This window comes from Macaca nemestrina, chromosome 2, assembly GCF_043159975.1.
Source record: "Macaca nemestrina isolate mMacNem1 chromosome 2, mMacNem.hap1, whole genome shotgun sequence".
NCBI lineage: Eukaryota > Metazoa > Chordata > Mammalia > Primates > Cercopithecidae > Macaca > Macaca nemestrina.
This window is the reverse complement of record NC_092126.1, coordinates 116733496-116791483: the sequence shown is the minus strand read 5'-3', so window position 1 is coordinate 116791483 and position 57988 is coordinate 116733496. Positions and strand designations below refer to the sequence as shown.

Below are 57988 nucleotides of genomic sequence, written 5' to 3'. Positions count from 1 at the left end.
TCAGAGAAGCAGATCAGGGCAGCCTTCGTCCTGGGGGGAAAGGGACCCTCAGGATGGCATGAGAGGTCCTCAGTCCCAAGTGTGGAACTGTCCCCCTCAACATGTTAAAATGCAGATTTCTGGGTCTTGCCACTGGGGCCTGGGACTCCATATGACAACTGGCCCAGGAGCTTCTGATGTCATACACAGAATTCTACAGTCCCCAGCTCCAGCCCCGTCCTCTCTGCTGTTCCTAGGTGACTGCCCTCACACTGCCGGTTTCTCCCCCCTGCTGCTCGGGCTCAGCTGGGGTCAGCCCTGCTTCTAAGGCCAGTTCTGCAAAACCTTGTACTGGCCAAGAACAAACTAGTGCTGGGGGAGGAGGGCTGGGTGTCCCGGCCACTGGTGGGGTCCCCAGGAAATCCTCAGAGCTGTTGCAAGGAGACACATTTGTGGACCTGTCCACCTGTCCTCCTGACAGTCTGGAGAGAAAAAACCTGTCAAAGCCGAGGTCAGACAACTGCCCCCACCACTTAGCTACCCAGCCAGGTCTGGCAGTGCTGGGGGCTGTGCCTGTGTTTGCCTTAACACCAATTTCAGAGGGAGCAGGCATGGGGTGACGTGGTTGGGTCCCAGGGAGGTGCCCTGGGCTAATGCCTGTTCACCAGTGTGTTGAGGGCAGACCTGGGATTGGGACCTGGGTCTCTGTGAGTCTAGAGATTCCACCTTCTGTACCCTACTGCCCCTGGGGCCCTCAAAAGAGAATCATGCAATAGGCTCCCTAGAAGGGCCCTGGTCGCACAGGATGATGGGAACAGCCCGGGGCGCAGGTCCCGTGCGTCTCCAGAGCCCACAGGCCCCTGCAGAGAATCTAGAGGCAAATACTGGGACAAGGACAGCTGAGCCATAGACACAGGCCCAGCCTACAGCCTGGTGAGCCCATCTACACTGGCTAGCCATGCCCCAAGGACCTGAGAGGCCCTGGTTAACCCAAAGCAGAGGGACAGGAGCGGCAGCTGCCTTCACCCCCAGCCTGCCCGGCCTCTCCCAGGCCCACACGGCTTGTGAAGGAGAGGCCAAGAGCCTGGGCAGCAGGTGCCAGGGCCTGGGCAGGATGAGGGAGGAGAGGCAAGACCCCTGATCCAGTCACCCAGACCCAGTCCTGGGACATCAAGGCCACGGGAAGCTGGGACATTCAGGGATCCCAAGCCATGGTGAGCTCCTGAAACTCTGCCTCCTTTTTGGTGAGAAGACTTAGTGTAGGGCGTGCTTGGTGCAGAGTGTGCTGGAAGCCATCACTGGGCCTTCATGGGAGGCTGACGAACTTGTCATTTCTCCCTCAGCCCCTGCTCAGGCAGTACAGGAAGCCAAGACAGTGCCTGAGGCCTGACTGGAGGCTGGTGTGGCCTGACCTGCCAGCTAGCAAGGCCTGGCGGGGCCTGACGGCAGAGGCAGCTGAGCAGGAGGGCAGCATGGCCCCGCGGCAGCCTAGGACAAACTTTCCTGGCACCAGGGAAAGCCCCTCCCACCCCCACTGGTAAAGAGGAGGCTGAGGCTACAATCCACACAGCCATGAGCCGGGGTGCAGCTGCAAGGAGGGCGTGCTGGTGGTACCTCACGTCCCTACCCACTCGGGTGAAGGCTGTGGCAGCTGAGCCTGACAGGGGCGGGCAGGGCTGGAGGCAAACTTCCCAGACCAAAGCCACCCCACCATCCTCTGCTCAGTACATGGGGCAGTCCTCTCCCCAGGCCTCCGTTTCCTCATTTGTTCAGTGGGAATCTTGACGGCCTCACAAGGCCGTTGTGAGAATGAATAAGAGAAGTATTAATGCCTTTAGAACACTGCTAGGCAGATATGGGCTCAGAAGAAGTTGGAATTCCTAACTGTTCACAGGCAGGGGCACCTGGCTGGAGGTGCGTTGTGTGACTACAGACACTTAGGAAGCACAGACTTCTGCCCATAGCAGCCCAGGCTGGGCAGTCAGGGCCTGGCTCTCAGGGGTGGTGGCCCAGCACACAGCTGGGTTTTTTTATTCAGTGGGGGGTTTATTTTTTTGTTTTTTATATTATTTTTATATTATATATTTTATATTATTCAGTGGGTTTTAATATATTCAAGTTGTGCAACAATGCCACAATCAGTTCCAAAATATTTCCATCACCCCAAAAGGAACCCTCTACCAGCCCTCTGCTGGGGGCCACACAGACGCCTCTTGCTGCAGAGCTGGGATCACAGCTGTCCCCCTGCTCCCACCAAAGGTCCCCTCCTAACATGGGTGTGTGTAGGGCAGGATCTGGGTCCTGCCATGAAGGGAAAAAACCACTTCAAACAGCTTGTCCTGCTTTCCTGCCTCCAGGGCGAGGCTCTGCCTGCAGGACCTGGGTCCCATGTGTCCCCTCTGGTCCTCTTTGGGAGGAGGAAGAGGGGAGAGGACCTGGTGAGGGCTGTTGCGCTGGGTGGGATTCCAGAAATCACCGACGCTCGGGGATGTGGGTTTTACAGACATACGGATCTGCAGTATGAATCATGAAAACACCTACACACAGAAGGTGGGGAAAGGAACAGCACAGCAGAACAGAACGGTGCTGACGGCAGGTTCCTTCCCCTGCCCAGGGAGGACCCAAAGCCAGGTCTGCCCCAGTCTTCACTCCAGAGAAGGGAGGTTGTCCAGACATGGCCTTAAGGGCAAGATGAGGAAAGTTTCTCACTGAGTTGGGCCCAGGTGCTGCTGGCAACCCAGGTTGGACACTCAGGGCCTGTATTCACTCTGGTTTTGGTGCTGGTTTATTCTAGGTCAGGCACAACCTTGGGAAGAATGAGCCCTTTGTTCCTGGTTCAGCTGGCAAGACAGGAAAGGGCTGCCCTAGGGTCAGGGGTCCTGCCGCTGCCCCACAGCCTGGCCTGAAAGCTGCCGAAGCCCCAGTTGGCTCAAGCTGCCATGAGACAGTACCATAGGCTGGATGGCTCAAATAACACAAGTGTGCTTCTCACTGTGCTGGAGGCTGGCAAGTCCAAAATCCAAATGTTGCCCCTTCAGTTTCCAGCAAGGCTGTCTTCTGGGCTTGCAGGTGGCCTTGCCTCTCTGTGTCCTGGGGGCGGGAGGAGCCAGCCCTCTCTGGTGCCTCTTATAGTATAAGGACACTAATCCCATCAGATCAGGGCTCCACCCTTAGGACCTCGTTTAACCTTAGTTACCTTTCTACAGAAACTCTCTCCAAATACAGTCACATTAGGGGTTAGAGCTTCAAATTATGAATTTGGGTTCGGTTGGGGGCCACAGCTCAGTCCATAGCAGCCTTCAAATCTGCCAAGTTCACAGTTCACTTCTCTCCCAGGGGCACACTATTCTGGATGTTGGAACTTGAAGTATGAGAGAAAAATGAAACTACCTGAGATTTAAATGAGAAGAGGGGGCTGGGTGCAGTGGCTCATGCCTATAATCCCAGCACTTTGGGAGGCCAAGGCAGGAGGATCACTTTTGCCCAGGAGTTCAAGACCGCCCTGGCATCATGGAGAAACCCCATCTCTACACAAAAGAGGATACAAAAATTAGCCAGGCAGCAGCATGCACCTGTGGTCTCAGCTACTCAGAAGGCTGAAGTAAGAGGATCACTTGAGCCTGGGAAATGGAGGTTGCAGTGAGCTGTGAGCACACCTCTGCACTCCAGCCAGGGCAACAGAGCAAGATTCTGTCTCAAAAAATAAAAAATAAGAAATAAAAACTGGGAAGAAGGAGGGTTCTTTAAAAAGGGAACAGAGGCCAGGCGTGGTAGCTCATGCCCGTTAATCCCAGCATTTTAGGAGGCCGAGACAGGTGGATCACCTGAGATCAGGAGTTTGAGACCAGCCTGACCAAAATGGTGAAACCCCGTCTCTACTAAAAATACAAAAATTAGCCAGGCATGATGGTGTGCACCTGTAATCCCAGCTACTCAGGAGGCTAAGGCAGGAGAATCGCTTGAACCTGGGAGGTGGAGGTTGCAGCGAACCAAAAACAGCAGCAGAAACCCATCAGCAGTCCACTGAGCACCCCTCCACACACATCCAGGTCCAGGGCAGGAGAAAACCCCAATCCCCCTCCCAACAACAACAAAGTTTCCAACACTGGCAAATGCTTTCCCCCAAAATGTGGGTTTCTGCCTCAAGTCTTCATCAAAGTACCTCAGGTAGTGTTAATTAGTACAGCAAGTTGTACATGGTATGTCTTTATGTTTTTAGTGATTTCAGATCTGAACATTCTATACACATGTTTTTCACATGTTTTCACAGGAGGAAGGGACAACCGACCAGAGCGTTTTTGTTTTGTTTGAGACACGGTCTCACTTTGTGGCTTAGGCTGGAGTGCTGTGGTATGATCTTGGCTCACTGCAGCCTCGGCTCCTGGGCTCAAGTGAACCTCCCACCTCAGCCCGGAGTAAGCTGGATCTACAGGTGTGCACCACCACACCCAGCTAATTTTTGTATTCTTTGTATGCACAGGGTCTCCCCATGTTGTTCAGGCTGGTCTCGAACTTGTGGGCTCAAGCAATCCACCAGCCTTGGCCTCCCAAAGTGCTGGGATTATAGGTGTGAGCTGCTGCGTCTGGCCTACTGACCAGAGTTTTAACAAAAACTTCCCATCCATACGCTACACTTTAAATTCTGGAAGTTTCCATCTCTACTCCTGTATGTCTAAAAGACTGAGAAATCCCCACCCGATTCAGAACTGGATGAGGTGCTTTATCCCTTTAAGAATTTACTTGGAGACAAGCAGAGACTTCTGCACACGCCTGAGCCCAGGTTCCCCAGGGTTGGGGGGGTAAAGGGCTTTGACATTTCCACCCCACCAGGAATTTCATTTGAGCTGATCTCCGCAAAATAGATCTCAGCAATTGCCTGTCCATTCATCCTCAGAGGCCCACACTGCATTGCTTTGCAGGTGGTGGTGGCCTGCATGGAAGAGGAGCCTGCAGCGCCACCTATAGGGCTTGGGAGGGATGGACTCATAGACCAGAGATCCTGGCTGCAGCAGTGCCTTCTGGTCGTCGTCACACAGAACTGAAACTGCAAGGTGCATGCTGGGACAAAGATGTCAGGCAATGATTCACTCCCTGTGAGACTAGGCAGGGATCTCTTCCAGTAACACCGGAGCCCACTGACTTTACTTTTTCCTTATTCTATTTTTTCTAATTTTTATTTAATTTTATTTTTTGAGATAGGATCTCACTCTGTTGCCCAGGCTGGAGTGCAGTGGCATGATCTCACTGCAGCCTCGACCTCCTAGGCTCAGGTGATTCTCCCACCTCAGCCTCCTGAGTAGCTAGAACTACAGGCACATGCCATCAAACCTAGCTAATTTTTGTATTTTTTGTAGAGATGGAGTTTCACCATATTGTCCAGGCTAGTTAAATTTTACTTTTTAAAAGGCTAAACTCAAAACTTCTGGGCTCAAGCAATTCTCCCACCTCAGCTCCCCAAGTAGCTAGGAGTACAGACATGTGCCACCACACCTGGCTTATTATTTTTAAATGATGTGTTTGCTTTTATTTAGTTTTTTTCTATTTTTGGAGACAGGGTCTTGCTTTGTCACTCAGGCTAGAGCACAGTGGTATAATCATAGCTTACTGCAGCCTCGAACTCCTGGGCCCAAGCAATCTTCCCACCTCAGCCTTTCCAGTAGCTGAGACTACAGATGTGCACCACCACACCCAGTTTGCTTTTATTTTTTATTGACACATAACTGTATATATTTATGAGTTACAGTGTGATATTTTAATACATGTATACAATGTGTAGTGATCAAATCAGGGTAATTAACATATCCATCACCTCAAACACTTATTTCTTTGTGTCGGGAAGATTCAAAATGCACTCTTCCGCTGGGCTCAGTGCCTCATGCCTGTGATCCCAGCACTTTGGGAGGCTGAGGAGGGCAGATCACGAAGTCAGGAGTTCAAGACCAGCCTGACCAATGTGGTGAAACCCCGTCTCTACTAAAAATACAAAACAAAAATTAGCCAGGCGTGGTGGCACTCACCTGTAATCCCAGCTACTCAGGAGGCTGAGGCAGGAGAATCACTTGAACCCGCGAGGTGGAGGTTGCAGTGAGCCAAGATCGTGCCACTGCACTCCAGCCTGGGCAACAGAGCGAGAATTTGTCTCAAAAAAAAAAAAAAAATTCCACTCTTCTAGCTATTTTAAAGTATAATCCAATAACAATAAGTTGTTAATTACGGTCAGCCTACGGTGCTATGTAACACTAGGACTTATTCCTCGGACCTAGCTGTACTTTCATGTCTGTTGACCAGCCTTTGGTGGTTTTACTTCCTAAATGATCCCAAGTGTGCCACCTTCTGCCCTCATCCTGGTCCAGACCTCCATCATCTCTCCTGAGAGACAGCAGTCAATGGCCTCCCACTTGCCTCTTGATCTCCCTGCTCCCCCTGCTCATTCTCTACACAGCAGCCCAAGGGAACCTTCTAGAACCTGACACAATGGCTCTTCTGCTCACACATCCCCGCTCACACATGGCTGCCAGTGGATGAAGCCTTCTCTGACCCTTTTCAGCCTCATCTCAAATCTTCTCCTCCTCACTTCCCAGACCCCAGCTCTGGCCCAGCTCCTCTTAGTTCCTCAATGGTCTCTCTCACTTCCTCTTCTGCCTACCCACCACCCCCCAGTCTGAGTTGGTGCCCGAATGCTTAGGACTGAGGAAAACAAAAGTTGGTTTGGCAAGAGGAAGGATGGTGACCCAAGATGGGGAAGAGAGGGCTGGATGGTATGGGAGGAAGGGGGGTCAGGAAAGGCTCCTGGGAGGAGGGGCATCCAAGCCAAGGCTTCAGGTATGGACTGGGGGTCTGGGAGTGAGCTGTGGGGGGCTGGGGATGGAATTGGGGTGCCCTTTCCAGGAGGAGTCCTATTTGGGTAACAGCAAACATCTAGTTTGACTAGAAGGTACATGTAGGGGTCAGTGAAATGAGTGTGGGAGATGGAGCCTTGAATGCCAGGGACTAGAACCTGGTCAATCACAGGGAATCAGATTCCAACCCCGGCTAGCCTCAGGCAAATCCCCCACCCATCAGAAGGGCCTCTGCTTCCTCACTGATAAGACAAGATATTGTTGGCAGGGCACTGTGGCTCATGCCTGCAATGCCAATACTTTGGGAGGCTAAGGTGGGAGGATCACTTGAGCCTGGGAGTTCAAGATCAGCCTGGGTGACTCAGGAAGACCCTGTTTCTACAAAAAAATACAAAAATTAGCTGGACGTGGTGATGCACACCTGTAGTCCCAGCTACTGAGGAGGAGAGCTTGAGGTTGGGAGGTCAAGGCTGCAATGAGCCATGATTGAGCCACTGCACTCCAGCCTGGACAACAGAGTGAGATCCTGTCTTAAAAAAAGAAAAGACGGGATATTGTCACAGTCCCTACCTTAACAGAAGATTGCACACTTTATAGCTCAAATAATACTCAGGCCAGATCTCAAGGTACTAAACACACATTTGGGATGGAGGTGATGGACAGGCAGAGACTTGAGCCGGGGCTGCCTGGTTAGCCACTCCAGGTGCCAGTCCCAGCTTTCTCACCAACCACTAAGAGATCCCAAGCATGTCCTGCCCTCTTTTGTCCTGGTGTCCCCGAGAGAGAGAAGAAACAGAGTCCCCAGGCATCTGATAAGAGTCCAAAGCTGCCTGTCCCCGGCTCAAGATATCTCCAAGGAATCCTCCGAAGATTTTAAGGGTAAACTTAAAATTCCTGCAGATTTTGCCCTCTGCTCTATAACATCCAGTTTTACTAGAAAAAATAATATTTTGCATCACTTATTCATATATTTGATATTATTCCTTTCTTAAATGTTCAATGGAATTCTCCAGTGAAGCCATCTAGGTCTGGAGTTTTCTTTGTGGGAAAGTTTTTAACTTCAAATTCAATTCCTTTCATGGATATGGGCTGATACGGTTTGGCTCTGTGTACCCAAATCTCATTTCAAGTTGTAATCCCCATGTGTCAGAGGAAGGACAAGGTGGGAGGTAACTGGACGACAGGGGCAGTTTCCCCCCATGCTGTTCTCATGATAGTGAGTTCTCAGAGAGCTGATGGTTTTAAAGTGTGGCACTTCCTCATTCTCACACTCACTCTCTCCTGCTGCCTTGTGAAGAAGGTGCCTACTTCCCCTTCTGCCATGATTGTAAGTTTCATGAAGCTCCCACAGCCATGCAGAACTGCAAGCCAACTGAACCTCTTTCCTTTATAAATTACCCAGTCTCAGGCTTTTTTTTTTTTTTTTTTTTTTGAGATGGAGTCTCGCTCTGTTGTCCAGGTTGGAGTGCAGTGGCACGATCTCGGCTTACTGCAGCTTCTGCCTCCCTGTAGCTGGGACTATAGGTCCGTGCCACCACGCCTGGCTAATTTTTTTTTTTAGTAGAGACAGGGTTTCACTACGTTGGCCAGGCTGGTCTTGAACTCCTGACTTCAAGTGATCTGCCCTCCTTGGCCTCCCAAAGTGCTGGGATTATGGGTGCGCACCACCATGCCTGGTTAATTTTGTATTTTTAGTAGACACAGGGTTTCATCGTGTTGGCCAGGCTGGTCTCAAACTCCTGACCTCAGGTGATCCACCTGCCTCAGCCTCCCAAAGTGCTGGGATTACAGGCGTGAGCCACCGCGCCCAGCCAAGGTTATCTGTTTCTTGAGTGAGTTTTTGAAGTTTGTATTTTTCAAGGAATTTGTTCATTTCATCTAAGCTGTACTGAGCATCCCACAAATTCTGAAATGTCATATTTTCATTCCGTTCAAAATGCTTTCTAATCTCCTGTTTGATTTCCTCTTGCTCCAAGGATTATTTGGAAGTATACTGTTTAGTTTTCAAATATTTGGGGACTTTCCAGAGATTTTTCTATACTGACTACTAATTCAATTCCACTGTGGTTAGAAAACATCCTTTGTGTGTCTTGAATTCGTTTAAATGTATTGAGAATTGTTTTGTGACACAGAGTATGTGTACTTGAAAAGAATGTGTATTCTGCTGTTACTGAGTCAACTCAGCGACAGTGTTGTTCAAATCTTCTCTATCCTTACTGATTTCCGTCTACTTGTTTTATTATTGAAAGAGGGGTGCTGAAATTTTCAATGTTAATTGTGAATTTGTCTATTTCTTGTAGTTCTATTCATTTTTGCTTCATTTATTTTGAAGCTGTTATTAGATTTTAGGATTGCTAGGTATTTTTTAAGTGAAAGCAAGTTTATTAAGAAAGTAAAGGAGGCTGGGCACAGTGGCTCATACCTGTAATCCCAGCACTTTGGGAGGCTGAAGCGGGCAGATCATGAGGTCAGGAGTTCAAGACCAGCCTGACCAACATGGTGAAACCTCGTCTCTACTAAAAGTACAAAAATTAGCCAGGTGTGGTGGCTCGCGCCCATAATCCCAGCTACTCAGGAGGCTGAGGCAGGAGAGTTGCTTGAACCCAGGAGGCAGAGGTTGCAGTTAGCCAAGATCGTGCCACTACACTCCAGCCTGGGCAACAAGAGCAAGACTCGGTCTCAAAAAAAGAAACAAACAAAAAAAAAACAGAAAAGAAAGTGAAGGAATAAAGAATGACTACTCCACAGGCAGAGCAGCCAGATTGCTAGATTATTAGGATTACTGGGTTTTTAGAATTGTTATTTGTTATGTTCTCTTGATAAATTGACATGTTTATTATTTTGAAATGACCCTCTTTATCCCTGGTAACATTCTTTGTCCTGAAATCTACTTCCTCTGGTATTAACATAGCCACTTCAGTTTTTTTAGATTAGTGTTAGCATGGTGCATAATTTTCTGTTCCTTTAGCTTTACACTATTTGTATATTTATTTTATTTCTTTAAAAAAGTGGTGGGGTCTCACTCTTGCTCAGGCTGGAATTCAGTGGCACAATCATGGCTCACTGCAGCCTTGAACTCTGGGGCTCAAGTGACTCTCCTGCCTCTGCCTCCTCAGTAGCTGGGACTATAGGCACATGCCACCATGCCTAGTATTTTATCATTTATTTCATTTATTTTTTATTTTTTTGATACATTTTTTGAAAATAAATATTATTTATTTATTTTTGAGACGGGATCTGGCTCTGTCACTGGGCTGGAGTGCAGTGGTGTGATACTGGCTCACTGCAACCTCTGCATTCTGGGTCCAAGCAATCCTCCCACCTCAGCCTCCTGAATAGTTGGGACTACAGCCTCATGCCACCACGCCTATTTTTTTTTTTTTTTTTTTGAGATGGAGTTTCACTCCTGTTGCCCAGGCTGGAGTGCAATGGAACAACCTCAGCTCACCGCAACCTCCGCCTCCCATGTTCAAGCAATTCTCCTGCCTCAGCCTCCCAAGTAGCTGGGATTACAGGCATGCGCCACCATGCCCGGCTAATTTTGTATTTTTAGTAGAGATGGGATTTCTCCATGTTGATCAGGCTGGTCTCGAACTCCTGACCTCAGATGATCTGCCCACCCCAGCCTCCCAAAGTGCTGGGATTACAGGCATGAGCCACCACGCCTGGCCCCCTTATTTTTTATTTTTAGAGACAAGATCTCACTATGTTGCCCAGGCTGGTCTTGAACTTCTGATCTCAGGGGATCTCCCCCGCTCAGTCTCCCAAAATGCTGAGATTATAGGCACAAGCCATTGTGCCCAGCTTTATATTTAATGTAGGTTTCTTACAGTTAACACACAGTTGGGTCTTGCTTTTTAAATCCAGTCTAACGGTCTCTTCCTTTTAACTGGGTGTTTTGACCAATGACTTTTAATGTGATTATTGGTATTGTTGGGTTTAAATCTACCATCTTGCTATTTGGGTTCTATTTGTCCCTCTGTTTTTTTGTTCCCCCCCCTTTTTTTTTTTTTCTGCTTTCTTTTGAATTAATTGAATATTTTTGTGATTCCTTTCACTCCTTTGTTGGCTTATTAGTCACAACATTTTGCTGTGCTATTTTTGTGGCTGCTTTAGAGTTTATAGCATACATCTTTACTTTGTCAGTCTACCTTCAAGTGATGTTACTACCACATCATGCATAGTATAGGATCCTCACAATAGCACACTTGCATTTCTCCACTCCTGGCCCTGGAGCTATTGTTGTCATTTTACTTCTATTCATGTTACAAACTCAACAAACTCTTATAGGATTTTGATTTTGCTTTATACCATTTATTATTATTTTTTTTTTAGATGAAGTCACACTCTGTTGGAACTGCAACCTCTGCCTCCTGGATTCAAGCAATTCTCCTGCCTCAGCCTCCTGAGTAACTGGAATTACAGGCGCACGCCACCACACCCAGCTAATATTTTGTATTTTTAGTAGAGATGGGGTTTCACTATGTTGGCCAGGCTGGTCTCAAACTCCTGACCTCAAGTGATCCACCCGCCTCAGCCTCCCAAAGTGCTGGGATTACAGGTGTGAGCCATCACATCCAGCCTATTGTTATTATTACTGACAGCAGACCAGTAGAATATCTGTCAGAAAAAAACAGAGATTGTTGGCAAGTATCCCAATAAAAATTTGTTATACTTTTTTGTTTCATATTTATTTTCAACTTCAATGAATCCTGTCCTAGTGTATCACAAAATATTTTTAAACTCACAATTATAAATACAAGTTGAGTATTCCTAATCCAAAAATCCAAAATCCGATATGCTCCAAATTTCAGGCCAGGAGCGGTCTCTACTAAACCCCGTCTCTACTAAAAATACAAAAAATTAGCAGGGTGTGGTGGCACGCACATGTAGTCCCAGCTACTTGGGAGGCTGAGGCAGGACAATTACTTGAACCTAGGAGGTGGAGGCTGCAGTGAGCTGGGACCGTGCCATTGCACTCCAACCTGTGTGACAAAACAAGACTTTGTCTCCAAAAACAAAAAACCCCACAAATTTCAAAGTTTTTTGAGTGCAGACACGATGCTCAAAGGAAAATGTCATTGGAACATTTAAGATTAGAAATCTTCAGATGAGGGCTGCTCAACCAGTAAATATAATGCAAATATTCCAAAATCCAAAAAGATTCTAAATCCAAGACACTTCTGGTCCCAAGTGTTTTGGATAAGGGATACTCAAACTGTGTTACATTTATCTCATTCATTCAGACTGTTTGACTTGCCAATTTAAATCAACGTAAACAGAGTCTTCCACTTAACAGTTCATTTGAATTCATTTGATGGCCAGTAAGCACATGAAGAGATGTTCAACATCACTAGTCATTAGGGAAATGCAAATCAAAATCACAAGATACTACTTCACACTCACTAGGATGGCTATAATTTTATTTATTTATTTATTTTGAGAGAGGGTTTCACTCCTGTCACCCAGCCTGGAGTGCAGTGGTGCGATCTCAGCTCACTGCAACCTCTGCCTCCCGGGTTTAAGTGATTATCCTGCCTCAGCCTCCCCAAGTAGCTGAGACTACCAGCACAGGCCACTGTGCCCAGCTAATTTTTGTATTTTTTGTAGAGACAGGCTTTCGCCATGTTGCCCAGGCTGATCTTGAACTCCTGAGCTCAAGCAGTCCACCTCGTGGTGGCTTACGCCTGTAATCCTAGCACTTTGGGAGGCCGAGGTGGGTGGATCATGAGGTCAGGAGATCGAGACCCCTGGCTAACATGGTAAAACCCCGTCTCTACTAAAAATACAAAGAAAGATTAGCCGGGTGTGGTGGCGGGCGCCTGTAGTCCCAGCTACTTGGGAGGCTGAGGCAGGAGAATGGCGTGAACCCGGGAGGCGGAGCTTACAGTGAGCCGAGATAATGCCACTGCACTCCAGCCTGGGCAACAGAGCAAGACTCTGTCTCAGGGGAAAAAAAAAAAAAAAAGAGCAATCCACCTGCCTCGGCCTCCCAAAGTTCTTAGATTATAGGAATAAGCCACTATGCCTGGCATGATGGCTATTAAAAAAAAAAAAAAAAAAAAAAGAACAAGTGTTAGCGAGGATGTGGAGAAATTGGAACCTGTGTATGCTGCACAAACGAAAAAGGCTGCACCTGCTGTGGAAAACAGTGTTGCAGTTCCTCAAAAAGTTAAATATAGAATTACCATATGACCTAGCAATTCTACTAGGAATATACCCAAATGAACTGAAAGCAGGAACTTAAATAGGTCCTTGTACACCTATGTCCACAGTGGGATCATTCACAATCACCAAAAGATGAAAGCAATCCAGGAGTCCATCAACAGGTAAACAAAACACAGCACACACACACACAATGGGATATTATTCAGCCTCAAAGAGGGAAGAAATTCCGACACATATTACACAGATAAACCTCAAAGACATTATGCTAAGTGAAATAAGCCAGCCACGAAAGGACGTATACTGTGTGATTTCTCTTATTCGAGGTACCTAGAATAGTCAAATCATAGAGACAGAAAGTAGAATGTTGGTTGCCAGGGTCTGGGGGAGGGGAGAATGGAGAATTATTATTTAATTTCAGTCTGGGACTATGAAAAGTTCTGGAGGATGAATGGTAGTTGATAGAGTTTGGACATTTGTCCCCTCCAAATCTCATATCAAATTGGAATCTCCAATGTTGGAGGTGGGGCCCGGTGGGAGGTGTTTGGGTCATGGAGGCAGATCCCTCATGAATGGCTTGGGCCATCCCCTTGGTGATGAGTGAGCTCTCACTCTGAGTTCACAGGACAGCTAGTCATTTAAAAGTGTGTGGCACCTCTCCTCACCCCACACATGCTCTCTTGCTCCTGCTCCGGCCACGTGATGTGCCTGCTCCCACGTTGCCTTCCACCATGATTGTAAGCTTCCCGAGGCCTCCCCAGAAGCAGATCCAGGTGCTGTGCCTCTTGTACAGCCTGCAGAACTATAAGCCAATTCAACCTCTTTTCTTATAAATTACATTGCCCAGTCTCATTGCCATTTCTTTCTTTTTCCCCCTATTCTTTTTGAGACAAGGTCTTGTTCTGTCATCTGGGCTGGAGTGCAGTGGTGTGATCATGGCTCACTGCAGCTTCGACCTCAGCAGCTCAAGTGATCCTCCCACCTCAGCCTCCCAAGGAGCTGGGACTATAGGTGTATGTCACCATGCCCAGCTAATTTCTGTATTTTTTTGTAGAGATAAGCTTTTGCCATGTGGCCCAGACTGGTCTTGAACTCCTGGGCTCAAATGATATCCCTGCCTCAGCCTCTCAAAGCGCTAGAACTGGTTGCACCATGAAATATACTTAATGCCATGGAACTGTACACTTACAAATGTTTAAAATGGTAAATTTTATATTTTGTACATTTTACCTCACAAAAAATTCATTTGAAATTACTTATTTGGAATCAAATTTTTTTATTCTCTCATATATATTTATAATTTAAAAAACTGAGGCGGAGTCTCAATTTCCAAGGCTACATTGAAACTGCTTTTGCAGAAATTATAACAGCGAGAAAATTATGACAGTGAAATCTGATCTAACCAACTCCATCTTGCTTTTAACCTCCAAACTGCCCTTGGTCATTCCTGGGCATGGGACTCACTAACCTTGGGAGAAATTAGGTTTGTGGTTTAAATGATAGTAACCCTTCCCAAAACTAAACTGCCTTTGTAAAACTAATGAAAGGCCACCAAGTTAGGAGGATGAAAGGGGCCTGGATTCTGCTAAGAATAGTATTATGTTGGTGCAAAAATAATTGTGGTTTTTGCAGTTAAAAGTAATGGCAAAAACCGAAATTACTTTCACACCAACCTAATAATTAAATGATTACTAGCCATTATTATGGAGGTCACAAGATTTAAAACTTCCCCGTTACTCCTGTAAATAACATCACAAATTGGCCCTTTGAGATATCTTTTCAGGCTTTTTTTTTTTCTCCCAGACAGTCTTGTTCTGTCACCCAGGCTGGAGTGCAGTGGCATGATCTTTGCTCACTACAACTTCTGCATCCCGGGTTCAAGTGATCCTCCCACCTCAGCTTGGAGGCGAAGTAGCCAAGTAGCTAGGATTACAGGTGCCTGCCACCACACCCAGCTAATTTTTAAATATTTTTAGTACCGACAGGGTTTTACCATGTTGGCCACGCTGGTGTTGAACTCCTGACCTCAAGTGATCCTCCCTGCCTCAGCCTCCCAAAATGCTGGGATTACAGGTGTGAGCCACTGTGCCTGGCCTGGTCTTGAACTCCTGACCTCAAGTGATCCACCAGGCTTTGCCTCCCAAAGTGCTGGGATTACAGGCGTGAGCCACTATGCCCTTCCTCTTTTCAGGCAATCTTGGCTCACTGTAACCTGCCTACCAGGCTCAAGCGATTCTACTGCCTCAGCCTCCCAGGTAGCTGTGACCACAGGTGCCCACCCAACACCGTGCCCCGCTATTTTTTCTTTGTATTTTTTTTGAGATGGAGTGTTGCTCTGTGGCCCAGGCTGGAGTGCAGTGGCACAGTCTTGGCTCACTGCAACCTCTGCCTCCCAGGTTCAAACAATTCTCCTGCCTCAGCCTCCCGATTAGGGACTACAGGCGCATGCGACCACGCCTGGCTAATTTTTGTATTTTTAGTAGAGATGGGGTTTCACCATGTTGACCAGGCTGGTCTCGAATTCCTGACCTCAGGTGATCCACCCGCCTTGGCCTCCCAAAGTGCTGGCATTACAGGCGTGAGCCACCGCACCCAATTTTTGTTTTTTTTTTTTTTTTTTGACAGGGTCTCACTCTGTCACCCAGGCTGGAGTGCAGTGGCACAATCACAGCTCATTGCAGTCTTGACCTCCCAGGCTGGAGCGATCCTCCCGCCTCAGCTTCCCAAGCAGCTGGGACCACAGGTGCACCATCATGCCTGGCTAACTTTTTAAGAGAGGGACTCTCACTATGTTGCCCAGGATGATATCAAACTCCTGGGCTCAAGTGATCCTCCCACCTGGAAATTATAACACAACTCACAAAGCGCTGGGATTAGAGGGGTGAGCTGCCACGTTTTCCTAATAAGACAACTTGTTAGATAAATCACTCATTTTCCCTCATGCCAGGTGCCCTTCCATCCCCTGCAGGTGCAGCACCCTGCTGAGGCCACAAGCCCAGTGCTTTGGTTTGACTTCCCGTCGCCAATGCAGAAAACCACTAGAGATCTCAACTAACAAATTTTTCCTCTTCTCTTGAAGTTTGTCTTTTGCTTCCACTAAAAAAATCAACTTTCCTGCCACCCTTGCCTGTGCTCCGTCTCCTCCAACCTTCTAAAATCCCCCAGAAAAGCCTGCGGAGCTGGCTGGGGAGCCATCAGTGGTACCCCTGTGGGCACAGCTGCCCCTGTGCCTCCACTGGTGGCCGCTGCTCCGCCCTCTCTCTCCAGACAGGTTGTCAAGCTGCCGCTGCCACGAGTTCTCCCATCAGCACAACCACTGCCTGCCGTCTCTCACAAGAAATGCCAGGCTCATTATAACCTCCACCTGCTGGCCACAGCAACCGCCTCTTAGCCACACCAAGTGGCGGTGGTTAAACTACTTTACTAAACCCATCATCTCACCTCCACTGGCTCCCCTTCCCTGAGAGCTCACTTTTGATCCAGCCTCACAGGCTGAAGTGGCACTAAATTAGGCCTGGCCTCGGCAGTGCAGGTGCTGCATCGATGGCTGTTCGGGGTGGGAGCGGAGATGCTGTTCCTCAGGGGACCGCACGTCCTTGGGCCAGGGTGCCTGGTTGTTGGGCCAGAATTCCCAGAGTCATGCACACCCCAGCCTTTGTCCGGCTCCCCGGCCTTTGCTCGGGCAGGTTCCTCTGCCTGGGACTGCCTGACCCCAGTGTCTCGCCTACTCATTCTTTTTAACTTTTAAAAACTGTGAAATGTCATATCCATAAAGAAAAGCACATAGAACAAAAGAACAGTGTAACAAATTATTATAAAAGGACACCTGGGTAACCAGCCATCAGATCAAGAATCAGAACACCTACATGTTCTTTAAAAGACTTTAAAAAATTATGGATCATTTAGAACACAGAGACAAGCACAGAGACTAATATAGGCAACGAGCATCCTCATCTGTGTGACTCTTGAGGCCACCACCAAGGCAGCCTCCAGCAGGGACATTGCTGGTCTTCAGTGCTCACAGAGTGCCAAATGACTTTCCAGGAGAATGGGGGCAACTTACGTTCCCACTGCTGCGAATAGCACCTCCCCGCTGCCCCCGCCCTGCCCAACACCTACACCTACCACCAGCACTGGGTATTATCAGACTTGAAAAGTTTTGCCAGTCTGACTGTGGGACCTACTCATTCTTTGGGTCTCAGGATGACATGTTCCTCCTGATGCAGGGCAGATGAGCCTCATAATTGGGGCTTAGCCTGGGAGGGTTCTTGGCTTTACCCAGGAAAGAATCCAAGGCCAAGCAGTGGTGTTAGACAGCAATTTCTTTTTTTGAGACAGAGTCTCCCTTTGTTGCCCAGGCTGGAGAGTAGTGGCATGATCTTGGCTCACTGCAACCTCTGCCTCCTGGGTTCAAGTGATTCTCCTACCTCAGCCTCCAGAGTAGCTGGGATAACAGGTGCCCACCACCACATCTGGCTAATTTTTGTATTTTTAGTAGAGATGGGGTTTCACCATGTTGGCCAGGCTGGTCTTGAACTCCTGTGCTCAGGTGATCCACCTGCCTCTGCCTCCCAAAGTGCTGGGATTACAGGTGTGAGCCACCATGCCCAGCGGACAGCTATTTTTATGGAAGCAGCAGTGTACAGCAGCAGCAGAGGCACTGCTCCTTGCAGGGCAGGGCTACCTCAGTGTGCCCTGAGTAGTCACTCAGAGGTAGTTCTGCAGTCATATTTATACCCACTTTTAATTACATGCAAATTAAGGAGTGGATTATGCAGAAAGTTTTAGGAAACGAGTGGTAACTTCTAGGTCATTGGGTTGTTGCCATGGAAAAGGGTAATGGCTGGGTGTTGCCGTGGCAACAGTAAACTGACATGGCACACCAGTAGTTGCATCTTACAGAAAACTGCTTGCCCCTCCCTGTTTTAGCTAGTCCTCAATTGGGTCCAGTGTCTGAGCCCCATCTCCAGAGTCCAGTCCCACCTCCTACTTCACCCACTTCCAGGAGACCTTCCCTGGTTGCCACGGCCCACCCAGGAAGAGCCAGCACCTCCTCTGTATGCCCACAGCCTGGGTGGGCACCCCTAGTCACCACATCACCACGTACTGTGATTGTCTTTACACATCTGCCTCCCCACTGAGGCCATGAGTTCTGTTCCTTGATTGCATCAGCTTCCCACCACCCTGCAGAGCCCCCAGCATGCCATCACAGAGTGAATTAATGAGTCCAGCCTTCATTTCAAGGTCAAGACCACTAATGCACTAAAGCCTCCAGTACCAGATCTGCCCTTAGTAGCTGCTCAAGAAACATCAGCTCAACCTGCATATTCATGCCTCAGATGTTACCAGTAGGGGGTACATTTGGGGGTCTCCAGGTTGCTCTGCAGCTGAACCTCTGGAATAGGCTGGGGAAGATCATGAGAGTGGAGGCAGGGAGCTCAGTATGGGCTATAAGACCAAACAGGGGCAGAGAAGGGGCCATGTCACAGGTGTCAGCTGCTCTTTCTACTGCTGCTGTAGCTTTCCATGGAATTTTGTGACAGTGGTAATTACCGCCTTTCCTAGGGTTTGATTTTAATTTGTGCTAAGAACTGGGGTATTTGACATTCAAATTTTCTTTCTCACAATTTAAACTCACATGAGACTCACTTGCTATTCCTATCAATCTTAGACGCATTTTCTGCTGTGGGGCTGGCTGCTGGCCCAAAGCTCATGGTGAGAGGAGAAGTGAAGGTCCCTGTTTCAGGGACTGGAGCCCACTGCTGATTCATGACTCAGGGCTCTGTACCCCACTCCCAAGCTAGGAAAAGTGTGTCCCCTTCCTACAGAATTCCTTACACTTATAGCATTGTTATGAAGAGATCATGTATGACGACATGCGAAATGTTCATGGAGTTAAGAATCACATTCTTACATTTCTGGGTGCTTGGTTGCAGTATGAGTTTTCCATGCATTGACCTCTTAACAATCATATAAAGCAGGTACTATTATGCACACGCTGCAGATAAGGAAACTGAGGCTGAGAGAGGCTGAACAGCCTGCTCAGGGCCGCACAACTGGGATGGGGCAGGCAGGTGTAGACCCAGATCTGACTCTGAGCCCTTGTCCTATGGTTTGGCCATCAGCACTGCCACTTCCTGTCACATGCCCGGCAGAGTATGCATATGGGTCCATTATAAACAGGGGCATTTGATATCAAGCAATTGACAAACCTGAGCTAGGGTTTAAAGACTTTTTTTTTCAACACATACCTTTTTTCCAGACAGGGCATTCGGGAACAATTAAGGTAACAAAATCCATTTATGATTCAATGCAAATATTTTGTGAAGCACATTATTTTTAACTTATTACTCATGCAAAGTGTGTCTAATTGGCCTGTTTCTCAACTCATGATTTACAACCCAGAAAGTGGCTTGGAGAGGCCTTGCCAATGCTACTGATGGCAATGGGCTGCCTAATGGGCTGGGGCCTGCTGCCACTGCCCTTTTTGAGACAGAGTCTCACTCTGTTGCCCAGGCTGGAGTGCAATGGCACAATCTCGGCTCACTGCAGTCTCCGCCTCCTGGGTTCAAGGGATTCTCCTGCCTCAGCCTCCCAAGGAGCTGGGATTACAAGCGCCTGCCACCATGCCCAGCTAATTTTGTTGTATTTTTAGTGGAGATGGGGTTTCACCATATTGGCCAGGCTGGTCTAGAACTCCTGACCTCAAGTGATCCGCCCGCCTCTGCCTCCCACAGTGCTGGGATTATAGGTGTGAGCCACCGTGTCTGGCCGCTGCCCTGCTCTTGAGCCGGGTCCCCACCCTCGGCTGGGCCAGCTGGCCTCCACCACCCACCTGCTGGAGGACATGAGCTCTAAGGCCCTGGGTTTTGGTCATCTGCCACCGTTAACACCACAGGCAGCACTAGAGGCCACTCCTAACTTTACCTACTTCTTATCCTTGTCGCTCCCCATACCAGAGCAGGGGAGGGGAAGAGAGAGAGAGCGGCAGGCTGTGCTGGGGTGGAGCGAGCGCTCAGTGGACACACAGTATTCACTCACCTGTGCTCATTCCTCAGCATTGACTGGCCACACATCACGTGCTGGGCTCACTGTGGGCTTGCAATGGGTGGAAAGGACACTGAGCCAGGATTCTGACCTCTAGGAGGCGGCGTGTTGGGGAGGCAGCTGGCTGTCCTCTTTGAGGGTCTCCCTTCATCCCTGCCACTACTTTCCTGTGCAACCCTGGCCCAGCCCCTTCTCCTCTCTGGCCTCAGCTTCCCCACTGTGAATCCATGGAAATTCCCACTAGAGATCCATAATCTCCCAGGGTCCTTCCAGCTCCAAGTCAGCCTGCCTGTGCCCATCATTGCTGCCCTCTGCTGTCCCTGCCTGCCACTGGCTTACTTCTCTCTTATTGGATCCTCTGACGACAGGACCAGGGTAGGGGCCCTCGTGTTCTCTGACAGTCCCTAAGCAAGACCAGGAAAAGATGGGAGAATGTCCTGTTGTCTCTACAAGACACATGACAAGGGAACCAACTCACAGATGGAAGGAGCTCCCATTCCAGAGCTGTAGGCCACATCCCTCAACCTCTCAGAGCCTGGGTTTGCTCACCGGTAAAAGGGGAGAGTCCCAGCTGTTTCCTCACGGGGCTGTTGTGAGGGTGAACTGCAGGCAACCATGCAGGAAAAGCATCAAGCACAGTGCTTGTCCCAGGGTGTTCTGACATGGGCTCTCAGGTCACACGCCATGAGTGCCAGGCACAGTCATGCCTGTTGAGTGATGCTCGTCAAGGTCCTGGCACACAGCAGTCACCTGTTCCATGAAGGAATATACAAATTTGGGAACAGAGCACAGCACTGCCCACCCCACTCACAGCTCCTGTGTCCACCATGCCAGGTGAAATTGATAGAAAGCTAAACTCCCCTCTCCTAAGAAGAAAAAGGAAAAGTACCTTCTCCAAAGCTCTGAGCTTTGTCCAGTGCCTAATGTGGGCTGAGCAACAAATGTCAGGGCCTTCAGAGTTACATATTTCAGGATAGGGACAGAGAAGAAATTAGGGGTCTTTGTATTAGTCTGTTCTCACACTGCTAATAAAGACGTATCGGCCAGGTGCAGTGGCTCATGCCTGTAATCCCAGCACTTTGGAAGGCCGAGGTGGGCAGATCACCTGAGGTCAGGAATTCGAGACCAGCCTGGCCAACATAGTGAAACCCCATCTCTACTAAAAATACAAAAATTAACTGGATGTGCTGGCAGGTGCCTGTAATCCCAGCTGCTTGGGAGGCTGAGGCAGGATAATCACTTGAACCTGGGAGGCGGAGGTTGCAGTGAGCCAAGATTGCATCACTGCACTCCAGCCTGGGCGACAGAGCAAGACTCTGTTTCTAAATAAATAAATAAGGCCAGGCGCAGTGGCTCATGCCTGTAATCCGAGCACTTTGGGAGGCCAAGGCAAGAGGATCACCTGAGATCAGGAGTTCAAGACCAGCCTGGCCACATGGTGAAACACCATCTCTACAAAAATATAAAAATTAGCCGGGCGTGGTGGCAGATGCCTGTAATCCCAGCTACTCAGGAGGCTGAGGCAGGAGAATCACTTGAACCTGGGAGGTGGAGGTTGCAGTGAGCCAAGATTGTGCCATTGCACTCCAGCCTGGGTGAGAGTGAGACTCAGTCTCAAAACAATAAATAAAATAAAGACATACCTGAGACTGGATAATTTATAAAGGAAAGAGTTTTAATTGACTCACAGTTCTGCATGGCTGGGGAGGCCGCAGGAAACTTACAGTCATGGCAGAAGGTGAGGCAAACACGTCCTTCACGTGGCAGCAGCAAGGAGAAGTGCAGAGTGAAGTGGGGCGGGGCGGGGGGGGGGATGAGGTGGGGGAAGCCCCTTATAAAACCATCCAATCTCGTGAGAACTCACTGACTATCTTGAGGACAGCCTGGAGGTAACCACCCCCATGATTCAATTACCTCCCACTGGGTCCCTCCCACGATTACCTGGGGATTATGGGAACTACAGTTCAGGATGAGATTTAGGTGAGGACACAGCAAAACCATATCAAACTTCTAAGGCCCACTTAAGAAGCCTGATTTCAGAGCTGGCATTCAAGTTCTGAAGACTTAAATCACTGAGGTTATGTGAAGGGCTGATTCAATCTGACAACTATACCCAAGGAGTGCCGCAAACCTCACACGTCTGGCCTGGTCTGAGTTGTGCTGCCTCAGACCTGGCTCTTACCTTTGGGGGCCTTTCTTTGTCCCCATTCCCTTTCTTTGCTGCCGGGTCTTATATTTTCAGCTGCATGTATCTCCCCGCCCTGCCCCAACCTAAGGAGATAAAGTGCCTGGGAGGATGGTCAGGACTCAGGAAACCACAACCAGCTCCCCAGCCTCTGGCATCACACAGGGTAGTCGTCCGGGGTCACGTGCTGGGCACAGTCAGGGTGCAGGAGGGAGCTGAAGATCCCATCCAGCTTGGAGGGAGGCCAAGGAAGAAGCAGGTGCACAGTGAGCTCATGGGCATGGTGGCTCACGCCCGTAATCCCACCACTTTGGGAGGTCGAGATGGGAGGATTGCTTGAGCTCAGGAATTTGAGACCTGTCTGGGTAACTTGGTGAAACCCCATCTCTACCAAAAATACAAAATTAGCCAGGCAGGGTGGCACATGCCTGTGGTCCTAGCTACTCGGGAGGCTGAGGGTGGGAGGATTGCTTGAGAAGCCCACGAGGTCGAGGCTGCAGTGAGCTGTGATGGCACCACTGCACCCCAGCCTGGGTGACAGGTCAAGACCCTATCTCTAAATAAATTAATAAATAATAAATGGGTGAATGTGGCTGTGACGTTGGAATGGTTGAATTTAGGGCCGTCTAGAGATTCTAAAAATACCAGGGAGCTGTCTAGCTGTAACCTCCACATCTCTGAACCTCTCCAAAATGGTCCCCCAGTATCTCTTTGTTGAAATATTTCCCCAGGGAGTAGTGACATGAAGTGGGAAAGCCAGCGCTCCCTTCCACGGAGGTCCTCCCCTGCTGGGGTCTGCGGCCTCCGCGGCGCCCGCGAGCCTTCTGGCCGCCAGAGAGCGCTGTAGCCCAGCTGGGGCCGCATGCTTTCCGCACTGTCCCTTCCTGGCCACCAATCCTCCGCCCGTGGTCTTCCGCGCAGGCGGCACGCAGGTTGCGGAGCGGGTGCTCGGGCCTCTGCGGGCCGCGGCTGGGCTGTACAGGCGGTTGACTTCGCCTTCCAGGGTGTGGCCTGTTCAGAGTAGCATTTTCTGGCTTCACGAGGGTGACTGGGCAAAATGCAGATTCCCCAACTGGCTCTGGATCTTGGAGCAGGTGGGACCGCAGGGGGCAGCTTTCAAAGTACGGATGCCCGGGCCCTCCGCAGATCACCGTAGACCAGGGCAGCCTGGCATCGGCTTCCAGTGACAGCCAGGACTGAGACCCGCTGGTTAGAACTTGACGCAGGACCAGCACATGCTGAATTTGAGAGCCACTGCCTTAAAGGGACCTGGGGTCTGGACAGTCCATTCATTCATTCATTCATTCATTCACCCATCCATCCATCCATCTGTCCGTCCGTCCGTCCTTCATCTCTGCAGCCCTTCCCTGTGCCTGAGACTTTGGGTGCCTTCATGAGCTGGCCCATGGAACCACAGGGTAGAATCTGGCTGCATCTTTGATTCTCTCAGTGGCTCTTTTTGCCGATCACTTGGCCCTGCACCACTTTCCACGCCAGGAGAGTATTTAACCAGTTCCCTGGCTGCTGGCCCTTCTGCTTGCTTCCCGTTTTTCCCAATTAATCCATGCAGTGGTGGGCTTCCTGGCAAGCCTCCTGGGGCCCTTGGGTGAAGTTCCCAGGTAGCTCTGCCTGAAAGGCACCACTGGGTCATGGGTGGGTGCATTTAACTGCCCACCTAGAGTCCAGTTAGAGGGCTTGCACTCGAAGTGCAGTGTGCAGTGGACAGGTCTGCTCTCCTGAGCATATTTCATCCCACTGGAGCATGGGGTCACAGTGGCTGCTGTTTCCTATGCACCTAGTGCATGCTGAGCTCATGCCCTGCACTTAGAGACATCGTCACAGTCCACAGCAGCCATCATAGCAATCCCCATTTTACAGTAGAGGAAGTTAGGGTGCTGGAAGGTTAAGTCATTTACTGAGGTCACACAACCAGGGACATGCACAGTTCGAACCCAGGGCTGTCTAGTAGCCAAGCCCGTGCTCCTGCCTTCAGGGCCTCCTGCACCCATGTCGCTCCGCCCATCACTGATGGGGGACCCAGCTCTGTTTGGTCCTTGCACAGGGGGACCAGGCTGGCTGCTGCTCGAATACCTACTTGGCAGGTGGGAGGCAGAGGGCAATCTGCCTGCTTCAGGGTCCCCAGGTCCCAGCGAAAGTGTGGTTCAGGGCCCAGCCATAAGAGGCATTTCCTGAGGCTGCTGGATCAGGCCTGGCACCCACCCAATGGCTGGGAACCAGCCTGGAATGGTGTAGCCTCCCAGGTGATTTGGCAGTGTCCTTAGCAGCTGCTTCCTGTCCTGGGCTGCTTGAGGTGGACCTCACGGGCACAGCCCCTGTCCTTTCCTGGGCTCTGCCTGGCACCACTGAGTATCAGCAACAGTCCTACAAGGGCCCGCCAGAGTCAGTTCCATGAGGCAGAGGATTAATGGTCTGGTTTTACGGATGAGGAAACTGAGGCCCATGAAGGAACTCGAGTGCATGGTATGTAGGCGGCAGAGCGGAATTCAAACCCCAGGCTTCTGATTCCAGGCACCATGTTCTTCCCACCACCCTCCACTGCCTCTGGCTGATAAACAACCTATTCCCCCGTTCCACACTGGAGAAAACTGGGCTTGAGGTGCAAGGCTCCACTTTGGTGCTTCAGGAGGATGTTGGGAAGCTCTGAATTCAGACACCAACCACGTTTTTGTTCTAACCTCCCTCTGAATGGCTCCGTGGGGTTCCTGGGGAATGTGTGTGTTGTGGCAGAGGCAGGGAACAGGGGGCCCCCAGGCACCTCCTCTGGGCTCCTACAGCCCCAGTGTCCCAGAACAGAGCCCATGCCATGCTGCCAGTTCCTCCACCTGTGAGCCCACGGGACAAGCACTTCTGAGGTTTTCCCTGCTGTCCTGGACACCCAGGCTGGCCCAAGGCAGAGCAGGAATTCAAGAGGAAGTTATCCTAAGATAGGAGGTGGGGAGAAGGGGACATTTGGTCTCTTTGGGGAGAGTTTGGCCCCCATCCCTGCAGCCCCCTCCCTGAGCCAGCACCAGCCCCATACCATCCCGCCCTCTCCAGTTGTGGAAACTTGTACCTAAGCCCAGAAAAATGAACTTGCTGGAAGTCAGCTGCTTGGCTGCCCAGGCCAGCCAATCTGGTGCTAGGAGTGTCTCACCCCCCTCTAGGGACAGAGGGCCAGGGCTAGACCAGAGGGTCTGAAGAGCAGGCTCTGCCTGAGACTGGTGCCCGAGACAGCAGGGCGGGAACAGAAAGAGGGAGAGGTAGTGAGGGAGGCGGAAGCAATGAAAAGCCAGGAGAGGGGGAGACATGGAGTCGGTGGGGAGGAGGGCAGAGTAGACTCACTGTCTCCAGCTGAGCACACTCAGGGGGGATGCCGGCGCCTCCTGGTCTCCTGGAGCCATTCCTCACCTGCACAACAGGCACACTGGAGCACGTCTGTCAACCTTGGCCCAGTCACTCATCATTTTTCCACCTTTCTCTCCCACCCTGCCTGTGTCTCCTTCCCCAGGTAGGCAAAAGCTGCTATGATATAGATTCCAGAACTTAGACACAGACTCCTCTGCAGCAAAGGCAGGGATAAATGGTAATGAGATGAGGAGTTACAGCTATGGTCTCCTTGCCTTGCCCCCATTTTAGAGGAAACTGAGCCTTTTTTTCCTTCTTTTTTTTTTTTTTTTTTTAAAGAGACAGGGTCTCGCTATGTTGTCCAGGTTGGTCTCAAACTCCTTGGCTCAGGCAATCCTCCCACCTCAGCCTCCCAAAGGGCTAGGATTATCGGTGTGAGCCACCACGCCCACCCAATACTGAGGCTTAAAATGATCAAGTGACGTGCCCACATCCTTTGGCTACTCTGTGATTTAAATCCAGATATGCCTGAAGCCTGAGCTGTATTTTCTTCCTCTCCTCCCTCATCTGGGGCCAGCCTCAAAGCCTCTGCTTATGCCTTCTACGTCTCTGCCCTTTCAGAGACAGCTACAGCTGGCCCATCGCCCCACAGACACATCCGGGGCTCCCTGAAGCCACCTGGAAAAGTCGTCTGCTTTAGGCCCAGGGTCCTGGGCCAGAGGAAACCCATAAATACAAACACATTTGCATGAAGGCCCAGCAGTTAGCTTCCGGGCCAGTGCTGCCAAAAGTGGGAGTGGCCGCCACCAGCTTCCTGGGACAAATGTGTCCTGACAACCAGGTTGGTACCATTTGGTGTTTATTTAGACACACAAATAAAAGAACCTGGTGGTTCAAACAGCTTGTGCTCCTTTTTTTTTTTTTTTTTTGTCGTATATATATTTTTTTGAAAAAGATCAACATGTCACCAGTCCCCCATGGTTTTTCTCTACTGAGCAATATATACAGCCTATTTTATATATATATGTCTATATATATAATATATATTTTCAATAGATAACTACATTCAAGTAATGAAACACAGGATTTACAATTTCCCTCCGAGGGCAGAGGAAAAGCAGATTCACACACAGTTCACAGAGGAAGTACCATGAGAGCCTGGCCAGACAGGAGCCAAGGCCGCTCTGGGGGCAGGGGCGGGGCCAGCAGCAGAAGTCACCACAGTCCCTCTGGTGCTTATCGTGGGGAGCGGGCAGATGTGGGTGGAGGGCGGGGCTAGCCTGCTCTGTCCAGGAACCTCAGTCTTCCAGGAGGTGCTCGAATTTGGGGTTCACAAAGGAGAAGCCGGCAAACGCAGACTGGTCCATGGAGTCGATAAGGTTCTTGTCGCTGTAGGAGAGGCGCGCCTTCTCGTTCAGGAACTCCTGGTCGAAGTTGCTGTAGTCTCTGGGGGACTTCTACAAGCAGAGGGCAGGGGTGAGCGAACAGGACGTAGGGAATGGCCCTCCAGACACCCCAGGCTGGAGTCCCTGCAGGGCTGGGCCAGGCCAGAGCTGTCCTCACCCAGAATGGAAGAGGGAGCCTCCCCTAGCAGCCTAAAAGGAGCCCCACAGGAAAGAGGCTGCCATTTCCCCAAGAGGAGGAGGAAAGTGACCAGGGAGCTCTGGGCCTGGGTGAGGAGAGGTGGTAGCCTCCTGCTCAGGGGCCACCAAATCACAGCCCATGGAGGCCAAATCTCACTCACCATCTGTTTTTGTGGGGCCCACAAGCTAAGAATGGCTTTCGCATTTTTAAGTGGTTGGAAAAAAAAAACAAAAGAAAAATATTTCATGACATGAAAATTAGGTGAAATTCAAATTTCACTTTCCATAAATAAAGCTTTTGTAATACACAACCATGCCCATTTGTTGATGTACTGTCTGTGACTGCTTTGAGACCATCAAGCCTGAAAAGTCCAAAATATATACTATCAGGCTGTTGACAGGAGAAATTTGCTGATTCTCTGCTTCTAAGGATGTGATGGGATGGTCACACAGAGAGAGACCGCAAGCTGGTGGCCCTTTGGCCAAACTGAACTGGCAAGTATAATCATTTCGGCTTGAACTGGGTTTTAAAGGAATTTCAACCTGTATTTTATTTATTTATTTAATTTATTTTTATTGATGTATATATTTTGAGATGGAGTCTCACTCTGTTGCCCAGGCTAGAGTGCAGTGGCATGATCTCGGTTCATTGCAACCTCCGCCTCCCGGGTTCAAGTGATTCTCCTGCCTCAGCCTCCTGAGTAGCTGGGATTACAGGCACGCGCCACCGTAACTGGCTAATTTTTTGGTATTTTTTGTAGTAGAGACGGTTTCACAATGTTGGCCAGGCTGGTCTCGAACCCCTGACCTCAGGTGATCTGCCTGCCTCAGCCTCCCAAAGTACTGGTGTGGGCCACCGTGCCCAGCCTGAACCTATATTTTAAAATTGAACAATGCAACATAAAAATCCAGATTTCCAGCTTCTTTTGAAAACTGGCAGATTAAAGCAGCCGTGGGCCTACTTCCTGCCCACTCTTGGTGATGAGAGCCCCCTGGACAGCCCCTGCCCCACTGACAAGGGGTACATCACACCTGCTTTGTGTTTCTTAGTGCAGAGAAGGAAATCTATCAAAAGTGAGACTGAAAGCATGGTGTGCTTTTCTTGCAGCTGGCCTAGCCTGTCAGTTACATGCTCAGCCAGGACACGTCTGAGTTTGAGGTCCTTGGTGTAGGGGAAGTGCTCTGTAGCCTCAAAGCACAAATGTGGGGTGCATTACACAGGCTGCCCAGTGGGAACTGTGTGCCCTGGTGGAGGAAGGGAATCAAAGGAGACAAAGGGAGTGGGAAGGAAGAACTGTGGTCACAGAGGGGCCACACCTGCCTCTGCTCTCAGGTGGCCCTGTAGATTCTGGGCCTTTGAGTGAACCATCCCCTCTTCCACCTGGAATGCCTCCCAGCTGTCCCTTGTCTCACTTCTTCCAAGGGAGCCTCTCCAACCTCCCAGCCCTGCTAGTCTCACTTCTTCCAAGGGGGCCTCTCAGACCCACCCTCTTCTCTGCCGCCTGGGCTCCTGCTGACAGACCCACTCAATAGCAACTGATCATGTGTCCTGGGGTATCTCTTAGGCTGTCATCTCGTATCACAAACTGTCATCGGTGTGCAAGTTTCTTATCTCTCCAACTAGCTGCGAACTCCTCCGGTTCTGGGACTGTGTCTCCCACTTTGCTGTGCAGCCAAGCACTGTGCTCTGCATTCAACAGGGACTCGGGACTCCCCATATGTATTGGAGAATGGATTGAATGGAGTAATAACATGAGGTTTTAACTCTATTTCCCAGAACAGGGTCCTGTGCATACAGTAGGATCCACAGTCCCCAGTGTGTGCTGACTGAGTCAGGAGGGAGAGGATGAGAATACAAGGGCAGCAGCTGTGACTGAACATGCTGTGGAGATCGGGGAAGTAGACTTGCTGGAAGAAGGGAGAGGTGGAAAGCGTGTGAGTGATGTAGGAGAGAGGGAGGGCAGGGGAGGAGGAGCCCAGCCCGAAGACAGTGCAGGGCAGGATCACGTACCACTTTGGGCCTGAAGGGTGGCTCCAACCTCCGCTTTTCCAGCAGAGTCCAGTTTATGGTCTTGAAGAAGGGGTGGATTTTGATGTTTCCGGTCACTCCCAGCCTCTTCGTCGGTTCCCTTTCAAAGAGCTACAACCCAGCAACCCAGGTTAGCACCCAAGGGCCATGGGAAATTGGAGCTTCAGCAAATCCCCAGCAAGCCCAGGGATGCAAAGCCAGGCTTGCCCCAGCCCCGCAGTCAGCCTGGGGAACAGTGGGGCTGAGGGAGGCCACTCTGGCATGCAGTGCTCCCAGTTTCCCCAGAGATGACAGGCTCTGGGCTAGACATCCACGACTCTGCTAATGGGACTTTTTATTATTTACTATCTGCCTGGCCGACAGCTGAGCATCGTATGTTTCTATTTTCTTCCCAACAACTCTGTGAGGCAAGACTGCTCATAGCCTCATTTTGCAGATAAGGAGACAAACTCTAAGAGGTTGTGACTAGCTAATCCCAAGCAGAGCCAGCGTTTGGTCTCGGGTCTGTCTGTCTCCTGACCCTGGGCCCTTAGTCACCATGTCAGGCTGATTCCATGCACAGGACTCGACAGGAGTTCCTGGGAACATGGTGAGAGAGCAATACCCTGTATGTTAGGACTGTGGCACCACTGAGGCTGCCATTCCAGAGACAGGAAGCTCCTCACCCAAAGCCCAGTGTCTGCCAGCCCCTGCCCCTGCCCCAGCCCAGCCCAGGGCCTGCACCTTCTCCAGGATGTCCTTGGACTCCTTGGTGATCCAGCGGGGATAATGCGGTGTGTCCACACGGATGGACTCGAAGAGTTCATCCTCATCATCACCATGGAAGGGGGACTGGCCAATGAGCATCTCATACAGAAGGACCCCGAAAGACCACCAGTCCACCGAGAATGTGTACTTCAGGCCCTGTAGGATCTGAGGGGGAGAAGGTCAGCAGGAGCTGAGGTGCTGGGGCTGAGAGGGGCCCCTGGGCACGAGCCCTAGCCAGGCCGCCTCGGCCTATGGGCTTTGGCTTGGACCTCACTGCCCTTGGGAAGCCTTCCCCCGCCCACCGTGGGGAGGCAAGGTGCCTGACTGAGCGGGAGTATGGAAGGGTATCAGCTTACCTCAGGGGCGATATAGTCAGGAGTGCCGCAGAAGGTGCTGGCCCGGTTCTCCCCGAATATATTCTCTTTGCACATCCCAAAGTCAGCAATCTTGATATGGCCATCCCGGTCCAGCAGCACATTGTCCAGTTTGAGGTCCCTAAGGACAGGGGACAGGTAAGAGTCAGCAGGAGCCATTTCTTCTCCTTCCCCACCCTGCCCGCCATGTCCTAATTTTCAGCCATATTAGTCCAGGACTGTCCCAAGAGTACAAGGGAATGAGAAAGAGAAAAGGAAGCAGGAGAAAGAGATCCTAAAAACAGGTGCTTCCTGCAAGTCCCCTACTGTGTGCTAAATGCTGGGCACACACCGCCCTACTTCCTGAAACCCAAATGGGGCTCAAACAGGTGATGTTACTTGTCCAGGGTCCCCTAGCAGTCGGCAGCAGAAGTGATCCCCAGGTTCAGTTTTGTCTACTCCCCAAAGGTGGGGACCATGTCTATATTCAGTAATTAGTCATTTGAGTAGATACTTTATGCATATGGGAACTAGAAATGGCAAACAGTACAAAGTCTGCCTTCCACTGAGCTCAATCACCAGGCTCTCCTTAGAGCAATTCTAGGCATGGACAAGCATATGGCAGCATGCAGCTTGCTCCCCCCCTTTTTTTTTTTTTTTTGAGATGGAGTCTGGCTGTGTCACCCAGGCTGGAATGCAGTGGTGCAATCTTGGCTCACTGCAACCTCTGCCTCCCCGGTTCAAGCAATTCTCCTGCCTCAGCCTCCTGAGTAGCTGAGATCACAGGCATCCACCACCACGCCCAGCTAATTTTTGTATTTTTTAGTAGAGACAGGGTTTCACCATGTTGGTCAGGCTGGTCTCAAACTCCTGACCTCAGGTGATCCATCCACCTCGGCCTCCCAAATTGCTGGGATTACAGGCGTGAGCCATCGCACCCAGCCTCTCTCCCACGTTTTAAAGCCTGAATGCTAATATTCGATACACACTCTCCCACAGGTTGGTTTTCCACTTAACAGCGTGTCTTGGCATTATCCCACGTCAGTACACAGAGCCTGGCCGCAGCCTTTTTGGTGGGTGTACAGTTCCTACCATAGGATGGAATCATAACTTATTAGATGAGACTTTATGGAACCAGTCTCTTCTAGTGGAAGCTTAGATGACTCGATGGGTCTTCCGAGCGAGACTGATGGCTCCAAGGATGGGCGGGGCGATGGTGTCAAATATGGGCAGTGAGTTCCTAGTTCCTGGAGCTAAGCCGGCCTCAAATGCGGGCCACAGGAATGCTCGCACCAGGGTGGGAGGTTTAGGCAAATCCCCAGCTAAAGATTGATTTCCAGCAGAGAAGGAACTGGAGTTGGGGGAATCCTGCTTGCAGCATTTCAGAAGATATGATGGGGCTGGAGCCTCCCCTCCCAAGAGCCCCCCGCTGCCCTAACCCCTGCACCTGTAAATGATGCCCTTGCTGTGTAGAAACTGCAGTCCACAGATTATCTCAGCTGCATAAAACCTGGGCAGGAGAGAGAGACAAAGTGTTCCAGGATCTCTGCCGAGCAGCCTCTGCTTCTCCTCGGGCCCTCATCCCCACTTCCAGGGGCAAGAAATGCTGCAAATAACTCCATGGACAACCTAAGCATGATCAAGTACATCAAGTACGTCTTGTATCAGGTAAGTGGGGGCTGGCAGCCCAGGCAGAAAGTTCTGAAGGGAAAGCTCTCAGTGAGCCAGTTCTCTAAGAGTATATGCATTTATATGCATGTACACATGTGTTTGCATGCATGCACACACACACGGTTAGTTTGGGGTGGGGGGGGCATGTGAATGGGGAAAAGCAGGTCTGGGGGCCATGCACCAGGGTCCAGTGTCCTGTGTCATGTAAGACCACCATTTGCAAGGCTGCCCTGGCTGTGGCCCGCAGAGGGGCCAGGACCCAGAGTATTGGCGCTGAGCCCCCAGCCGCAGCTCACTTGCCACCCATGGCTTCCTGTGTGGTGTGGACCCAGGCTACCCCCACATCTCCCCAGCTGCTGCTCTAGCCCAGGCTGGCTTTTCTAGGGAGAGGGAAGAAGGCATGGAGGGCAGACTGGCAGTGGGTTCTGAGCCAGTGGCCCTTCCTCCACGCTGGGCCCTACCCCACCATGGCCCTCACATACGTGGCACGGTAGAGTTCAAAGCGGCCTTTGTCCTGGATGTGGTACATCAGGTCCCCCCCGTTGAGGAACTCCATCACAAAGAACAGGTGGTCCTGGGGTGGGGAGGGTGGTGAGCAGGGGTGAGGAACAGGCAGGACGCTCCCTCACTCAGGGCCACTGGGGCCAAGCCCCAACAGGAAACAGCAGGGACAGGCCCTGGCTGAGGGGGACAACTCTGCCCTGGGAGGCATGAGGGGGAAAGCATGGCCCTGCTTTAAGTGGCCTGAGGGGGAGACACAGCCCTGACTTAGAGGGGCTGAGGGGCTGTGGGACATGGCTGTGGCATGGGGCGGTGACGGCAGGAGGCCCAGGCACCTTGGTCTGGAAGGTGCAGATGAGGTGGGTGAGAAAGGGATTTTCTGCGGCGAGTGTCAGCACCCGCTTCTCAACCATGGTGCATTCCACGTCGTCGTCGATCAGGACTACATCCTTCTTGAGGGCCTTGACGGCAAAGTACTCTCCTCTGCCCTTCAGCTCTCCAAGCAGCACCTGATGGGGAGGCACAGGTGCTGAGCAGGGGAGGACGGGGCAGGGGCCACAGCCCAATTCAGACTCCCGCCTCAGCCACCTAAGTGGGAAGCAGCCAGGGTGAGGTGGGAAGCAGGTGCCCGGCTCACAGCCCTCACCTTCCCGAAGCTGCCTTTGCCCAGGACCTTGTGGAAGATGAAGTTGTTGATGTTGCACTTGCTGCTGCCCTCCCAGATCTTGCCGTAGGTCCCACTGTTGTCTGCCCGAGAGACGGCACCTCCTCAGATCGGGGTCTCAGTCTACCCAACTCCCCTCCCCAGGGCCCGGGGTAGGCTGGAGGAAGGGGCCTCAGGGGGGAAGGGGCCTCACAGAGGAAGGGGCTCACTCCCCAGGGCTGGGGGTTCCTCCCATGTCTCACTTAACAACAGAAGGAAGGACAGTCCCCTTTCTTTGGCCTCAGGGGGAATACAAACTGTACAGGGCCAATGGACCCAGCTTCACCTTGCGAGTCCTCCCCAGCGACTCCGGTCTTCTTCTCGAAACCCTGGTATATCCCAACAGGCTCTGAGGAGGCCGAGTCTGATCTCCGGGAGGCTCTCTGGGGAGGGAGCAGAGGTGGGGGGCCAGATGGTTAGACCATTATCAGAACTCCCAGCCCAGAAGGAAGACCCCCAGGTATAACTCCACCCTCAATACCAAGAGGAGACAACAGGGGCACAGCCCAGGCCCCCTACTCGGGCTGCGTGTACACATGCACACTCTTCCCGGAGCCCAGAGAAGCCTCAGTGGTCTGAAAGGCTCTGATTACGAACGGAAGTTTTGTAAACGGAACCCTACCTTCCCAACCACTCACTCAATAGATTTTATTTGACTATTTAGCTTCATTTCTGATTGATTCTAAAATTTTACCTTTAGGTTTTGTGGCATCTCTCAAGCCCCACCCATGTACAAACGTCCACACCCAAAGTCTTAGTTCAAAGTGTTCCAACACCCAATCCTGTGGTCCCCAAGTTCACTCTCAAGGAAAGAACTGCTTGAATAATGAATTTCTCATGAAAAAAAGCCCCCCTTCCTCTGCTGCCTAAATTCTTGAGTTGGATCTTCCCGAAGTAGAGTCCTGGGTCTAAATATACCCTGGCTGTCTGTGGCTCCCCAGCAGTGGCTGTGAGCCTTGACTGTCCCTGACCCCACTGCCCTGTGTCCAGGGTCCCCATAGCATCTGCCCACCTGGGTGACTTGGTTCAAGGCCTCGGCCAAGAGCTTCTGGTTGATGCCGCAGAGGTTGGCCACCTTCTCCCGGCATTTATGGTGCACATTCATGCCGCAGTCTGGGGTGAGGGAGAAGTGGGGCTGTCAGTCCTGGAGCTCAGCCAAGGGCAGGGGGCAGTGTAGGAGAGGGGCAGGAGAGCATGAGAAAGGAGGGCTTTAGCGGGGTCTGCTGGGTTCCAGTTTTTAGGAAAACATTGATCTGAAGCCATCATATATGCTTCAATCTCTCTCTTTTTTTTTTGAGATGGAGTTTCCCTCTTGTTGCCCAGGCTGGAGTGCAATGGCGTGATCTCGGCTCACCACAACCTCTGCCTCCTGGATTCAAGTGATTCTCCTGCCTCAGCCTCCTGAGTAGCTGGGATTACAGGCATGCATCACCATACCCAGCTAATTTTGTATTTTTAGTAGAGATGGGGTTTCTCCATGTTGGCCAGGCTGGTCTCGAACTCCCAACCTCAAGTGATCCACCCACCTTGGCCTCCCAAAGTGCTGGGATTACAGGTGTGAGCCACCACGCCTGGCCAAGCACCTCAATCTTTCATGTTTTTTTTTTTTTTTTTTTTTTTTTTTTTTGAGATGGAGTCTCCCTCTGTCACCCAGGCTGGAGTACAGTGGCGTGATCTCGGCTCACTGCAAGCTCTGCCTCCCTGGATTCATGGCATTCTCCTGCCTCAGCCTTCTGAGTAGCTGGGACTACAGGCACCTGGCTAATTTTTTTGTATTTTTTTTGTATTTTTTTTTAGTAGAGACGGGGTTTCACCGTGTTAGCCAGGATGGTCTCAATCTCCTGACCTCAAGATCCGCCCACCTCGGCCTCCCAAAGTGCTGGGAATACAGGCGTGAGCCACCGTGCCCGGCCAATCTTTCATGATTTAAAGAAAAAGGAAAAACCAGAAGACATGGCACCTAATTCAAAACCCTTCAAAGAACATCTGGGTCAACTTAAGCTGCTTTCCCTCCAGGGTCTTCTGTCTCATCTCTAAGTGAAGCAGAGGGCAGTGGAGGCGTGTCTGGGCGCCTGCCGGTGTGCACCACGCCTGGCTTCAGCATCCTCTGCTCACTGGCCCCTAACAGGGACTCTCTAGGTCCTGCTTTTCCCCTCCAAATGGCTCAGAGGGGTGGAGCCACCCACCTGTGGTCACACAGCAGGTAAGTGGCAGAGCCAGTCAGGCCAGTGGGGAGGGTCCACCAAGGCCTCACCCTCATCAGGTCCCTGAATGAGGTGCCCGTCTCTAGGTGAGGGGGCGAGGGCGGTGTGAGGTGGCTGGAATTCACAGCAGCACCAGCTGGGAGTGCCCCTCCTGCAGCCCAGGGGCGGGGTGGCACGCACCTTCACACTTTAATCCCTGCTTCACCAGTCCCCAGAGCAGGCTGCCGCAGTGGTCACAGAAGGTGGGGCTCATGTAGTTGTGAACCTTGAAGCGGTGCGGCATGTCGATGTTGAAGCGTTCTTTCTGGAACTGGGGGTGGGGGTATCACAGGCTGAGGGTCAAGTGCCAGCTCCAGCCCCTTCTTCAGCCCCCAGCTCTCCCCCAACCCTGGGCACAACATCCCAAGAGAGCTCCACTGGGAGAGGCAAGGAAAGACTAAGAAAAATGGGGAGGGAGGGTAAGCTATCCCCAGAGGGCAGGGAGAGGGCGTAAATCCCTCCCATGTGGCTAAGCCCCCCGATCCCAGCCCTGCCCCAGCCCCAGGCTCACTATGGTGTCCCGGCTGTTGGCCGCAGTGCCAGTGCATCTGCCGATGATCTTGTCGATGCATTTCTTGTGGATGGCAGCGTTACATTCTTGAAGAGGCACAGGCCCAGAAGGGGGAAGGGAGGGCACCGGGAGGGGCAGAGTCTATGAGCTGGTGCCTGCCGGTCAGTCCAGCCCTCTACACAAAGCCACCGTTCTCCTGACCACCCACACCCTCACCCCGCAGAGGCCCAGCGTTTGAGTCTTCCTCCCGCCAGCCCTCGAAGGAGGGGCCTGGAGAGGACGGGGTGGAGAGGACAGGCCAATCTGCAGGGGCTTAGAAATGAAGGAGTCCTAGCGGGCAGGGAGGTGGGCAGAAGTTAGGGGGCACGGGGCATCACAATATGAGAAGTGGGGGCAGTTCTTTCCCTCTTCCAAGCCCTGGGATAGCAAACAGCTCCTAAATGCCCTCTCTCACACATGCACACGGACACGCCTCAAAACAGACACCTGTACATACACACAAAGCACGTGTAATAATGATAACAAACTTCTTACACAGAACGGCTGCCAGTGGAAGGCACTTAAAATACAGCCTTACATATCTTACTCCATTTGATCTTCACAATGACCCTATTATACATTATAGTTATATCTAATTTATAGATGAGGGTCAGGCACAATAGCTCACGCCTGTAACCCCAGCACTTTGGGAGGCTGAGGTGGGTACGTCACTTGAGGTCAGGAGTTCGAGACCAGCCTGGCCAACATGACAAAACCCCCATTTCTACTAAAAATACAAAAACTAGCCAGGCATGGTAGTGCACGCCTGTAATCCCAGCTACTCGGCAGGCTGAGGCAAGAGAATTGCTTGAACCTGGGAGAGGGAGGTTACAGTGAGCTGAGATCACGCAACTGCACTCCAGCTTGGGCAACAGAATGAGACTCAGTCTCAAAAAAAAAAAAATTATAGATCAGGAAACTGAGGCACAGAGAGGTTAAGTAACTTTGCCTAACACTCTATAGCTAGGAAGTGGTAGAGCTAGGATTCAAACCCAGGCAGTCTGGCTCCAGCCTGCGGCGCCTCGTGCATGCACCCTCAGGGAGAGAGTGTGCTCACACCTGTGTACTCAGAGACACCCACATCTACACAGAAGCACATGCAGCCACTGTGTGCTAGTACAGGTCCTATCACTGCCTCTCCAGGGAAAAGAGGCCTGGCGCATGGCCTGGGCTGGTTTCTGCGTGAATACTCTACTGTGCCCAATTGCCATCCACCAACTCCCGGTCACTGGATACGCAGCTGGGAAGAGAGGCACAGAACTGGTTTTCCAGAGCAGCAGCAAGCCAGCCCCAGCACTCACTGAACTCAGCTGCTGTGTCTACACGGAAAATTCACGTGCATACACTCTCTGAGCGCACACAGGCACCGGCACACACACAGGCACTGGCACACATGAGCACACACGGGTATATACGTACAAACTGGCCTGTGGAGACACTTACGCCTGCATTTGTAGCCTTGCTTGTTGAGGCCCCTGAAAGGCAAAACCCAGGCAAAGTGAGTGAGTGGGGACTGGGATCGGCCCCCACTACCCTGCACCACCACCAGTGGGCATGGCCAGTTCTCACCAGACAAAGTCTTTGCACACAGAACAGAAGGTGGGTTGCCCAAAGAAGGTGGCGATAAACTCATGGTTCTTGATGTAGTGGATTTTGGCCTGTTTGATGGCTCCGCGGCGGTTCATCGTTGGGAACTTGGCCTCGTCCTCACTGCGCATAGACTGTTTGCAATCTGGGGACCATGGAGTGGGGAAGTCAGCCCTGGTATCTGGGAGGGGTGGCACCCCTGCACTCCCTCCCAGGGTGGCCCTGGACAGTCTGCCAAAGGGAGCCGCTTCCCTACGCCTCAGTGCTGGCTCTGCCTCTGAACCAGGCAAAGGAGCCCCCTCCATCCCCAGGGAGTTCTTACCCACGTCCTCCAGGAAATACTGAACAGACATCAACACCTTGGCCTGAGGCTGCAGGTCCAGCTGTTGGGGGCCAGAGGCCAGGGGAGAACAAGGTCAGTGAGGGTGGCCTGGGTCAGGCCAAACTCAGAACCCACCCCCATGGCTGGTCCCTCAAGGCCAAGGCAGCCCCCCAAGGCCTTGCCAGACACTTGTCTGCCCAGTGTGGGCAGGGCCCTGCCTGAGCCCCACCCCTGAGCCCCACCCCCACACTGTACCCAGGGGTATTATTACATTTAGGGAAGTGAAAGGGTCCAGCCCACACCCAGCCCAGACACATAGCTGGGGAACAGAGCGGGAAGGGAAATTCCCCACCCCTACCCACGGCGGCCCCCTTAGCAAGGATCTTAGAATGGAGGCCCCCACCCATGTGCACATGTGGAGAGAGACAGACACACTCATCCTCGTGCACACACGCTGCCCCTCCATCTGTGCCGAGGGCTCCTCATGCAGACTGGACAGTCTTGAGGGTGGGACCTGAGCCTCTATCCCCTCACCTCCCCCAAGACCCAGACCTGGTGACTGATATCCTCCCTTGGGGGAGTGGAGACAGCACAGCCAGAGGCCCCTCTGTGTCTCTGCCTGACTGGCCAAGGGTCAGTACAGCCCTGTGTCAACCTCTCTCCCATCCCAGCCCCCTCACCCCTCACAGGAGGCTGATCTGAGTCTCCAGTGGTCACAGGGCCTTTCCTGGTGGAGACATCTGGTTACATCCCACATGTAACCCCAGGGGACTTCTGCCAGCGCTGGCATCCTGTGGCCACCCAGAACACACAGCTGCACATGGCCAGGTGGCCACTTGCTTGTGCTGAGTCTCCATTTCAGCAGGTAAGTAGATGAGACCGTAAGCCTCCCCTTCTCCCACCTCCTTGCTGTTAAAGGTCACTATGTTGCCCCCTCAATGGCTGCCAAGGTCTAGAATATATGCGAAGATTCCAAAAAAACTGGAATAATGGGTGCCTCTGGGAAGGAGGCCTGGTGGCCTGGTTTTGGGGCAGGGACACACCCTTTCGTGCAGTTAAAAACGTTTTACTATGTGCATATCGTGCCTTTCCAAAATTAAAAAGGAAAAAGTAGTCACAATAAGGAAGTTGGCTGTCTTTAGCACCTGCTATGTGTCAGGTTCTGCAATAAGCCCTGTACATCCAGCTGCTCCTTTCATTTGAACAACTGACCCTGAGGTAGGCACATTTAGTAGCGCCCTCCCTTAACAGATGTGGAAGCAGAAGCTCAGAGAGGCTGGGAATCTGGTGAATTGCAGAGCCAGGAGTCACACCCAGGCCACATTGGCCACAGGGCTGGACTGGTGGCCAGCACAGGGCCTGGTGCCCTTCAGCTGTGCTCACTAACTGAGCCCACACACTGATGCAGGAGTGCGCATGCAAGCGCGCGCGTGCGCACGCGCGCACACACACACACACACACACACACACACGGCGCGGTTCGTGCGCCCCTCACCCAGAACTCAGCCTTGCCGTTGTTCTTCTTGCAGCGCTCGGCCAGCACCGACACACCCACGGTCACCTCAGACACTGGCTCCTCGGCTGCCCGCATTAGCACGATCTGGATGACGCGGCCCTCGTAGATGTGGGCATCGAATGTCGACTTCCACTCAGGATACATGGTCGGTTTCTTCTGCACCAGTGTTTTCCCACGCTCTGCAACAAGGCCAGGCAGGGAAGGTTGGGTCAGGGCCCCTCTGTCCCTCCCTCCTGGATCTCCACGGCCTTCCCCTGGCAGAATCTGCCCGACTCTCCTGCCCTGAGGGCCTGCTGTGGTCCCCCAGTGTCCTCTAGAGCACAGAACTGTCTCGGGCACCATGCTAGGTCCTCCCTCCAGGCCTTTGTTCCTGCTGGTCCCTCTTCCTGTGTCCCTCTTGCTCCAGCTCCATTTAAATGTCACCTGCCCTTATGCATTCACTCAGGGAACATGGGCTGACAGCTCTTGCATGCCAGCCATAATATTCGAGGCGTGGAACACAGCTGAAAGAAAAGCTACATCCCGGGCCTGTCCTCCTGGATCCCCAGGCCCGGGTGGCGAATGCACCAACTCCTTCTTCAAGTAACTGTTAAGTCACAGCTGTGATGAGACTGAAGAGGGTAAGGCTGGTAGTGCTAGACTTGCCTATGGTCAAGTGGCCACAGGGTCAAGCCTAAGGGTCAGGGAAGATTCCCTAGAGGAAGGGACAGTTCAGCTGAGACCTGAGGGACAACTAGGGGTTCACCAGGCCAGGGCAAAAGCAAGAAGGAATGGTGTGAGGTATGTGCTTCCTCCAGGAAGTCCTCCCTGACCTCAGGTTCAGAGGGTGCCTTCTCTGGGCTTCCCTATTGCAGGACTCACTGCTTTGTGACATGCCTGGTTTCCCCACCTGACTATGAACCCCATGAGGGCAAGGCCAGGTCAGTCCTGGAGCATGACAGTATCCTCAGTGCCCAGCACAGGCCCTGGCACAGACGGACATGTAAAAATTGTTGGGTAAAACAACCAGTGGAGGAGGAGCCAGAAACTCCAAGCCTTCCAAGGAGGGCTCAATTTGGCCAGTGTTTGCGGCCCTATAGAGACTCAGTGGCCTCTGCCTTCATAGCTGAACGGGGCAGGGAGCCAAGGATGAGGAAGAGCAGAATCCTTCAGAGGTTGTAGGGAACAAGGCCAGGCCCCCTCCAGTCCCTCCAGCTAGGCCCAGATTCCCAGCCCCTCTCCAGGGTCCAGCCTCCAGGCCTACCTGTGCTAAGCGCCTCCTTCATCTTCACGGCACAGAAGGGCTGGTTCGCCTCGTCCTCAGCCTGCAGGGACCCCAGCTCGTAGGAGTTGAAGGCGATGCGCAGGAAAGGCGCCATGGCAGGGCCTGTAGTGGGCCTGTGCACACAGAGGGATGAGGCCAGGCGGCCGGGCAGGACTACTGGGAACAGTCACGGGCAGCACTCAGGGACCCACTCCCCCAGGGCTCTCCCACGATTGGATTTGGCCCACATGGTGCATATACACACTAGTCTCAGTTGCCAGTGTTAAAAACTGAGAGGTTTGCCGGGTGCAGTGACTCACGCCTGTAATCCCAGCACTTTGGGAGGCCAAGGTAGGCAGATGGCCTGAGGTCAGGAGTTCGAGACCAGCCTGACCAACATAGTGAAAAGCCGCCTCTACTGAAAATTAGCTGGGTGTGGTGTTGCATACCCGTAATCCCAGCTATCTGGGAGGCTGAGGCAGGAGAATCACTTGAACCCGGGAGGCCGAGGTTGCAGTGAGCCGAGATCGCACCACTACACTCCAGTCTGGGTGACAAGAGCCAAACTCTATCTCAAAAAAAAAAAAAAAAAAAAAAGAAAAGAAAAAAATTGAGAGGTTTATGTAAGTCTGGATTTGTGGCGTCTCTGGTAAAACTGGAAAATGTGACGTTGGGCCCACTGGGCAACAGCCAGCTAGCAATGGGATGGCTGCCCTCCATCAATCTACCCCAGGCCAAGGGCACTCTCTTCACTCCTCCTCAAAACCTACCTGGGCCCTGGTGGCATTTGCATCTGTCACCCCAAGATATTCATTTGGGGAGTCACTCAGTGCCTCCCTAAGTACCCTATTGCTGGGCACCTACTCCATTCCAGGCACCTGGTATGTGCCATTGTTATCTGGTAAGGGGACAGGACAGTGCCACCTCTTTTTCCCATCCTGCCCCATGCAGCCCTTTGTGATTTTCTAAGTTTGGGGTTTTTTCTTCATAACCACCCAGGCAGACAAGCAGGGCCAAGATAAACACCCCCACTTTTCAAATGGGAAACTGAAATTCTAAGGCAGAATCAGAAGCAAAAGCTGACATTCCACTAACTTGGCACCCACTTTGTTCAGGGATCAGGGCAATCAGAGGCTCTGCCTACATCAGTGTACCTGACCCTTCTAACTTGATCCCTTGGGGTCAAGTGCCTCTCGCCTGCCTGGAAAGTTGCCTGCACCTTCAAACTAATTATTTCCCCAAATATAAAACAGGTGGGCATGGTGGCTCACTCCCATAATCTCAGTACTTCAGGAGGCCAAGGTAAGAGGATCACTTGAGGCCAAGAGTTCAAGGCAGCCATGATCGTGCCAGTGCACTCCAGCATGGGCAGCAGAGTGGGACCCTATCTCTTAAAAAAAAAACCCAACTGCCCAGGCACGGTGGCTCATGCCTATAATCTCAGCACTTTGGGAGGCCAAGGCGGGCAGGTCACCTGAGTTCAGGAGTTTGAGACCAGCCTGGCCAACATGGTGAAACCCCGTCTCTACTAAAAATACAAAACCTAGCCTGGCATGGTGGCGCATGCCTGTAACCCCAGCTATTTGGGAGGCTGAGGACAGGAGAATGGCTTGAACCTGGGAGGCAGAGGTTGCAGTGATCTGAGACTACGCCATTGCACTCCAGCCTGGGCAACGGAGGGAGACTCTGCCTCAGGAAAAAAAAAAAAAAAAACCAAACTGTATTTTAATGTTCAATGTAACACTGAATGTGCCTTGCAGATTCACACACAGCAGCTCCCACACTCCTGGGTTTCTCACCATTCTCTAAGTTAATGTTCACTATAGTAAGTGACCCCAAGGGGCTCCTCAGGTTGCCACTTGTGAAGGACACCCGGGTGTGTAAGCACCTATGTGCACACTGGCTTCTGCCCAGGCCCCACGAGGCTGCTCCATAGCCTTGGTTGAGGGAGCACTCGCTCGATTTTGTGCACACACACGTGTATTCACTCCATCCTGAACATAAGCCAGCACACAGGGGCTCACTCAGACACACACGTGTGCATGCACACACAACAGGTGCCCAGCTCCAGATGACTTCCTCCAGCTCCTGCACAAGGTGGCCAGAGCAGCAGCCAGATCTGCTGGGAGCTCTTAGCTCAGATGAGCTCACAGCAAATGCTGACCTCACCCTGCAGCCCAGCCCAGTGAGTCCAGGCAGCCCTCTGAGGCCAGCAGCTGCCAGAGCAGAGAGCAGGACCCAGGCAGGCAGACCCCACCACATCCCCTGCTCGGCCTTGGCTCCTGCTCAGTGGATGTGAGAGTGGGTGTGCAAGCTCATGCATGTGCCCAAGTCCCAAAGCCTTCAGCTTGACACCAGCAGGTGGCCTGTGTGCCAGGGCAGCTGCCCATGACCTCTTGGTGGGCCACAGAGAGAGGGCCAGCTGGGGGCTGCTGCTGACTGCTCCCCAGGCTGCAGCATGCATGAATTGGTGCGTGTGAGGTTGCACGGGTCTACTGGTGCATGCGATTATATGCAGCCATTGGAGTGGGTGGCACATGGTGGGCTCTCAGTTAATATTGGAGTGAAAAGCAAGCTACGTGGGCCTGGCCTCACACATATGCAGGAGTCTGGTTGAGCATCCCAAACCCGTAAGCAAGACGGACATCTTGCCCCTCTTGCTGCCTGGCTTGGCCCTGAGGGTCCAAGAGATCCAGCACCCAGGTGAGTACTCCCTGGGTCTGGAGTGATTGGCAGGTCTGTGTCCACACATCCAGGGCCTGATCCAGCAGATGCAGCTCTGCTGTTAGGAAAACCTGGAGACCCAGCTGGAGCAGTAAGCAACTTCTGAGTGCCTCAGAGGATGATGAGGGTTGAGGGGACAGGGGCGCAGAGATAAAGGAGGAGCAAGTGTGTTGCAGGTGGCCTGGACTCCTAGGGGAGAGAGGCTCAGGGCAGCTAATGTGGCAAAATGATGGCCAGACTGCCTGGGTGCTGCACCCTGACACCAACGTTGCCTTGGCTGTGGACTCTGTGCAGGTCACTTGGCCTTTCCGAGCCTCAGCCCTCCCATTTCCTGATGAGGAATAGTCTCTTGGCCCAGGGTTGTGGTGAGAATGAAAACTCAGGTAGGATCATGGCTACAATCAACCCAACAGGCCTTGGGGAGGGAGGTCCTCTTACCACTGTCACCCCCTCTCACTGCAGCATCCATCCCTCACTGTGCACCTCCCTTCACAGTTTACAAAGCGCACTCGCATCCCCCACCGCATCCATTCCCCCTGCCCAGCAGCCCGGGAAGACAGCCTTGGTTACAGATCCCACTGCTCAGAAAGGGAAACCAGGTCTCCATGAACATATAACTCACTCAGGAGCACCAGATGCTCCAACATCGGCCAGCCAGGTCCTCCTCCCAGCCACCAACCCTTGGGGCCCAGCCCTGACAGCCCATAGGCTCCATGGCTTCCCCTGCCCCCAGCCTGCCCAGCAGGAGGTATGCGTGGGGACCACCCCAGGACTGCATGGAGGGTGGAGGAGACAGTGGGTCAGAGAAGCCCCACGAGGGTGAGGCAGAGCCCAGGACCTTCCCACCCAAGGATGGCCCTCCAGCTCTCTCAGGCCACACTCAGAGCAGCTGCTGCTCACAGTTAGAAGCCGCTGGAGGGAAAACCACAACCACAGCAGGCCCCAGCCTAAACCTGCACCGCCAGGCTGCAGCGCCATGAGAACTGGGGAGCCATGGTCTTCATGGGCTGCCCCAAGGCTAACCAGCAGTAACCATAGGGTCAGACCCAACCTCCTAGGACTAAAACCAGGGCACGGGCTCTGGCCAGGTTCTGCCACCTCCTCTGCCCCTATTTGTACTACCCAGAGCCCCACATCCTCTTCCATCACTGTGTGACCCTGAGAGAGGTCCTGGGCCTCTCTGGGCCACAAGTCCCTGCTCTGCACAGCAGAGTCAGAGTCTGCCCCCTACCTCTCAGAGTGTATGGCAGGGAGGAGGGGGTGAAGCAGCAGCACAAAAGCAAGGTGTGCTGACTATTTATAGCCCCCATGCAAATAGGACCCAGCCCACGGAGGCCCCAGAGGAAGACTGCTGGCTCAGCCAGACTCATGGCCGCTCTGCAGGGCCAGGGGATGCCTGGGGATGGACCCACACAGTCTCCACGGGGACAAGCTCCTTGGAGCCAGCCAGGCCTTTCCCAGCTGCCTAAGGGCTCCTAGTCTCTATTCTGCTTCTCCAGCCTACAGCAGAGGCGGTTTTATGAAGCAGAGAGCACCAGACTAAGGGTCAGTGTCTAGGTATGAATCTCGGCTCCTCCACGTTACAAGAAAGACAGTCCTTTTCTGAGGCCGACAATGTCGCAGATTACCTCTGTAATTACATTAGCTCACTTTATCCCTATGCAGATCCAGAAGGGATTTTACTGATGGGCATTTTACTGATGAAGAAACCAAAGCTCAGAGAAGCTATGTAACTTTCCAAGGTTATACAGCCAGTAAGTGGTGGAAGGATAAATCCAAGCCTGCCTGATGTTGCAGCCCAGGTCCTTTCCAGTAAGCCACGTTGGGAAGAAGAGACCAAGAGAGACAAGAGGGTAGAGGTGGAGAGAGGAGGGTAGAGGTGGAGATGGATAAATGTGCCAGGAACAGCACACACAAACACACATGAAGACAAAAAAAAACAGGGAGGTAAGGGCTCCAAGAGACAGGTACCCCATGCTTGACCAGTGGTCTTCCCCGCTGACCTCGCCGCTTGGACCAGCCTCCATTTCCAAAACCTGGGGAAGGGCCAGGCACGGTGGCTCACGCCTGTAATCTCAACACTTTGGGAGGTCGAGGCGGGCAGATCACCTGAGGTCAGGAGTTCGAGACAAGCCTGGCCAAGAAGTGAAAACCCGTCTCTACTAAAATACAAAAATTAGCCAGGTGTGGTGGCAGGCACCTGTAATCCCACCTACTTTGGAGGCTGAGGCAGAAGAATTGCTTGAACCCGGGAGGGAGAGGTTGCAGTGAGCCGAGATCATGCCACTGCACTCCAGCCTGGGTAAGAGTGACACTCCGTCTCAAAAAAAAAAAAAATAAAAACAAATAAAACAAAAACAAAACCTAGGGAAGGCTTGGTCACACTGGATCCTAGCCCCAGTGAATGTGAGCCCCAAATCAGCAGCCCAGAGATAAGGAAAGGCAGTAGCTAGGCCAGGCCAGAGAAGGCAGGTCACCTCCTCTGGGACAAATGGAAACCTGTTCCCAGCCAGTACCCAGCAGCGGGCAAAGCCGGCCTCAAGGTGATCAGAGCGACCTTGGGTTTGGAGCTCCCAGGCACAGAACTCTGGGTTGTCTCCAGCAGACAAGTATGTGTGCCGCACATCCACACGTGTGTTGGTATACACCAGCAAAGGAGGCTGGGTGAGGGGCATGGCCTGAGGAGCACCAGCAGGAACAGGAATGCATTTGCTAACTTGTTGGATAATGGTTTTGTCAAAGGTGAAAAACCCTAACAAGCCAATCTCTCTACAAGAGACAGGTCTTCAGAGACTGGCATGCCCATCTCCTCACTGAACAGAGGAGGAGACTGAGGCCAAGGTAGTGCAGTGAGGGTCCCCTGGCTCCCAGATCCAGCCTGGCCCCTCCACCCCATCCCTCCCCTGGTGTTCGATTCTGCCTCACAGGCCACAGCGTGATGCCCGTTGGTCAGAGGAGTAAGCTGGGCTGGAGGAAAGAGGCTTGATCAGGCTGCTGGGGGGAGGTGTGTGAGAGCAGAGGGAGGCTGCCTCAGAAATGTCTAAGGGAGAAACGAGGTGGCACGTTGAGGTCAGTCAAAGCAAGGGTAATGAAAGACCAGTTGCAGCCCCTCGTGGGTATAGGGGGGTCTAGTTCCCTTGAACAGACTACCGGGGAGCAGGGGATGTCCCCCATGCCACCTACTGCAGCCCTGTCCCACACACACCTGACACCTGTCACGGAAGCCACAACTGCATGGCAGGTGGCACAAAGTGGGGGCCCTCCTAAGGATGCAGACTCTGCCTGGGGGAGTCCACAGTGCAGCCTGCCACAGCCTTGCGGATGAATAAAGGAGGGCGGAGGAGACCAAGGCCCAGGCAGGGGCAGGAAGGACAGTGAGAGGAAGTGTGATCAGCAGGAGGGTGCAGGACTGGTCCTCGCAGTCATGGCAGGGCAAGGGGGCCAGGCATGGTGGAGCTGCCAGGTTGGGTAGGCAGGTGGGTGGTAACTGGGCTGGGCGGCTGGTGGCTTAGATGGCCTTCCCATCGGAAACAAGGCAAGGAGGCCATGCGGGTTTCACAACCCAGGAAGTGGGCTCAGCAAGAGGAACAGGAGGTGGGAGGGGAAGGGCTAGCAAGACCCTTTAGGGTTCCTCCACCAGGGCCCATCCCCCAGCCTCCACATGTGCTGAGATAAGAACCAGATCTATGGACTCAGGTCACAGCCAAGTCCCAGAGCAAGGGATGCTCCCCATACTTGCTCCTCCCAGGACAGGTACCTCATCGCCCAGCCAGGGCTCCTCCTGGGCCCCTCCCTCACCCCACACAGACCAACCACTGCCTATAGCCTCTCCTCCCCTTACCCAGCTCTCTCCCTGCTGTCACCACCTCTGGTCCCTCCCCTACCCATTCTTCCCACAGCTGGGAACCTCCTAGGCTCTCACTGCCCCTGGAGAAAACCCAGACCTCTCCAGGCCTTCCAGGCTCCCCACTCCCTGGCCCTGTCCTGCTCTCTACCTCAGTCCCTGCTCTGGCTACTCTGTGAACATGTGTCTCATTTCCCAGCCCCGATGTTTTTGCAGATGTTGTTCCCTCAGCTGGAACGGCCTTCTGAATTCTCACAGATCCTTCCAAGCAGCTCAGAAGGCTGGCCCTGGGGGACTCTTCCCACCTCTCAGGAAGCTAGCTGCTTTCCCACTGGTAACCTCTGCCACACCAGGCCCATAGACCTACAGCCTGGTGGGAGCCAGTCACATAAATATGTGATTACAAAGAAGGGTAAGACCTCTGTAAGATGCGCAGCGCAGGCAGTGAGTAGTAGGGAGTGATGGGGGCTGGAGTAGAATGGAGGCTGCAGGGACCTGTTGGCTGGGGGCCTTTGATCTGAGAGGTCAGCAGGAGCATAATGACCTGCCCTGCCAGAGGGTCTGGAAGGATCAGAGGGGCAGGACTTGGGAGCCTGGCTGTCATCGGCTCATATCCACCCCTGCCAGCTTGTGTGGGGTAGGGCCTCCTTGGAAAGAAGCCACCAGGCACAGGCCTCAAGTCACCAGCCAGCCCTGGGATATGAGGAGTCCTGGGCTCAGTCAGAGGGGTGTGCCCCAGGTACCCCTGAGAGAGGAATAAAGGCCCCTTCATGGCAACAGCCAGAAAGCCAGATCCTGTGAGGACAAGGGACCTCTGTGAGGAGCCAGGGTGGGGGACGCAGCTGGGTCTCTCCGTGAATAACCACACATGTGTGCACACACAGGCACACCCGCCAACCCAAACAGCACACAGGGAGCCCCGCTCAACATCAGACACACACACGCACACAGCTGGAGCCACAGGTACGTACACACACTGCTATGATGACTCAGGGGCACACACACACACACAGAAACACACCCCCTCACCGGCTCTCACATCTCAACAGATACCCAGGCCCACACAGACCACACCCGACCACACAGGCTCCACATGCACGTGGGGTGCCACAAGCTGTAATGTACACACTGGCACAGAGATGCTCCAGGCAGACACAGAAACAAACATACAGGCCTGGAAGGACCCCACATCCCTGACTAGTCTGGCACCATGAAAGTCCAAATTTAGCTTTTTCCACCGCAGCCCCCAGGCACAATGGCTGGGGAATGGAGGAGGGGCAGAAGGGCAGCTGGTGTCAGGCTAGGCTGGGCCTTTCCACCCAGGGAGGCGAAGAAAGTCCCTCTTGGTCCACAGCAAAGTCTAAAGTGTGTAAGGGAAGGAGTGGGTTGGTCAGGCGCATCACTGGGCAGGCCTCTGCCCGCCCGCCCACCTGCCTGCAGGGACCTGAGGCTGTGGTGGAGGTTGACGGTCACAGGTGGCAGTCACAGGCCTGGCGCACAGGGGGAGGGGAGGGCTTGAACCTGTGCTGGTAGGGCAGTAAGCTGGACACCCCAGGCACAAGTTCCATGAGCTCCAGGCTCACTGTGCAGAAACCGAAAGAGAGGTTGAGCAATTCAACCAAAGCCACAAAGCCAATGGGGCAGACCCAGGGGGAAGTGGGGAGAGAGCCTCCAGCTCTAGTCCTAGAACTGTCCATCTGGCCTCCAACGGGGTGAGGGTATGTGTTTGGAGGTAGGAACAGCTCCTCCATCAGCCCCCAATACAAGAGCCTTACTCCTTAGCCCTTCTTTCTCCCACAGAGTTTCCATGATTTTCCAGATTGTTTACCATTGGAAACAATCGTTTTGTGTTTGGGAGAAGCCAAGATGGCCACCTAAGCCTTCTGCCAGCCATCCCCAGGATCTGGGCAGGGTCCACATGATGCTTTCCTACTTGGGGGATCTTAAGAAAGCTGGGAGAGAGGCAGGACCATCCTGCATGGTGGGCCATCCCATAGCAGGCAGCTGACAGAGGAACCGGCGAGCTTGGACCTAGACAGGTCTAGCTTAGATCTGCTGCCTGGGTGCTCCTTGATCTTGGCCCAAGTGCTCTGGTGTCTTCCAGACTTCCTTGGATCGGTGGGAAAAGAGGCTCTGTTAAGCCCTCCAGACACAGAGTACCCTGTTCCGGCCTGAGGCTCTAGGCAGAACCGGGCTGAGGCAGGCAGCATGAATCCACTTCCAGAGGCTGGCCAGCTACTGCCCTTCCCGGGACTCCAGCCTCCCTATCTCAACAATGGAGACCTCTAAGCTTTCTCCATCCCTGACACTGGAGGACCCTGAGATCCTCCTCCCACCCCAACAACCCCAGCCCACAACCTACACCACGGCAGACATCTGATCCAGCCTCAGGCCTTGGCGACTGCCTGCTGTGCTCTGCCTGTTTACCCAACACGGCCATAGACATGATCCAAAGCTTCCGGAGCTGTTGTGAAAACAGCGGCTCAGCCACCACAGGCCTGTCCTCCTGGGTGCCTTGGCAGGGACCTTTGAGGGACAGCCATCCCAGTCCTGTTCCTGGGGCCTCTCAAACGCTCCCCAACCCCTTAGAAGGCCTGTTGAGCCCTCTTCGCCCCAATCCTGACTTTAGGCTCCCTGTCTCTACTTTGGGCCCAGACCCTCCTGAACTTCAGGCTTGTGGCCCCACCTGCCTCCCTGGCTTCACCACATGAATGACTCCAGAAGAGCTCAAGCCTGCCCACACCAGTACCCCACCATTCCCCTCCCAGCACTCCTGAACTAGGAGTGCACGAGCTCATGCAGTGGCTCAGGCCCAACAGCTCCTCCTGCTCCCCACACAATAAGGCCATCCCGTCTGCTGCTGCAGCCTGTCCTCAAGTCTCAAATCCTCTCTTCTCCCACCACCACCATCCCCAGACTCTGCACCTGCCTTCTGACTGCTCTCTATCCTCTACCCTGGCACCCACGGTCCCGCTGCTCCAGTCACCAGACGGGGCTTTTCAGACGGATTTTGTCACCCCCTGCCCAAGCCCCCAGTGCCTCGCATTGCCCCTCTGACAAGCCCAGACTCCTCCCCTCAGCCTGCTCCGGTGCAGCCTGGTCCCCGCCACGCCCGCTTCCCAACCCCTCGCTGTTACCTCCCTGACCTCTCAGGTGGCTGCCTTTCCCTCACTCCTGTGCCCCAGCCATGCTGACCCCTTTCAGTTCCCGGAGCAGCCAGTTCCTTTCCGCTTAGAAGCCTCTGGGCTTGCTGTTCCGTCTTCCTGCTCCACCCCACCCCCACACAGTGGCTCTTTCCCATCATTCATGTCTCACAGGACACTCCCCGATCTGCCCATTTCACAGATGAGGAAAGTAGGGAGCAGTCCAGTCCCTGGCTCAAGGGTGCACAGCCAGGAAATATTGAGCAAGGATTCAATCAGGGTCTGTCTGATGCCTGCATAAGTCCTGCTCCTAAGCCTTCAGGATACCCTCACCCACACTCCTCGCCCAGGCCCATTCATCTTTCGCTCTCCAGCCCTCAGGCTGCATCACTGTCCTTACCACTCCTCAACATTTCTCACCCCTAGCCTCTGGGTCCCACACAGTGAAGGCCAATGCTCATACCAACCCTGACTGTGCTGACCTTCTTCGTGTCCCTGGGACAGGCTGGGCCCTGCCCCCAGCTGCTGTGTATGTAGGGGGTTTTCTAGCTCCCCCTACTCTTCTAGCCTCCATCATAACCAGATGCCCACTCCCTGCCCCAGCCCAAAGGCTGACTCCAGGGGTCTGAAGGGTAAGCAGGCTGGCAGGAGGGCTTACGTCCACCCCCTCATTCCCAGCCAATTCTCCCAGCCTAATGTCCTGCAGAAGGCCAGAGCTGGAGAGCGCCAAGGGGAGCCCTGAGGGGGCAGCAGGCAGCTGCAGACTGCCTTTCCCCTCCCTGCATCCATTTGTCATGAGATCTATTTTCTCCCTTTGAAAGGGAGTGAGGGGGAGAAGAGCAGGCAAGGGCTGGGCTGCTGAGTGGGTGGAGCTGCTCCACCGGGAGCTCCTCTCCTCAGAAGACATGGAACCTATTGAACCAGTAGGGTGCTGCCACTGGAGGCAGAATTGAGGGGGATGAGGGAGTCAGAGACCTGGCTCCTCGGCCAGGCTCCATAGCACCTGGCCATGTAACACTGGGCCAGTGCCCAGCCCCTCAGATCATAGTACCCCCTCATCAGTCCCACTTGCTATTTTTTGAATAGTTCCCATGAACTGGGCACTAAATGCTTTACATAACTACAGTTTCTACTCATTCAACTCTGACAATGTGCTAAGCACGATGCTAGCTACTTTGCATATGTTATCTGTCATTTCTGCTCAACCTCATCAAGATGGATGCTATCATTATCTCATCTGTCGGGGGAAACTGAGGCACTAAGAGGCAAAGCCACTTGCCCAGGCTCATTCATAGAGCTGCTGGGAGCTGCCTAGTCACTGAGATGCAGCCCAGCCATCACCACTCTCAAGGGGGCCATGACTACCAGAGCTGATGCTCTTGAGCCTCGGCTTACAGGGTCAGAGCAAGAAAGGTGCGGGGACGAGAAAGTTGTGGAGACTGCAGGGGACTTCATGACCTGGCCCCTGCCCTTCTCCTAGAGCCCCCGAAAAAAGCCTGGGCAGCCCTGCTAGTGAAAAGCCTGGTCAGTCAGCCTAACCCGGTGGCCAGATGCTGCTCCCCTGGGCAGGCAAGGCAGGGGCGGAGCAAGGCGTAGAGCTGCGGACGGAGGGCTGGTCAGTCCCACTCCAAAACCACTTCCTGGGCAGCCCAGAGGAAGTGAGCCTCCGGAAACGCCTCGGACAGACAGGCCCAGCCTTTGGGAAGTGAACAGACCGCCCCTGCCAACCTCTTAGTCCCTAGAGCCCAGCAACTCCACTCCCTCTAGCCATGGATGCTGTGGGGGACACAGGCGTTGTGATAGGACCCCCACCCACTGTGGGCACACTGGTCTCATGGCCAGAAAGCCTACTTCCTCTGCCGTGGCACTAGGCACACGGTACTGGCACAGCTGACATGCCTCTCCCCTGCACTCGTATCTCCCATCTCCCATCTCCCATGCCAAGCCCTGGTCGGCCTGGAGCCTGGGGCCAGGTGGGAGGGTGGCTGCTGAATGCATGGGCAGAGCCCACCTACCAGGGTGGCCCAGCCCCCCTTAACCCCCTGAGATCACAGCCACACCTGGAACTTCCCCCTCAGGTGCCAGATGCAGGCGACCTTGCTGGGCTGTGACTCTGACCAGGGCCCCCCTTCCTGACCCCAGAATGGGCACAGTGTGGTATGTGTGGGAAGGCATTTGAGTGCATGGATGCCAATGGTAACTGGGAGATCATCTGTGTGTGCGTGAGTGTGCCATGGGTGGCTGCATGTGAGCACCTGTGTACCTGCATGCCCACATGGGTGGTGCACGCACTCATGAGTCTGTGGGTGTGCATGGCCACTGCAGCCTGGCTTGCCATATCCCTGTGTGAGCACGCATATGTCTGTGCAGCAGGCGGGTGATGTCTGAGGATTTACCGTGGGCTGTCTCCAAGACTAATCAAACTCCTTAGAAAACAAGGCTGAGTGACAGAAAGGGCTGGCTCTTCAGAACTCCGGTGGCAGAGGCCCCTACACAGCCAAAGGCACTTCACTTCCTCCACACCAGGTTTAGGGATAGGTCCAATACACAGAAGGCCCAGTGAAGACGACTCCTGTTCTGCCCCAACTCCTACCCCAGGAGTGAGGGCCCTGACCTCCTTTCTGCCCCCTAACCCAGAGTCAGGCCCAGGAAGCCCAGCCCTTATGGCTCTACTCACAGACCTATAAGTGTGTAACAGCCAGTGGGGTTGGCTGCGGTGGTCTGCTCAGGGAGCACTCCTGGAGGAAAGACAGTCTTTGCTATCCCCCCACTGTCACTCCCAGGCTCAAGCTTCATTAGCACCCATACCCACCACCAGAACCCTGCTCACTGGGGCCCAGTCACCCAGTCACCAGCCTGGAGTGAGTATGGAGTCACCCACAGCAGTGTTTTCATGGTAATGGGGCTGAAGGAGGCAAGGCTTGCCCCAAAACGAGGAATTTCCAGCTTTCTGAGGCTCTTCAGAGGGACTGCAGCCTTCCCAGCATTGTTCCAGACTCTGCCTAGCTCCCCTTGAATTTGGAAGCTGACGAGAGGGACTGAGCCCTGCTCGAGCTCTAGAGAAGTAGGGAAAATGGAGGGGCCTGGGGTGTGGAAGACAGCTCAGCTGTACCTGGAGCTGGAGACCCCATTCCATCCCCCCGCAGCGTCCAACCCACTGTGGGGCCCACGGGGAATTTCAGTGTCCTTGTGTGACGATGAGGACAGTTGGAGGCAGATACAGGGCCAAGGAAAAGCTGATACATCCACCCTCAATCCTTGGCCCACGAGCCACCCTCTCTCTAACTGACCAAAAAAGTGTTACTACTTCTTGCCCCAAACTCATGGTAGGCCCCAGGCCTCTGAGCTCCAAGGCGAGAGCATTCGGGGCCAGAGCCAGGTTCCAGGCGGGAAGTTCCTCATGAGCAGAGAGCCCCTCCATAGACAGGGCAAACAGCTGCGGCCCCTGGGCACATAGGGCCCACAACCAGATCAAGGACTCTGCATGCATGCCCAACCCCATCCAGTCCCACAGCAAAGGACAGGGAGGACAGAGAGGAAGGCCACGCCTGCGCACCGTCCATCTGCCTAAGAGAACTCAGTCCTACCTGGGGCTCCCAGCTCCCGCTTGTCCTTAGTCCTGGCTCCCGCTGCTGCTGCAACGCACCAACCACCAGGAGAAACCGGCCTACACCCTTGCCTGGCCAGTTCCCTGCAGACCTGCAGGAACAGGAGGAAACAGCTGAACCGGGAGGCACTGCCAAACAGGCTCTCCCCATCCGCCAGTCCCGGCATGGCTGACAGGCCCAGTTCAGTCTCTCCTGGCCCTAAAACCTTGGGTCTCTCTGGATGTGGCTTTCCCTTCCTTGAAATGTAGTGTTGGGTCCAACTGTTCCTGGACACCACTATGTGTCCATTCCATGTTAGGGGCTGGAACACTGTGTCCCTGCCCTCAGCACATTTCCAGCCTGGTGAGGAAGCCAATAACACAGCAAAAACCTGTTCCCGACTCTCCTGTCTGCGGGAGGTTGCCCTGCAGGCTTAGGAGTCCTAGGGTGCAATGAAGTACCACACCACTTTATGGCCTGGGGCAATTCCTCTGAGCCTCAGTTTTTTTAATGGAGAAACTGCTAGCCCCTTCTCCCCAGGTGGTTCTGAGGTTCCAATGATGTGGCGTGCAAGCTCCTGTGCTGGACTCACGTTGAGAATGCCAAATGACTGATTTTTTTTTTTTTTTTTTTTTTAATGTGGCAGGGTCTCGCTCTATCGCCCAGGCTGGAGTGCAGTGGCACAATCTTGGCTCACTGCAACCTCCACCTCCTGGTCTCAAGTGATTCTTGTGCCTCAGTCTCCTAAGCAGCTGAGATTACAGGCGCGCACCACCACGCCCAGATAATTTTTGTATTTTCAGTAGAGACAAAATGTTGTCCAGGCTGGTCTCAAACTCCTGACCAAGTAATCCACCGCCTCGGCTTCCCAAAATGCTGGGATTACAGGTGTGAGCCACTGTGCCCAGCCTGAAGAGTGACATTTTTTAATCTCTTGTTTTGTGCATTATAGTTCAGGTGATTCTCACATTACTATTGTGCCCATTACACAGCTGAAAAAACTGAGGCCTGGAGATATCCTGGAAGGAAGAAATGGCAAAGGTAGCAAGGAACTCTGTGTCTCCTGGCTGAAAGGCCTAAGCATTTTTTCTGACAGCCAGCTCAAGCCTCTAAGAAAGATTCTGCTCCCCAGATGTGAGCCCCTCCCCCAGCTGGAGACCCCCATCACCATTCCCTGGGGATAGAGGCATCCTTGGCTTTATCTTTTCGTCTGTACTTTAAATTATTTCTAATTTTAATCTAAACTGTGCCAGCTAAATGGTGTCAGCGCCCTGCAGTCACAGCTCTGAATCACTCCCCACCCCTCTCTCCCCCATTGCTGCTACTGACACTAACGGCTGGTGAGGGAGGGGCTGTCATGCAGGCTGAACAGGGCTGGGTACTAGGGGCTTTGTTTGGGCATCCTCCCTCCCTCAAGCTGCTTGGTCAAGGAGATGGGAAGGGGCAACAGACAGGCAGGAAATTGGGTTGGATACTGTCTGGGCTTTCTTTAACCCCAGCTCCCAGGAGAATGGGAACCATATAGCCGGGGGTGGTGACAACATAAGACTTCAGGACCTTTTGTCCACACAACTTTCTCCATTCTGCAGATAAAGACACTCAGCCTTGAGAGGCCTAGCTTGGGTCTCTTGCTCTTAACAGGCACAAGCAAGTATTGGAGCCCAAATCATTCTTGGATCCAGAGCCCGAGGTCTTGGTCACAACACTGCTAACCCCAAGACTTGCCCTCTAGCCCTCTCCATGTGCACACCCACATCCTCATGGTCTCCCACACACTCACACACTCATACTGGGCTCTCACCTTCCCTCCCAGCACTGTCACCACACACCTTGTCACACCCCCTCCTGCCGCTAATACCCACGCCCAGGCACTCTCCGTTCCCCACAATCACAGTCACTCCCCAAGCATAGACTGTGTCCCACCAGTCACACACTCCTACCATGACCACACACTGCCAGGCTTACCCCAGTACTGTCCCATCCCATAGTCCTCACACCACCCCTCAGCCAGGTACAGCTGCCCAGACACCTCCACACCTCTCTGTCTCACACACACACACAACTGCACACATCACACATGCGCCATACAGCCTCCCTCTGTTGGCCTGCCCACCACGCCCCAGCTCACTCCACAGTAGGAACGAGGAAACCCCAGGGATCAGTCCCCTCCCTTAGTGACCAGGTGAGCCTGGTCACAGAAGCTCAGTGGCAGAGGGAGAGCCACACATGAGTACACGCACATACACACACTCACACAGATACACTCACACATGAGCCTGGTGGGCAGGCACCCAACACCAGGGGCTTCCACAATTAACAGATCTAAGGTACTTGTGGCCAGTTGGTCACCATGATATACCCAGTATGCAACACTGAAATCTCCAGACACACAGGGACACACACACTGGCAGACAAGGACACACACACACACGAGTCTGGTGACAACAAAAACACCAAGAATGGTACACACAGTTGCAAAAGACACACACAGAGCCTCAGGACACAAACAGACATACACACATACACACAAGCAAGCCACACATGCGAAAAAGGACACACATGCACAGGCAAGTCCCACAGTGACAGCACAGAAGCTGACACAGACACACAACCTACCCACACACCCAGATACCAGTGACTTAGCACAAGGAGATAGCGTCCATGCATACAGGGTAGGCATCAGAGAAGGGGACCCCCCCACACACTCACAGCAAATCCTTCTGACCAGGTTTAAGTGGGGGCTCAGTGGGGCTCTCCTGTGCCCCAAGAGTGAGGGAATTGGGGAAGTGGGAGCAGTTCCGATGGTGCTCTCCTTCTGCCTCTCCACCACCAGCCAGGAGGACTTCCCCCTCCCTCCCCTCACCTGGCAGAGCCCCCACAACGCGAGTGGCATCTGGGTTGGGGGCGGGTGCAGACCACACCGGGCAGGGGCCACCCTGGGAAGGGGTCTCAGAGGGGCGGAGGGGTGGGGCAGTAAGGGGGATGGTGGAGACTGGAGCCACGCCCAGCCCAGAGACGGATGAAGGGACCGAGAAAGACTCTTGAGACCGAAAGAAGAGACAGCGAGGAGGAGGCGCCGCGCGAGTCGGGCCTCCAGGGACCCAGGGGCGGGAGGCGAGGCCCGGCGGGCGGCCTGGCCTGGGCTCCGCGGTAGAGCGGATAGGCGGCTGGACCGGCAGGGGGCGGCAAGCGTGGGCCGGGGGCGCGGCTCCGGGAGAACGGGATCGAGGGGGCGGCCGGCGGGGGTAAGGGTGGGGGTGGGGCGATGGAGCACGCGGAGGGCGAGGGACAGACGGATCGGGTCTCGGAGAGGCGCGCAGGGGGAGAACACAGAGTGGGTGGCGACAGACGGACGGTCACAGGGCCCAGGAGACAGTCGGGAAGGACGGACGGGCCTCTCAGAGGAGCGGGAGACACACGGGCGGGCGGACAGAAAGACCTCAGCCCCCACTATCTGGCGGAGGGACGGACAGACAGACGGACGGGGGGACGGAGTCACCGGCATGTCTCGGCGCGGCGGGACTTTCGCTGACCGCGGCTCAGTTTCTCAGTTTCGGAAACGGGAACCGGGCCGGGGAGGGAAAGGAAGGGCGTCGCGCCCTCGGGGTAGCCCCGATCCCGCGCCGGGTCCCGGCCCTAACTCACCTCCCGGCGCAGGGGCAGGCGCCAAGGGTCGCGGTGGCGGTGGCGGGCGGGCGGCTCCTTGGCGCGCGCGGACGGCGGTCGGCGCGGCGCTGACTGGGACGAGTCCAGCGGCCAGTGAGGTGTGGCCCGGGCCTCGGCACGGCGGGCGGGCGCCGGGGGTCGCTCGGGGGATCTGGGCTGCAGCAGCCTCGGGCTCCGGCGCCGCGGCACACGGAAGTGCGAGGGGGCGGGGCGGCGCGACCTCACCCAGGTGCCGCCGGCCCCGCCCCCTCCAGGCCCCGCCCCCTCCAGGCCCCGCCCCACCAGCTGCAACCGGGGACTGTGTCCCTCTGCCTCTTTCTGCGCGGGACACTGAGTCTCCCGGCCCCTCTGCCCTCTGTGGCCCGCTTCGCATCCTCCCGCCATTACGCGCAGCCAGCCCTCAGAAGGGGCCCATT

General features: G+C 53.3%; 1 protein-coding gene across 4 annotated transcripts; it reads right to left on the bottom strand.

Annotated features, from left to right (window-relative positions):
* Positions 1–26631: 26631 nt before the first annotated feature.
* LOC105480568 (protein kinase C delta) lies at positions 26632–57771 on the bottom strand. 4 transcript variants are annotated; one of them, XM_011739641.2, is made up of 19 exons: positions 57552–57771; positions 53907–54018; positions 40609–40742; positions 39345–39544; positions 37850–37910; positions 37510–37672; positions 37384–37415; positions 35902–35987; positions 35532–35661; positions 34160–34260; positions 33434–33530; positions 33091–33191; positions 32780–32953; positions 32426–32517; positions 31720–31782; positions 30276–30414; positions 29896–30084; positions 29155–29283; positions 26632–27017 (listed from the first exon to the last, which is right to left on the bottom strand). In XM_011739641.2, the coding sequence occupies exons 3-19, from the start codon at positions 40721–40723 to the stop codon at positions 26859–26861; spliced, it is 2031 nt and encodes a 676-aa protein (XP_011737943.1). In that variant the 5' UTR covers positions 40724–40742; positions 53907–54018; positions 57552–57771; the 3' UTR covers positions 26632–26858. The 4 variants fall into 4 exon arrangements, with proteins under 4 accessions (XP_011737943.1, XP_011737944.1, XP_070948004.1 ...); XM_011739642.3 differs by lacking the exon at positions 53907–54018; XM_071091903.1 differs by lacking the exon at positions 57552–57771 and having other exon boundaries at positions 53907–54036.
* Between the last annotated feature and the right edge of the window lie 217 nt (positions 57772–57988).

Coding starts and splice junctions, on each gene's coding strand:
- LOC105480568 (XM_011739641.2), bottom strand. CDS start 40,723: ATGGCGCCTTTCCTGCGCATCGCCTTCAACTCCTACGAGCTGGGGTCC. Junction 35,662..35,901: donor CCAACAGCCGGGACACCATA/GTGAGCCTGGGG, acceptor CCCCACCCCCAG/TTCCAGAAAGAACGCTTCAA. Junction 30,085..30,275: donor CTGACTATATCGCCCCTGAG/GTAAGCTGATAC, acceptor TCTCCCCCTCAG/ATCCTACAGGGCCTGAAGTA.